A 71,647-nucleotide genomic window follows, 5' to 3' on the forward strand; every position below is an offset into this window, starting at 1 on the left:
AGCAGGCAGCCATATTTTAGACACATTACAATTTCTGACCACTTTTCAGAGCTAACCCAACATACATTGTGTTATATAATAGGCCAACCTGAACACCTGTAAAAAGCATGAGTAACTGTACCCAAAGTCTTCATATGCATTGTGGAGCAATGCCATTCTGTTTGTGGAGTTAACTTCCTATGGGCTGCAGAGGGAAGGGGCCAGTTCTGGAGTAGAATGTGATTGGAGGGAGAGCAAGTCAGTTGGTGGAGGGGAGTTAAAAGTTGAAGGTGGCTGAGGAGGGAGAGATGGCTCTGAGGGGAGATGTAGTAACCCCAGGTACCCAAGTATTGTGCCTGCCCACACAACAAATTAGGGTATGAGGGAGCTAGAGTTGGGGTTTCTTTTTTGTTTTATTATTCCTTCCATTCACTGTATATTTGCCTGTGTATAGTTAGAAGTTAAATAAATGATTTTTGGAATTTATGAAGGAAGAAAGCTCTTCTGTTCCACATAGTCCTCCAACGGCTTGGGCCCACTAGCAGAAGAGGGAGGTTAGGAGGCTGTCCCGCCTAACCAGGACCCCATACAGGGACAGTGGTGGCAGCAACTACCTGGAGACAGCTCCTTCAGGTGCCTAGCCAGAGGTGAAAAGGGAGGGGTAGGTAGAGCCGGGTCTACCAGTGGGAGGAAAGGCCCTGTTTTGCTACATGCATGTTCAAAATAAAACATTGAAGTATTCAGAACACACAAAAATCCATCAATTCCACAGGTAATATTTTGTTTAGATACATAATTGGTAAGAAAAACCTGAGTCTACCGAAGAAGGCCAAAATACAGAGTTAGGGTTTGAAACGCTACTGTTTCTTTGTTAGACCTTACAGGGTACTAAACCACTTTCAGCGTTTTAAGTTCACTTCCCCTTTGTAGAAGGACTTTCCTCTTCTCGCTTGCCTTGTCTAAATAAATAGGTATTTTTTAAAAAAAGATTCTGTCCAAGGATCAGATTTCACTTCCGGCCACCTGGAGCCTTTCTGTCTCTTCCTGAACTTTTGTTAAAGGCACACCTGAAGTTCAGGCAGTAAGCAAGGAGTTAAAGACAGAGCGGCTCCGGCGGAAGGGAGACACCTTCTAGGGCCACAGGGCGGCCTATGAGTCAGTTTCACCTGAAACTCTACAGGTAGAGAGCAGGGAAAAAAGCAGGGAAGGCGAGCGTTGTTCCTCCAGAAGAGGAAGCAGGACTCGTGGTGGGGAAGAAGCCGCGCACAGCTTGAGGGGCTGTGGGGAGAGCCTCGGGGCTTCGCGCCTAAAATTCCCACCCACGCTCATTCTGTGGGAAGAAGACAGACGCTGCGTCACAAAAGGAAGCGCACGAACCCTACCTGGGTTGGGTTCTGGGAACCGTGCGAAGAAGTTCGGGAAGCGTTTGCGCTTGAGAGTGAATTTATTTATTTGACAACGCGAGAACATTCTTGGAAGAAAACTTGTTTTTAGCAACTGCTCCTCCTTTAGCCTCCCCCTTCAAATTGCCTCTACTGTCTTTCAAGGGCTCTTCGTGTTTTTCTCCTTAGGTATTGGACGTAACGACAACAAGAACGACCGCGCGCGCGCGCCGTCTACTTTGCTTGTGGGAGATCCACACCTGGGCGGGAAGAGGGCTCTTCGCCTGCCAAGATGGCCAGAAGTAGAAATCAGCTCCAGTTGTTGGTGAGCTTTATAATGACTGTGCTAGTCTTCGGCCAGGAAGAGGGGCAGGCGGGGGCCTCCTTTGGAGAGAGATGCTTGGCTCGCTTTACAGCTGGGATGCCCGAGTTTGTGCTGGACATGGAAGCATCCGTGCAAAACGGAGCTATTTTCCTGGACTCCCCAACTCTGGAAAGGAACAGGGACTGTGTGAGAGCTTGCTGTAAGGATCCGATGTGTAACTTAGCCCTGGTGGAGCAGACTCAGGGAGAGGAAGACAGCATCCAAAGTTGCTTTCTCATGAACTGTCTCTATGACCAGGCCTTTGTCTGCAAGTTCGCCAAGAAGGACGGTTTCCTCAATTATATCGAGAAGGATATGTATGAGACTTATATAGCTATGCTGGAGCAAGGAAATGGTGGTAAGGAGAGAAAGGTGTGCTGGTGTCTGGGGAAGGGTAATGGAGAATGTTCAGGTCTGATAAAAGGAAATACAAAGTTACGTATTTGTTTCTCCACTAGTTTGAATGCTTTCGAAAGGCCTAAAAGGACTAGTTTATCAGCCACTGTTAGTTCTGATAGCTAAATGAAGCCTCCATGTTCATAGGAAGTATACCGTGATGCTGGAAATGAACAATAAGAGAAGGCCCCTGTATTCATGGTTTGACTTTAAGTGTACAGAGGCTCTCTGTCTTTGCTGCTATTGGAAATGAAATGGTGGACTAGATGAACTTTGGTCTGATCTAGCAATTTGTATGTTTGTGTGTAATTGAAACATTACTAAGTATCCTTTCACATAATGCAACATTTGGATTTATTCTCAACAGAAAGTGGAAGTGAAATAGTGACATCCTAATTTATTTTATTTATATCCTTTTTGTCCATTTTAGGATTCAAGGTGGCATAAATAAGGTTCCCAAAAGGTCTCCCAACCAAGCCAGAGCCATACTAGCTTAACTTCATGGTGTACTGTTTAGAGTATCAGACCAGGATCTGGGAGAGCCAGATTTGCATCCCCACTCTGTCATGGGAGCTTGCTAGGAGACCTGGGGCCAGTCACCTATTGCTGCCCTACCATACCTCACAGGGTTGATATAAATTTAAAAATGGAGGAGACAACTATTTAAACAGCTTTGGGTCTCCATTAGAGAGAGAGGTGGGATATAAATGAAGTAAATATACAAATATCATGTGCAGGTATTGTACAGACCTGCTTATTGTTTGAAGAATCATTATTGATAGTTGCTAGCTGCTACAATTAATTACTTAATTTTTTTATAATACTGATAGCTGTGCGGTCCAACATTGTTAAAGAAGCATATGAAAAAGGCCTGATGGTATCAATAATGCATATAGATTTAAATGAAGGGGAAAAAACCTGAAAGGAGGCCTCTTGGATCAGATCAGTGGTTTATCTAGTTCAGCAACCTGTTTTACATAGCAGCCAACCTGTTGCCCTCTGAGGGCCAATGAACAAGGTACAGTGGCCAAAGCTTCCTCTGGTGTTGCCTCCTAGTACTGAAGTTTGCTGTCTCTGAATTTGGAAGGTTCCTTCAAGTAGCATAATTAAGAACATAAGAGAAGCCATGTTGGATCAGGCCAATGGCCCATCCAGTCCAACGCTCTGTGTCACACAGTGGCCAAAACATCAGGTGTCATCAGGAGGTCTGCCAGTGGGGAAGGGGCACTAGAAGCCCTCCCACTGATTGCCCCTCCCCCCAAACACCAAGAATACAGAGCATCACTGCCCTAGACAAAGAGTTCCTTCTATACTTTGTAGCTAATAGCCACTGATGGACCTCTGCTCAATATGTTTATCCAATCCCCTCTTGAAGCTGTCTATGCTTGAAGCTGCCACCACCTCCTGTGGCAGTGAATTCCATGTGTTAAACACCCTTTGGGTGAAGAAGTACTTCCTTTTATCCGTTCTAACCTGACTGTTCAGCAATTTCTTTGAGTGCCCATGAGTTCTTGTATTGTGAGAAAGGGAGAAAAATACTTTTTTCTCTACCTTCTCTATCCCATTGTAACCATTGAAGGCTATCTCCTCCATGAATCTAACTGCTTTTTAGAACTCTCCATGCTCATGGTTGTAACTACATCAACTGGCAGTGACTCTCACAATGTAATTACTAATTGATTAAAGAATCCTTTTCTCTGTTCTGAACCTGTTGCCCACCAGCTTCAGTGGGTACCCCCAAGTTCTAGTATTAATTCTATCCACAGATGATTAATGTGCTCCAACTCTTAATCATCTTCATTGTCCTCTTTTGCACTTCCTCCAGCTCTGCAGTAAGCATACAGCCTGACCGGCTGTTCCTAAATTACTATATCCCCTTGCAAAAAGCCTCCATGAACTCATCTGTTACAGGATAAAGGAATGTCATGTTACTTGAAAAAGATCAGAGTTTGAGTGTCATGTTCAGTATAAAATACAAGAGACTTCCTAATGTAGAAAAGCAGAGAAAGAACTTTCAACATGGATGACTTGGGTTGATATCTCTGTTCAGCCCAGAAGTTTGGTGGTTTGCCTTCCTTGGTGATGCTCCCCTGAGTATCCTCCTCCTCCTCCAATGGTGGCTGTTATTTCTGAATGGATGCTCCCAGCAGGCACACAGATGATGTCTTCTGGTTTCTTCTGATGCACCTCCTGCTCCAGAGAGGTGGAGGAAAGCTAGAGCTGGCTGTTTGCCATGCTGGAGAAATTCAATATCAGTTAAGTAAACTGATACCAGGAAACCCATTTGTAGGCAGCATGGCACCCAGAGGTGCCAAGTTGGGGTTCACTGTCCCCCAAAATAACTTTCTGCATGTCTGCTTCAGCAATAACTGCTCTAGCTTCAGTTTTGTCATCAAACTATAATCTGTAATAGTTGTCCATCACCTTTCTTTCACTTCATACTGTGCAGGTAGAGTACATAAAGATGAGTACTGAAACATTTTCATGTGTTTATACATTTCCTTTGCATGCTTAAAAGTATTGCAGAACTCTTCAGTGGTAATCAAATCAACTTTAACATCAAATTATTAGTGGCAAATTATGAACTGTTCTGTGGTATTTCCATCAAATTACGTAAGGAAGTTGCTTGTTATAAATGTATATTGTGATGCAGTGAAATTCCACATCTATGACATTCACTTGAAGAACTTTCCCAAATGGAAAATGGGAAGAGCAGTAAAGGATGCTCAGGTATATAATGGCTGCAGATGCTATGCAGTAACACTAATTTGAGAAGAAAGGGCCTGGATCAGACTTTAACAATAGACTAATTTGATAGCGATGACATATGAAGTAGGTCAGGAGGTGGGGATTTCTGTGTCTGAACAGGACAGGCGAGTGCATCACTTCCGTTGAAAAAAAGGAGGAGTGAAGTTTCCCAGGTGTGTTTTCTAGGAGATCTGACTAACAAAGCCCCAAGCAGTAAGATGACTTCATCTGCCTGGCAGATGGTTTGGCATTTGCGTCATTTTCTCTTCATGACCTTCTTAGAACCTCACAGTATGACTGCTGTAGGAGCTGGAGGAGGCAAAATTACAGAATTTACCTACTATCTGTATATATCTTGGGTTAATTGTGTAGGCAAGGCTATGCAATTGTCTTGGATAATGGCATACGACAGTCATCCCAGCCAGCTTCTCAAATAATGAGCCCAGCAGCAGGGAATATTTTAAGGAAGTTGTGATGAGCTAGGGTGGAAGGAATGGGCACTAAAATATTTTTTGGCAGGAAACCCCCAACTAGACCACGTGCTGCTGTCCTTACCATAGTAGTGTGTATTTATTAGGGGATTGCCTGAGGACTACTGCCTGCATCACGTTTCTTCTGTCACACTACCAAAACACAACTGTGAAAGAGGTCAAAGAAATATTTAGTTACTGGCCTGCCAGAGCTTGGTACTATTTTTAGAGTTGCCAGATGGGGTCTGGAATAATACTGGACCCCAGGGAGGGGGAGTGGCATTTGAAGTTTTTTTATTAGCACACATATGGAGTACATGCACTCCCACCCTGGCGTGCTGACGTCACTACAGGAAGTGGCATCATTGCGCTGACCTCCGTTCTGAGCGTCAGAGCTGGTTGGCCACTCCTGCTAGCATCATACAGGAGGCTGGAACCCAGGCTGGCTCTAAACACTATCTGACTCAAATAGCAGTTGAACGGCTCTTTTTTTCCTCTGTGCCTTCCCCTTCCTTCTCTCTCCAAAAGTTCTGAGGGCACTGATGGGCTCTTTCTAGGTTTCTCTCCAGACCAACAGGGGGAAAATGGATTGACAAATATGAAAAAAGAGATGGACTTGGCTGTAATTTAATTTAATTTATTGAATTTCTAACCCGCCCTCCCCGCAAGCTGGCCCAGGATGGGTAACAACATTGTTAAACTACAATAACAATAAATATAATATAACATTAATACAGAATCATGTATAAAGTACAATCTATCACAGAAGTTGGGGCACATTCTGTTCTTGGAAAAAAATCTTTGCTTTCCTTACGAAAAAACAAAAAAACTCCCCATGTTTGCTGAAAATGCACTCTAAACATATCAGCCACAATGACTGATATTTTAGAATGAATGGAGAGGACCCACAGACTAGGGTTGTCCACTCTAGGCTGGAAAATCCCTGGAGATATGAAGGTAGAGCCTGGGGAGAGCAGGGTTTGGGGAGGGACCTCAGTGTGGTACGATGACATAGAATTCACTTTCCAAAGCAGCCACTTCTCCAAGGGAACTGATTCCCGTAGTCTGGAGATCAGTTGGCCCGACCGAGAGGTTGGTGACATTACTTACAATGCCTTCATCTGAAAGGCAATGGTGTTTTACACTGAGAAGGTGTGAAAAGGAGAAGCAGGTAGGCACAGCCGAAGCAACTGAAAGTAGGTGCCTGCCAGAAGCGGAAGGTGGGAAGCAAGCACAGAATCTCTGAGAAACCCAGTCCTCACTGAAGTGACTTTCCTGTGTCTGGGAAGGTTTCTCCCCATCAGAGGTGGACTTGCCATTTAACTTACTGAGAAATTTCCCAGTAAACTGCTACTCTGGAGGGCTGCTGGTGCCCAAGAGCAGCAAGCAGAGCCAAGCCCTAGCAACTTTGCCAGCACCACAGGCACTGATTAGCTTGGACCCTTCAGTGACAACAATTATCAGCATCATCTCCATTTGCTTCTCCTTGCACTGTTATCAGGTGGTGGTGGTGGTGGTTGTAGTAGCACAGGTGGAAACAGTTAGCAGGTGAGTCAATGCCTTTGTTGATCCTGCTGGCCATGTCTGGGCTTCAGTGACTCTTTGGCCCCTGTAATGTGGTCTTGCAGCAGTTGCCCAGTTTGGCTTCCTCCTGGACCATTTTAACTTTCTGATCTGCTTCTGTACCTTCATTGTAACTAGTGAACAAGTGCCTGGTGTCTATTCAGAGGCTTTCCCCCTAAACTTTGAAACCCTGGCACATGCAGCGTCCCATTCATATGTAACAAACTTACAAATGTACACTAGATCCTTGTTCACAAGTTATACAAAATGTGTGTGAAGTCAGGGCAATGGGCATGATCCTACTCTCCCCTATGTGCACTCACACTTCTGAGAGTGTAACTTGTGACAGTTTTCTTGACATGCTAGTTTTATCTCTGGAAGGAATCTTTTGAATGGAAGAGCATTCTGTTGTCTGTCTGCTGTCAAAAGTATTACAGCCCTGACACAGAGGTACTCCCTCATTGAGGGTTAGGCTGAAATTGTGGCATGATGATAAAATGGATGGGAAATAGTCATGATCCTGCTTGATCTATTCTTTTCCCTGGGCGGGGAGGGAGATGGAATTTAAGTTAATCAGACTTGGCCTATTTAAAATGAAGGCAGATGGGAAGGTAGCTCAGATGAGTGGCCCCTGCAATGTATTTCAGAAGGAGGTTAGAGAGGATCTTTATCCAAAGGGTGTTTTCCAGGGCAGTCTGCTTTTCACAGAACACCTTTTAGTTGCTCTGCATTGAGTACAGATTTACCAGGAAGACTCTAGGGGCTGATTGCGCATGACATGATTGTGTGCAGCTAACTAGGAGGTACCAGTAGATGAATGATTATCTGTAAATGTATAGTCTGGGCACTAAGGCTATGACTTATGAGAAGGTAGGTAGGTACTTGGGTATAGAAAATCAAGAGGAGGAACACAAAACAGAGTCTTTATGTGGAGGAAAAAGAAGGTCTCTTGGTACTGTGTGCCTAGAGGCTCTTGTGGGGAATTCAGACCTGGGACAACTGAATGGCTTTGGGCAAATCTTTCTTCAACCCTCTGCCGATTGGTAAAATGATAATACTGATACCTTAACTCATAGGGTTGGTATCGGGATGAATAAAATACTGTTCATATACTAAAAGCTTATTTAGAAATAATTGAAAATAATGGTTGCCACATAGGAAATGTACATGCCACTTTGAAAGTAAACAAACATGGTAGATAAATCTGGGCCAGTAAAATGTTAGTTGTAGGATTGGTCTAACTGTATTTGTAAGAAGCAAATTTCTAATAATCCAGATGGAGCTGGGTAACTCCTTCAGCCAATCAGGTTGCTTTACTCCTCATCCTTCTTCGGCTCCAAGTCAAGTGGTGTGAGCAGAGCTCTGCAGGAGTCACTCTGGACAACTTTGGTGACAATCTCCACCTGTTTTATGTACTGCAATGTTTCCACGTCCAATTTTGTCTTGGGCTTTTGCTGTCAAATGAACATAAACTCCAGGCTATGACACAGAATTTTCCGAATCCAACCATATGTCCCTTCACTGAAGTGAATGCCTCTCTCTCCCACTCACCTTCTTTGCAGGCAAAAGATCCAGGACAATTCTCTGGAGTACTGTAGGTACAGCTGTAACAGGAAGCAGCATAAACAAATACAGCCAGAGAGAAACTGCCCTGTAAATGTCCTAAATCATTACTGATCTGTGGCCCTGATGGAACAAGCTGCTGTGTTTTTAGGCAACTTTCATCGGAGTATGTGATAGTTGGCTTGGGGGTATGCAACCCATACTCTGCCCAACTGTTTTGCTTGGCACACAGGGCTGGTTCTTCACCTGAGCAACAGAAATGAGCCCTTGGGGTGCTGGCGGTATACTGAGGGGAGGGCAGCATGGGGGAAGGCCAAGGACATGGCTTATGCCAGTTGTTACCTACCAGATCTATACAGTCATGTCTGAAGTGAACCTCTGAGGTACTGGCAATACTCCTGGGATTCAGCATGCTCCCAGGGTGTCTGTCTGGTCAAGTTCAGCCCTCAGCATATGTGATCCTATTTTTAAAAAATTTGCCAGCATATCAACATCTATCCTCAAAGGTACAAAAAGTTGCTAACCTCTGTTTTTGTTTATTCCAAAGAAAGGGCAGGTTCAAGAGAGTTTTGCTGGCAATAAGAGAGTATGTTGTTTGAATTATGACTGTGTAAGTTTATTCTAGGTCTAGGCAAACCAGTTCAGTGGGAGTGGCATAATAACATCCTTGAACTTTGTCTGTTTTTTAGGGCTACACCTTCTTTTGACATTGTGAAATCCTGGGAAACTCAGGATATGTCCAGAGTTTTAGTGTATTGCATGGGCAGAAGTACCCCAAGCAGGCATCACTCTATGAACAACTATCAACAAAACTGAACTTTTATCTGAATGTATGGTATACAAATACCATATATTCTGATGATCAAGGCTTGAGTCCAGTAGCACCTTAAAGACCAATGAAGTTTCCAAAGGGAGATTTAAGCTCCCTTTGTCAGATATGAGTAGGAATGGAGATCTGAGTCTTTTTATCCCAGTTAGAAGGTGGGAGGGGTGTTGCAAAGAAGTGAGTTAGGATATGGAGGTTTGTCAGAGCATGAGAAACCAGCTGCCAGCCAGAGAAGGCCATAACCGAACAGATGGGCCAGTGATTTGACTCAGTACACAGCAGGTTCATATGTCCTCATTTTGTAAATGGGTTTGCTAGTATATGTCCATAACTGTGCAGTACAGCTGCCTTGGATTTTCCTCTCTCTCTTTAGTGAAAAGCAAACCTGGAAGTGGTAAGTTTGATCAGACTATGGGTTCTTTCACAAAACTCTCTGCAGTCTTATAATGCCAATATATTTTGTTCACTAATAATTTCTAATAATTATTATTAAATGAACTTCCTCCTACTGGACTAATAAAGCTACCAAGATCTTAATCTAAGCTTGTAACAAAAATATGCTGGTTTTGTCCTTTTAATTTCCATGTTGCCAATTAATACTTCTGCTTTCTACAAAACAGAATTGAGTGGATTTGATGTTTGTATTCAATCCTATCCAAAGTGAATTTAAGAGTTGATTGGGTACCAAATTAAATCTGTCTTTTGTTTTCAAGGAGTAGGGTTACGGGTATGAGATCTGTTTGCTTTTTTCCTTCATGGGGATCTTGAGTGAAATTTATTGCCTGGAGTAGAGTAGGTAAATCCAGTTTAGGCAGATTCCAAGAATGGCTGCAACCGGATACGACAAGAGGCAGGACTCCCACAATTTGGCAGATTATGATTTGCGTACGCAAAGAACCTTCAAAATCCTTGGAACAAGAGTCTCTCATATTAACATCTTCTGGGTGAAATACACTATCTGTCCTAGTGCCAGCTTGCCTACTGGTGGGTAGGGCCAATAACAGAGGATCTGTTCTGGCAATCCTTTGCTGCTGTCTGACTATAATTTGGCTTGAATATCCATGTGCTGCTTATAGTGCAATTGCATAATGGTGTTTTGAGCCAGGGAAAGAGAGCCAAGGTGTAAATGTGAAAAGTAAACAATTTTTATACTTGCTAAAGCTTCCAGCAGTCGCCAAGGGCAGTCCTGTGTGTGTACCCTCAAGGTTTTCATGGCATAAATGATGGTAGACTGGGTCTTGGCCTAGACAGATCTCCCATTGCCAGGAGGTCAGAGCTCTGAATGCTTTGTCCCGTACTTTCCCTGTGTTTACTGTGGAAATAACTGCATTTTGCTTTGCATTCAAATACTGTTTGGGAAATTTTAAATTATTCCAGGAAGTTCCCAAGGGAGTATTTTACTGTGAGACAAACATGTAGTAGATACCCTTTGAATGCTAAGTCTCATAGTAAAAGCCTGTGTGAATGCAGATGCTAGTGTGACCTTGGCCATTTTTTCTAGAGCTCCGTTCTCATGACCAGTGAATGTTGTCCCCACTTTCAACCTTCATGTATTCATATAATCTTCCAAACAGAGCCTATGTGAAGACCGTCTGTGATTATAAGGAGCTATCAGATTTTTCACAGTTTTTGTAATACTTATATTAAATTGATTGTTCTGTTTAACAAGTGTGTTAGTGAATTGGGATACAGCCATCATGTTAGGGGTCAAGATTCCCTATTGAATTCTGTATCTAATGCCAAAGGCTCCACAGGGAGTTGCTTCTATAAGGGATAGAATCATAGTCTATTGTATCATAATCTATTGTAATGTTTGTTATATGTCTCACCTCCCCTTTTCACTGCAATGTCTTCATTCTTTGTAACCTCCTATCTTCATTATGGTATGTCATGCCTTAATTTTTTGTTTGCATTGTTTCCCGTTCCTAGTCCTTCTGCATTGTTTATTGGAGGCCCTTACTGTGAAATAGTATTGCAGTTCATATTTTGTAACTCACCTTGAGTCTTGGTGAGAAAGATGGGCTATGAATTAAGATGATGATAATATAACATATTTCAGCAACTGTTTGCTGCTAGTACACCACTAACTTCATCGGCAAATGAGTGAAGTTTAACCAAAGCACTTGGCAACCCTAATTGGACTGCTGCTTCGCAAAACAAGTATACTGGTGTTTAAAGATGTGAATGTGTCATTCAAGATATATGTTTGTTGCATATAACACTGTGGCGCCTGCAACAAATGATTGTTGCAAGAAGTGTGAAACTCTTAATAGTATGGCATTAGTACGATATTGAAATCTAGCTCTCTTCTGTGCTTAGTAAGTCTCCTTGGTACCAGTTTTTTTACCCATTAGCTATGATGGACCCTCATTGGCTATCATAAATGGTTTGTGCTTAAATAGATTATCAATAGAGCCTCTCAGTAGGTGGTGATCTGAATCTTTTTCTGTCTCTAATATTGGCACCCTCATGTAAATAGTTAATAAACGTATATCAAACATTTTACTGCTTCTTGGATTGTGAAAGCTATTAATACAAGACTGTGATATAACCTTTCACACATAGGGCAATCTCATAGGCTAGTCCCTGTATCTTGCAGAATTCATTGGGAGACAATTCAGAAAGAAGCTAGGTACTGTTAGTAATTTATCCATTCCTAACTCCTAGCCAGTGTTCTAGAAGACTATGGCAGCAAACTATTCATTCTTCCAAAGTCTCCTACTGGAGAGAAAAGGAGAAATGGGGAGTACTTCTGCTGCATGTCTGTCTGGATCCAGGGAAAACAAAGGTAAATAGTTGTGTCAGGTTTTTAAAGCTTCACACCTTTGTATGTTTGTTCTCTAGGGTTCCAAGTATGCAGTAAGACAATGGTGGGCTTTCAATTGAACTATAAGTACAAGTTATATTAGAGTAGATAAAAGGACTCTAGGTTGGCTGCAGAGGGAAGGCAGGAACAAGACTGGATGGGTCCAGAGGTAAGGAGGAAGTGAGCATTGCTTGCTCACCTAAGGGCCTGATAGTTAGGAGGATGAAGGAGCTACTTTACCCAGGGCAAGTGGCATTAGCAGAGTTGAGCCAGAATAGTTTAATGTTAAAGCTTGTGATTTGTACAAAGAAGGTCTCTGTTTCAATTCCTAATGTATTCCATGGAAAAGAGCTTTAGTAGGAAGGTTGCAAGAGACCTCTGCCTAGGAATATGGAAAGTTATTTCCACCAGACTACACAGAATTTTCAGAGATGGATCAATTGTCTGACTTCCTATAAGGTAGTTTTGTTAACCAAATAGGGTACACAGTGCTTAGAGTGTTCCCTTTGCATGTCAGGTCAAACATGTGTATCCAGGGCAATTAACTAACTCAGGACTGACCTGTGCAGTGTTTACCAGGGTCCAACAATATTCAGAAAAGAAAACAACTCACTGAAGAAAAAGTAATGTAGTGTAATGTAGAAAAGCAAAAAGATTTTTGTTTCCCTAACCAGAATACAGATTTAAGAAAGAAATGGCAAAAAAGGACTCATCAAGCAATAGATAACAAATATGCAGCACACCAATAAACCTTCAGAATCGTATCTGCCTATGGATTTCTGTCCATTGGAGGGAGATTTAAAGATGCAAAATAAGCTGGCAGAAAAATGGAAACTTCAAGAGAAAGCTATGCTACACATGATCCTGAAGAAAGGAGTGCCCAATCCAGAGGGGAAAGGAGACTTTCAGGGGAAGTCAACTCCATAATGATAAAGATTGCAGAGGGGAACAGAAGTCCAAAGCAGGAAGGCTCAGTGATTCCAGCAAGATTAAGAAAATAGACCAGCCATGGGGACAGGGTAACAGGTAGGATCCAGAAACAAGCTACAAAATTGGAAGAGCTGGAAGGTGGCTTTTATGTACTTTTGTTTATGCCAAGATAGGATTGGTTCGGTCTAGAAATTTTGAATCTTATTGAAATGTTTGAAAATTAGGGGAGTAAAAGGTAAAAAGAACTCCAATTATGGGCATGGTTAAACATATTCTCTATGGGAGAAATCAGCTGGAGGTTATAAGGTTACCCTGCCCAAACTACAAGCTTAGGCTGGTATAATAAAGGGAAGGGCAGAGACTTGATGGTTCTCCTGGGCTTTTGATTAAGTTATGCTGGGGTGTGGAGGAAGTATGGCCAACTTGGGAGACTTGCTTATTGTCCTGCGTACCTGTTTTTTTCTTTCTTGTGTCCAATAGGCATGGGGTAGCTCTGGAGCCTAAATGGGTCCTTGATTAATGTTTCTGAGAGCTTCCAGGTGGGTAAACTATGGCTTACCCTGGTCTCTGATGGTTTTGCCAGAGCTTTCTGGCAAAGACGCATATGAAGGGGTCCCTGTGGGGAATCTGTCTGTTAGTATCAGCTTCATGTGTTCAAATCTCTGCCTTTGTGGATATATACTAATGAGCTTCAGAGGAGAAGAGATCATATGATCACACCTAGGGAGTTAATTAATTTCTGAAATAATGTTCTGAGGATTTCTCAGCACAGTCGATTTGGTGACACCTGTGATAGATTGAGCATGCCTAAATTGCACTGTCTTGGTTTATAAAATCTATCTTCCCCATTTTGCTTCTCTGCTGTCCAATTCTGTTGGAATCGAAGTCCAATATAGCCTTTGACCACTCCAGCAAAGTCAAAAGAAGAGCAATGTGGCTTCACGTGTTAAGGCAACAAAAAATAATCAGGCTTATTGTTCGCCACACAGTGGGGTTTTTTAAATGCAGTTTGTAGTTGGTCACTCACAAGTACTCTTCATGGTACGATGTAATGTAGAAAAGCAAGAAAAATGTATTGTTTTTTAGATAGGTGGTAGAGAAAGAAACTGGGAAATGGAAACTATGGCTTTATCTATCTAAACAGAGAGCAGATGTACAAGATCTTCCCATTGCAGTAGGAGGTGAATCTAAGCCCACTTGATCAATGCCATCTGTACTGTGGGATATGTGAATTGAACTTGGGTTAATCTATACCTTACTATCGTAGCATGAAAGTTGCTTTCACATAGCTTCTTCCCACTCTACTTCAGTGATTGAAGGAGCCATGTCGGCAGGACCAATCATACAATTTTTCCATGACATCTCCTGATTGGCATAATGAGGAACCTTTGTCTCTACCCATGTGGCTCCGTGATCCATACAATACATAAGTCTTTGCTGAAGAAGTCAAGAGAAGTGACTCTCATGCCACAGTAGCTTATTAATTGGCTCTCAAGCACAGCCAAATAGAAGTGATGAGGTTTCCTAGGAGAGAATTTCCTCAGAGAAATGATGAAAAATGGTTTGTGTATAGCTTAGTCCATTCCTTTGGGTGTGACTTGAGTGTTCTGGTAACAGCATACCATGTTAACCAGTAACCACCAGCCAAGGAAAGATAATAATCTTGCTTGTTGGATCACTTTCAGTATTGAGGCTTGGCAGAAGGATTGGCAGCAAGGCAAGCCTAATTCAAGTCACTGGAAACTTTCTGGTGTATTTCCACTTTACTTCAAACTGTAACTTGTAATCTCTGAGTTGTCAGCAATTGTTTTTGCACTGCACCCTGGCAGTGAGTGTACCAGGTCTCCCCCCCTTTTTCCCCCATGGCTGCATGGAGTAAAATCTCACATGCCTTTTACGAGGTCAAGTACTGAACTGGAGAGTCTGCAGTGACTTTAAAGTGTCTCAGCAACTGTCTAAGGACCAGTTTATACCATTGGCATAACTGGGTGGTATTGTTTTTCTGTATTGTTCCATCTTGGCTATAATTTTTTTTAAAAAAATATTTCTTGAAAATAAAATTTCTACACAATGCTTAGCCTTTTTCCTGACAATATTTTTCTTTGTCCAAATAAGTGGTGTGTGTTTAAATCAGGAAGCTTTCAAAATGTAGTACCTTGCATCTTGAAGTTGTACAGAACAGGAGAGGTGTTCCTTCCCACTTAACTCTGCTGATTGCTTGAACTGGCTCTTAGTTTTAAGTATCCTGGCAGAAATCTAGGCATGACGGTCATATTCAGAATGAAGATTCCAACGATAGAGGAAATGCTACAGTTTACAAAGGGATTAAAAAATCTCCAGTCACTACGTTCATCAATGGCTATTAGCCAGGATAGCTAAATGGGACCTTCATGTTCAGAGGCAGTGTGCCTCTGAATGCTGGTTGCTGTGGGGCAACAAAAAGGGCAGGCTGTAGGTTCTCTGCCACTGATGGGGGCATCTGGTCAGCCACTATGGGAAACGGAGCCAGGCTAGATGAATTTCTGATCTGATGCAGCAGAGCTGCTCTTACGCTGCAACCACTGGAGTTCCCAATGTGACAAGTGATTTAATCAAACTGAAAAGTTTGCAACAGGCAAGGTACTATGGCATTTTGGTAACAGCTTTTTGCCACTATGTTGGAAGTACATTTGTAGCTGAAGAGTAGGGATTCCCCCCCCCCCCACTACATGCCATGCTTCTAGTTGCTACTCCTTGAGGAAAAGAAAGGGGGGGGCACTAGTTTACACTTTGCCGAGTACCGACTAGTACCTAAAAGCAGCCACACCTATCAGCAATACCTGACAGGTTGTTTTATACATTATTTATGAACTGCCTCATGACCAGAAGAGTGTTGCAGCAGTGTCTTTTCCAATTCTGTCTGTCCCCATCAGCACTATTTCAGTGGCTGAATATGATGGCTGCAGAGGCTTCAAGTATGCTTCTCTGACTGTCGCTTCTGCTGGACCTCAGAGGCACTTGATATCCTGCTTCCCAAATGTGAGGTTAGAGTCCAGTAGCACCTTAAAGACGAACAAGCTTTCTAGCTTATAAGTTTCAAGTGTCCCAAAGGGAGCTTGATTCTTGGCAGCTTATACCCTGGAAAATCTTGTTGGTCTATGAAAAGTTTCTGGACTCTAACCTGCTCATCTACTGCAGACCAAGACAGCTACCCACCTGAAACTGTCCCCAATTGTGTATACTATACACATGTAGGTTATGCAGTAAGTGTGCATGCCTAATTCTTTAAAACAGAAAAAAAATTATATGATGTGCTTTGCTCCTTAAATGCCATTTGCTGAGATACGTATGTGGAATATGCATTTTAAAAATAAACATAAATCTGACTCTAACTTCTGTCCCCCTTATCCTTGGTTTGAAGGGCAGGTGCAGCTGTTGCTTCAGCTTAATTCTGTGATTGCTCCCTCCTCCTCTCAAGAATCCAGATGTTCCATCCCCTTACTTAATACTTTGTTGCCTCTGTTCCTCCAGGCGATCGGCCACCAGTGGCCCGTGCTCGGGCAGATGTGAAAGTGCAGCCTGGTGAGCAAGTGATACTGAGAGGTGCAGAAAGTTCTGATGACCATGGAATTGTGCATTATGAATGGACGCTTCTTCATGGTGATCACTCAGTGATTATAGAGGTGAGTTTGGATAGCGTTTTAACACAAAAGTGTACGAAGTCCACCTAGGAATGTTCTCTGCTTCCAATATCATGTAGTAAATCATCTTGATACACAATCTCCAGTATAGTTTTCAATAAATTGCTGAATCATGTATTCCTCCTTTCAAGTAAATTAATGGAAATGATATGCAAAGAAAGCAGCTGTGTAAGTAAAAAGCTTTTTAAATTCCTCCTTTTCTGGCCTCTTCATTTCTGTACTCTGCTAAACAGATATCTGAAATCCTTGTATTCAATTAGGAATGACTTCATTTTGTTCTATTAATATGCAATAGTATAATTAATGTGTTATAATTTGAAAAGGGAGATAAAAATAAGCAAGCATTGCAATATTCAATAACACAGCTTGCCTGCCCCATTTAAAAAAAATAACCGTCCCATTTCCAACAACATAAACTGTGTTTGTGTGTTCAACCTCTAATGCATCATTGTCAGAAGAGGATCAGCTCAGAATTTCTGAGAAGCACATCACCTAATACTGTCAAAGGGGGAGAGGGAGAGCCTTTATAACCATGGCTGCCTTCAGGAATTTAGGAATTGTTCTCTGTATTCTAGAAGCATTGTAGAACCTACCTTTTTTCCTTCAGGCCTTTAAGGTTTTTTTCTCCTACAGCAGAAACTGGGTGATACATTTTTCTAGATCTTCAGTAATGTAATCCTAGGGATATTTGTTCAGAAGTGTCCGGGGTCTGAGCCCCAGCCCCCAGACTTGACAAGAGGGAACAGCAGGGGACAAAAGGGTGGCAGCAACTCCACCCCCCAAGCCGGCAACCAGGGCCAGAACCTACCTACTCCATGGGGAAGGGGCAAAAGGCCAGTACCTCAGAGGGGTGGAGGGGGCAAGGAGAAACCAGCCAGCCCCACCCTCCAGGGGGAAGAGAGGGGGCTAAGCAGGCCGGAGGGAAAGGGACACAGCAGGGAGAAGGTGGGTCCAGCAGCAGCAGCAGCAACCCAAGCAGAGCCCTTACCTGGCAGGGAGAGGACGCCGCCGCTGCAGCCCAGAGCCACACCATGGCTAGAAGACAGCAGCCTGGCTCAGGAGTTGCTAGAAGCCAAGCCTCTCCAGGGGGGGCTGCCACAGGCATTCTGGGGGAGGAGATGGGTAACCCCGCCCAGCATTGCTGAGCAGGCAGCGCAGAAGCTGGCTAAGGCAGCTCCTCGTGAGCAGGGCCAGGCAAGCCCAATAGCACAGAGGCTGGCTGGGGCAGCTCCTCGTGAGCAAGGCCAGGCAAGCTCAGTAGCTCAGAGGCTGGCTGGGGCAGCTCCTCGGGAGCAAGGCCAGGCAAGCCCAATAGCACAGAGGCTGGCCGGGGCAGCTCCTCGTGAGCAAGGCCAAGGAGCCCTCAGCTGGGGATGGCTCGCACTCAACCCCACCCTGCCAGCATGGCAAAAGGGCCCAGGAGGGATTAGTGGTTGGAGGGAAACACCTGGAGGAATGCACAGCTGGGCCCAGTCAGGAGAGGGAACAAGCCTGGAAGGAGGGCGGGGTGGAGAAAGGAAACCCTATAAAGGGTGGCTGGGAAGAGCTCTGCGGTGGTGGGTGTGAGTGAGGAGTGATGATGTGGAGTGAGAGCAGTAGGATGCAAGGGTGGAGGCTTGGAGGAGAGTTCTGGAAGGAGGAGATGGAGGACACAGAGGGTAAGCAGGCCAGGTTGAGCAGGCCAGCGAGTGGACTGAGAGGGAGTCTGGGTGAGGTATACCGCCCCTCCTTCCACAGAGCAGGGTCCTGCAGAGTCCCTGGCCCCCCTGTGACGTCAGGAGCAGACCGCCCAGTGCCACGCCCAGCGGCAGCTGCGGCAAGCCCTGACAAGTTGGTGGCCCGTATGGGGAAAGACGTTCCGGCGCAGGCGCCAGTCAAGGGGCGGCCTCCCAAGGCCGCCACCTCAGTGGAGCTCGGACTGCGGCTGGAGGAACGCCAGGATAGGATGTGGGGAAGGCTGGAGGCAGCCTACCCAGCTGCTCCAGCGGAACTAACACTGACAGCAGAGCCGCAGATGCAAGCCGGCGCGCTCACAGAGGCCTTGCCAAGGGTTTGCGCCTTCGTTTGGGAAAATAACCCACCGCCTGGCAAGCAGGTGCAGAGTCTATGCGCCACCGTGAGGATAGGCCGGCTGATCCTACAAGCCCTATTGGACTCCGGGAGTGCAGTCTCAGCAATTCAACCCCAGCTTCTCCCAGCTGCCACCCCAGTGCACCGCTGGATCCCGGTGACGGACGTGATGGGCCGCACCCAGCCGTACCCTACGGCCCTAATCACAATAGAGTACCTAGGGGTCTGCCACCAAATGGAAGTTGCCCGGGTAGCCCACCTACCCGTGCCAGTGCTGCTGGGAAGAGACGCCCCAGGGTTCTTCAGGCTCCTCAAGCAGGCAACGGAGAAATTGGGAAGAGACGCCCCCGGGAATGCCGGGCTGCTGCTGGAGGCGGCAGGGGAATTGGCAGGCCCTCAAGTTGCCACTGCTCTGCAAGTGGAGGAGGCCAACGACCCGGGCGAGGGTCCCTCTGTCAGACCAGGGGCAGAACCACAGGTTGAAGACCCAGCGGGACCCCCGGCAGACCGCCCATTCCGCGATGCCCAAGGGGCAGATGAGTCCTTGCAGCGCTTGCGAGAGACAGCCGCTCGTGAGGAGGAGCAGGTGCGGGATGAACGGAGGTCCCAGCGGCTCCCTCGCATCGAGAAGCAAGGAGGGGTTTGGGTTCGCCTAGCTCGTGCCCCAAGTGGCCAGGGGGAGGTCCGCCAGTTATTGGTGCCGGCGGCCTACCGGGCCGAAGTCCTCCGCATGGCCCATGAGCATGCGTGGGCCGGGCATCTGGGGCACCACAAGACCCTGAAGAAGATCCTTGAACAGTTCTTCTGGCCCTCCGTGAATGCAGATGTGAAGGCCCACTGCCGCTCATGTCCCACCTGCCAGCGGGTGGCAGCCCGCCGCCCACCGAAGGCCCCCCTCTCCCCGCTACCCGTCATGGAGACACCCTTCCAACGGATCGCGATGGACTTCATTGGACCGCTGCCACGCACACCCCGGGGCCATCGCTTTGCCCTGGTGATTGTGGACTATGCCACGCGGTTCCCCGAGGTCATCCCGCTGAAAACCATGCAGACCCCGGGGGTGGTCCGGGCCCTGTCCAAGTTTTTCGCGATGGTGGGGCTGCCAGATGAAATCCTGACGGATCGAGGGGGCCCGTTCCGTGCCACAGCCATGCGCCAACTCTGCCGGAATTTGGGGATCCGGCAGGTGTTCACCTCGGCTTACCACCCTCAAACAGATGGTTTGGCAGAGCGGCTGAACCAGACTGTCAAGGAGGCCCTGAAGAAGATGACACGGGACAAGCCTCACCAGTGGGACCTGTACATCGACCCGCTCATGTTCGCCCTCAGGGAGACCCCGCAGGCCTCCACTGGCTTCAGCCCATTCGAGCTGCTATATGGGCGCAAGCCACGAGGGATGCTCTCCCGGCTGACAGAACGCTGGGGGCCCCAGGCCAGCAACCCTGCGCCCACCCCACAGGAGTACGTGAGCCAGCTCCGTGATCGGGTGCAACAGTCCCAAGCCGAGGCGAACCGCAGACTGACTCGCACCCAGGCGAAGCAGAAAGCCGCCTACGACCGGGGTGCACGGATGAGGACTTTCCAGGCTGGAGAGAAGGTCCTGGTGCACCACTCGGTATTTCCCAGAGAGGGAGGGGACGCTTGGAGGGGCCCCTACCCGATTCGAAGGGTGCTGGGCCCCACTACCTATGAAGTCCAGTGCGGGGTCGGCCGACATCGGCGGAAGACCCTGCATGTGAACCTCCTGAAGCAGTGGCACGAGCGCCCCGAAGAGGAGTGTGGCATGGCTGAGGACCCATTGGAGCTTCCTGACAGTGAGCTGTCGTGGACCTCTGAAGCCCCGGAGTTTGAGGCGCCCAAGGTGGACCCCCAGCTTGATCCAGCTCAACGGGCCCAGCTACGAGACCTCTGCGCACGGGTTCCCGGGGTCTTCTCCCGCAGGCCAGGCAGCACCAGCCTGATTCAACATGCCATCCCAACCAGCCCGGGGCAGACAGCCCGGGCTACCTGGCGCCCCATCCCCAGGAAGCGGTGGGAGGCAGTGGAGAAGGAGACAAATGAGATGCTCCGGCTGGGTGTAATCGAACCCTCACGGAGTGCCTGGAGGAGCCCGATAGTCCTGGTTCCCAAGCCAGACGGGACCACCCGGTTTTGCATTGACTATCGCGAACTGAATAAGGTGGCCCAGTTCGACGCCTACCCCATGCCCCGAGCAGACGTGCTGGTGGACCACCTGGGGTCCGCTCGCTACCTGTCGGCCCTGGATTTAACAAAGGGCTACTGGCAGGTGCCCGTACGGCTAGAGGACCGGGAGAAGACGGCCTTTGCCACCCCCCAAGGCCTCTTCCAATTCAAGAAGATGCCGTTTGGCCTGCATGGGGCGGCGGCCACCTTTCAGCGGCTGGTGGACCAGGTGCTGGGAGAGTGCCGGGCGTACGCCATGGCATACATTGATGATATTATTATCTTCAGCCCCGACTGGCCCACCCACCTCCAACACCTGGAAGCCGTCTTAAGGGCCCTCCAACGAGCTGGACTAAGGGCAAACCCAAAAAAGAGCCACCTGGGGTTCCAGGAACTCCAATACCTGGGCTTCGTGGTCGGGGGAGGACAAGTCAGGCCACCACCGGACAAGGTGGCCTCAATAGCCGACGCCCCACAGCCCAAGACCAAGAAGCAGGTTCGGAGATTCCTAGGACTGCTGGGGTATTATGGGCGGTTCATCCCCCACTTTGCCTCCCGAGCGGCGCCCCTGACGGACAGCTTAAGGAAGGGGCTGCCCAACCAAGTCCGGTGGACCCCAGAACTAGAGGCAGCTTTCAAAGACCTGCGTTCCGCCCTCTCTAACGCCACTGCCCTGTGGAACCCGGACTTTGACCGGCCCTTCACACTGGCCACAGACGCTTCGGACACCGGCCTCGGGGCTGTGCTGACCCAGGAACGTGACGGAGCAGACGTCCCGATTCTCTTCCTGAGTCGGAAGCTACAGCCCGCCGAGAAGCGCTATGCCACGGTGGAGCGGGAGGCCCTAGCGGTCAAGTGGGCGGTGGGGGCCCTGCAGTACTACCTAGCCAACAACCCCTTTATACTGCTGACGGACCATGCACCCCTGCAGTGGCTCCATCGCATGAAGGCGCACAACCCCAGGGTGCTACGCTGGTACCTCTCCCTTCTACCCTTCCAATTTACCATCAAATACCGCCGGGGGGCACGGCATGTGGACGCGGACTATATGTCCCGCATGTTTGAGACTGAGCCAGACCCCCACAACTCAAAGCCAAGCGGGGGTGTGTGTCCGGGGTCTGAGCCCCAGCCCCCAGACTTGACAAGAGGGAACAGCAGGGGACAAAAGGGTGGCAGCAACTCCACCCCCCAAGCCGGCAACCAGGGCCAGAACCTACCTACTCCATGGGGAAGGGGCAAAAGGCCAGTACCTCAGAGGGGTGGAGGGGGCAAGGAGAAACCAGCCAGCCCCACCCTCCAGGGGGAAGAGAGGGGGCTAAGCAGGCCGGAGGGAAAGGGACACAGCAGGGAGAAGGTGGGTCCAGCAGCAGCAGCAGCAACCCAAGCAGAGCCCTTACCTGGCAGGGAGAGGACGCCGCCGCTGCAGCCCAGAGCCACACCATGGCTAGAAGACAGCAGCCTGGCTCAGGAGTTGCTAGAAGCCAAGCCTCTCCAGGGGGGGCTGCCACAGGCATTCTGGGGGAGGAGATGGGTAACCCCGCCCAGCATTGCTGAGCAGGCAGCGCAGAAGCTGGCTAAGGCAGCTCCTCGTGAGCAGGGCCAGGCAAGCCCAATAGCACAGAGGCTGGCTGGGGCAGCTCCTCGTGAGCAAGGCCAGGCAAGCTCAGTAGCTCAGAGGCTGGCTGGGGCAGCTCCTCGGGAGCAAGGCCAGGCAAGCCCAATAGCACAGAGGCTGGCCGGGGCAGCTCCTCGTGAGCAAGGCCAAGGAGCCCTCAGCTGGGGATGGCTCGCACTCAACCCCACCCTGCCAGCATGGCAAAAGGGCCCAGGAGGGATTAGTGGTTGGAGGGAAACACCTGGAGGAATGCACAGCTGGGCCCAGTCAGGAGAGGGAACAAGCCTGGAAGGAGGGCGGGGTGGAGAAAGGAAACCCTATAAAGGGTGGCTGGGAAGAGCTCTGCGGTGGTGGGTGTGAGTGAGGAGTGATGATGTGGAGTGAGAGCAGTAGGATGCAAGGGTGGAGGCTTGGAGGAGAGTTCTGGAAGGAGGAGATGGAGGACACAGAGGGTAAGCAGGCCAGGTTGAGCAGGCCAGCGAGTGGACTGAGAGGGAGTCTGGGTGAGGTATACCGCCCCTCCTTCCACAGAGCAGGGTCCTGCAGAGTCCCTGGCCCCCCTGTGACGTCAGGAGCAGACCGCCCAGTGCCACGCCCAGCGGCAGCTGCGGCAAGCCCTGACAAGAAGTAAGCCCTGCCTAATAAAGTGGGGGCTTTCTCCTATGTAAGTGTAAATAAGATTGCAGCATAATTCTGCTTTTAGTTTGCATTATTCTAAATTTGTTTTTCTATGTCAAGCTACTTTGAACACATACTGGAAAAGCAGGATAGAAATATTTTAATAGAAGGTGGTGGATGAATGCAATTCTTAGCCTCTTTGCAAATTCTCTTAGGTCCTTGGTTCTATATATCATTTACGCTAAGTGAAAGATAATTGGTTTTGAGCCAGAATCTCAAAGGTGACAGAAAGGAATTGTTGATATAAACTTTGGGCTTAAAGATTGGATGACAGATATTGGATGGAACTGCTATAGGGTTGCAGGGTCCCTCAGCAACTGGCAGGGGGTTGGAGGGCTCACCAACAATGCAATGACATTACTCCCCAGATGCCCAGAAGAGATGTCAGCAGGGATACTCTGGTATATAGGCAGAACATCAGTACATCTCTGGGGGATGCCCAGAATGCTCTGGTATTTGGGCAAAACTCTGTGGTTTACCCATAGAGTTTTACCCAAATACCAGAATGTCCTGTAGCAATGCACTGATATCACTTTCAGGCACAGCAGAGTGATGCCAACATGTTGGGATGTTGCCAATGTCCCTCCCCCCCCCAATTTCCCACCAGCTGAGTGGCAGTGGGAAGCATCTGCTGGCAGCAGATCATCTCCCTGTTGGGGGTGGGGGGCTGGCAGCCCTGAGCTGCTTGAAAGCTCAGAAAACTCTGAAATGAATGATTATGTTAGAATTGTCTACATCTAGAGCAGAAACAGAGAGTAGGGTTGAAGGGTAAGGTGTGTGCCTGTTATAGTGGATTTGAATGGAGACTAAAAGGTACTGAGATAATTGGGCATGTAACCATTTTTGTGGATAAGCTGGATAATATGATGCAGAATTTCAGTGGATCCAGAGCATAGTCTAAGGTAGGGGTGCCAGTTCTGGGTTAGGGACATTTTTGGAGATTGGCAGGCAAAGCCTGGGGAAGGGAGAGAGCTCAGCAGGGGTGTGGTTCCACAGCATTCATCCTCTGAAGCTGCCATTTTCTTTAGGGGAATAGATCTGTGTTGTCTGGAGATTAGTCATAATTTCAGGAGATCTTCAAGCCCCACTTGGAGGTTAGCAACACTAGTCTAAGGGGATGTGATATATTTACCTTGATGAAGCTAAACAGGTCTAGGCCTGGTCAGTATCTAGATAGGAGGACACCTAGGAACCTATGTTCCATGTGGAGTACCATGATGGAAAGAAAGGGGGCATGTATAAGTATATAAAAATATAGCCGCCTTACATGTAGCAGTAAAGAGAAACAATATTTAGAGATAGAGCAGTGTTGCTAAACTGAAGCAAAAGCCAAAATCTTTGTACTAAGCTAACTGTATCTCTGCCTGATCCCTGACTGGATGGGAGGCTGTTTGGAAGCCATCGTTGAGCTTTTTTTTAAGCACAGCAGGATATTCAAATTTCAAACACATGTACACATTGTATTTGATTGTGTAAGACCTGGTCAGATCTAAAGAAGAGGAACTGGTCTTCTGTTTGCATATTCTTTATGACTGTCTGCATATATGTTTTAGTGAAATCCTTTGCCTGGAATAGAGTAGGCAAATCCAGCTTAGGTGGATTCCAGGACTGACTGCAGCCCAATACAAGGAGCGGCAGAGCTCTTGGCAGTTGTTAAAATTCAGACTACAAAATGCTTGAAAACATGAGGAAGATGCTCCAGAATTATGGTTGCTGCTGAGTCAGATGTACTGCTTGTTCTGGCACCAGAGAGATGGCAAAGGATTGCTTTCTCCCAGCCGGGATAAGAGCCAGCAAGAGTTCTGTCCTGGGAATCTGTTCTTTGCAAATCCCTGATTATGAAAAAGCTTGGACTGATACTCTGAACAATCTTTACCCTGTGCAAGGTTGTTCAGGAACTTTGCAGCCAGAAACATAGTCTTATTGTGTGTATGTGGCTGGGGGGGAGGAAATCTTTGTTTTTGTTTAGTACATTTTTATCCCACCCTTCCTCCTAGAAACTCTGGATACTGTACATTTTTATCCCTTTCTCAGTTTTAACCACACATCAACTTGGTGATATAGGTTATGTTGAGAAAGTGACTGACTGAAGGTCACCCAAATGAGTTTCGTGGCAAAGTGGGGATTTGAACCTTGGTCTCTTGGATCTTGGTCCATCCCTTTGACTACTAAGTCACACTGAGCTCTAGTACATGTGGCTCTCCTGTTGCATATAATTTGGCTCTCATTAGACATTCTGAAACCAGTGTTTACATAATGCAAGCTGATTCCCTTCTTGCCATATGATTTTTTTAAAGTCATCATCACAATTTTTCAATCTCCATGTTAAAACTATTGATTTTTTAACTATACATTAATACTGTATTGCCTTGCAGTAATGCTTCATTTCGATAGATTCCTAAGATTATAAAACTGACATAGAATTATGTTGGAAGGGCTGTAACCCCAAAGGAGACCACAGTCACATAGGTGATTCTAGGGTTAAGGGTGATTGTAATATAGATTTTGTAGATTACAGAAATGTATATTTGGATCTGTTGGTCAGAGTAGTTGAATAATTTATTACTAAAAGCAAAAGAACCCTTATTTTAATAACTAAATAATAAAATGGCAAAATAAACTTGTGGGTAAGCTGTCTATCTGGACCTATGTGAAATGTGGGCAAATGATGACTTTTGAGGTGTTCTGAAAACAAGATACTGGCTTGTGAATGTGAAAGCAGAGAGGAATAGCATCCATGCTTTCAAAATCTGTGTACTACATAGAATTCTATGGCTTAGAATGTGCGAATGATTAAAATATACTGTGGCTTTGTCGCTACTAGTCTCTTACACACATGAGCCCGGAATAAATGAAAAGACTTTAAGAGGCCAAAGGCTAATGTCAAGTCATACCCATCTGACAATGAAAGGGCAAGACTGACCTTGAGCTAATGTGGGTCAGTGGGGCTGAAAGTCTCACTGTAGTTTATGTTGTACTTTCTCAAGATCCTTTTCCTTACATTTTGCATTTTTAGAAAGAAAATGATCATGCAGTGGTCAGCAACCTGATGGAAGGGATCTATGTCTTCCAGTTGACAGTGGTAGATACTGCTGAGCAGCGAAACTCAACCGATGTCACTGTCACAGTACTGAATGCAGAGCAGACGGCTGGTGAGTTATAAGCCTAGATACACCTTCAATAGTTTAGAGAGGACTGCATCTAGAGCTGTTAATTCTGGCTTTCACTGGCCCACTGGAGACACAGGGGAACATAGTAAATATTGGCTGGAAAATGGAGAGATAAATGAGAGTGGTCTGATGACCATTGGGCTATAATGTTACTTTCAGCTTCAATTGCAATAAAGGTTTTAAACTGCTGCCTAACAGTTGTGGTCAATTGGCTGAAAGAGAACATATTGAAACTAAACTCAGACAAGATGTAAGTGATGCTAGTTGGGAAGGTGAGGATCTTGAAGGACATTGTGCTCCTCACTTGCAAAGAGGTTCAGCTGACTTCTGCAGACTCAGTTAAGAGTTAACATAGGTCTCCCTTCAAAGTCAACTCAGACTCCATTTAGTACAGAACTCTGCAGCTCAATTGTTATCATGAGCTAGGTAGAACATGCTTACTACTTCCATTCTGCAGTCACTCGTTGGCTACTCATTAATTATCGATCTCAATTCAAATTTTTGGCTATTACAACTAAGCCCCTCCATGGCTTTGGCCCCTCAGATCTATGGCAGTGTTCCTCTCCCTATGTTCCTCCATGGCAGCTTCACTCATCTGAACAGGACATTCTGCAGGTGCCATGCTGCAAATTGAATTATACTGTGTATTGAATTACACTGTGTAATTTGCTTTGGATCTCTGTGAGAAAGGCAGACTATAAATAATGTAAATAAATAAAATTGCTTTGATTGGGAGACTGCGTGGGACCTTGAAGAACAATGAAGTGGTAATATTCTAGGTAATATTGTTAATATTCACATTGCTTCTTAGGTCCTTTTTGCACTGGAACTGTAAAGAATTTCAGTATCTGTTCTGCTTCCCATGTTTGCAGGAGTTTCACACTTGCAGGGTAGTCATGGGACACAGAACTGCTGTTTGTCCCTGATTTTTCCCCCCTGTGGACATACTGCAATATTATTTTTAAGCCGCTGCTGAGTTGCATATGGCCCAGTTATTGTCAGTGCGAACTCTATACTCCCCTTCTGCTTCTCTTCTCCCCCCTCTCCTTTTCCCTGGAAGCTGATTGGTCTGTGTGGACTTAACCACTCCCACCCTCCTCAGCTCTTTGAATGCCTTTTCTGCCATTTTTATCAGTAAAGCAAGGTAAGGGTCATAAGGCTGTTTCTCTTTTGGCTTCCTTCCTCCCAGGTATTCACTCACTCACTCACTCACTCACTCACTCACTCACTCACTCACTCACTCACTCACTCACTCACTCACTCACTCACTCACTCACTCACTCTTCCTTCCTTCCTTCCTTCCTTCCTTTCCAAAGCCAGGAACGATTCCTAACCTTGCTGCTTTTAAAGTACTGCTGACTTTAAAAGCCAGGAAAGGATTAAATGGCTGCTTTTCCCTCCCTCCCAGGCATGTTTCTGGCTTTGCCAAAGAGAAAAAAATCCCAAGTGCTTTACACAGCCCTTTGGAAACAAAGTGGCAGGTAAGCAGCTGAGAGGAGATGAAGCAGCAGCATTTTAACCCTTTCTTGACTTCGCTTTAAAAAAATAAATGAAAGTGGAACAAACCTGACAAGTATATGTTTCCCCCCAGAACTCAGGGGACAGCCTAATCAGCAAATGGGGGCATGGGTTCCAACGTTGCAATGTTAATTCTCTTGCTCAAAGTTAAAAAAAAAAAAGCATGACATGAATTGCAAAGCCCTGAAAGCCCAAAACTGTACCGAGGCTTCAAAGCCAGTCTAACATGAAAAACAAGATGCCAAAACAAAACATCCTCAGACGGTGTGGAACGTGGGAGCGCCAAGCTGAATCCATTGCGATTGCAGCAAATACTCATAAATGGCGGTTTAAACCATAAGTGCAAAAAGGGCCTTAGTGTCATGCACTTGACCTTTCAAATTGAGTCAGTTAATTGAGCTTTAAACAGACACAACATCTTATCTAACATATTTTCACCTTTCCCATTGTTATGTGAGTTTTCATGCGCTTGAGGAGAACTCATTGAATTGATAACGGGTTTTTGGACAATGTAAAAAGAACAGTGTGTGTGTGTGTGTGTGTGCGTGTGCGCGTGCGTGCAGCTGCCCAACACTTGCCATGACATGCATCTTTCCCATTCTATGGGGTACATAAATGCAGAACCCCATTGTTGTGTGCGCTCAAACTTGGTGGCTTGATGGTTTAGAGGGAGGACTGTGTTTTCTGTGCAATTTTGGTGCAGTTGCATGCAAACACAGCTGTCCCAGATCCTCGTCCCCTTGAAAAGAAGAGCATGTGTTTGTGCATGTGTGGCCAACACACACACACCACACATCCAAGGGGCCAAAACTCATGAAACAAACAAACAAAAAGGATCAGTTCTGAGCCAGCACTGCCCCAGCTGGAACAAACCAGTAATGGGATGGGATTGTTCCATAACCCCCAGAAATGAATATGGAACAGATACTTTCCAGATGCACACTCCTATTAGCAAATCCCAAATTTATTTGGAAACTATTATAATATATATAATAATAACAACATTCAATTTATATACCGCCCTTCAGGACAACTTAACACCCACTCAGAGCAGTTTACAAAATATATTATTATCCCCACAACAATCCTGTGAGTTGGGTGGGGCTGAGAGAGCTGTGACTGACCCAAGGTCACCTAGCTGGCTTCAAGCAGAGGACTGGGGTATCAAACCCAGTTTTCCAGATTAGAGTCCTGCCGCTCTTAACCACTACACCAAGCTGGATGTGCGTGCATATTCCCTATGGGGAAAATTATCTGGGGAGCTTGGGGGCATTTTTTCAAGCAAACTCTACCAAATATCCAGGGAACCTACTCCTGACTGTCCACTAAAGACCTCCCCCAAGTTTCAGGAAGATTGGACACTGGGGTCCAATTCTATGGGTTTTGGAACAAGATGCCCCTAGTCACTCTCCATTGTTTCTTATGGTGTGAAAAAATTCCAAGCTGGCTCTCAGACAAAAACACACGGGGCAAGGCAGCCACTGGCCAAACGAACAGTCGCAATGCACGCTGAAACAAGAGAAAGCCCAACAAAAACAAACTGAAGCAAGGGAATGGAAAACCCCTCCAGAACCAAAGTGAAGCAAGGGAACCAACATCAAACCAGAGAATCATGTCAAACAAGCACCTTCCATCCAAATCCAACTGAAGCAAGGCGCACTGTTGCAAGCCCAACAGAACCACTGTCACTCACAGAAGCCAGGTGGAACCCAGGGCCAATGGGGGAACACCAGAACAGAACCAAGCTAGTACCCATATCATCAGCCACGCAATAACAGAAATACCAAGTGCAAGGCCAAGGGCAAGCAAACACATCTGTAACTTAATATAGGATGGATCTCTCTTGGCCTCAGAAAGTGAGAGGGGAGGGGGGTAAGTTTGGGAAACCCAAGTTCTTCTTTCTCCAGCCTCTGCAGTCTGCTGCTCTAGCTCACTGGCTCAGGAGCCTCAAGATAGAGCTTCCGGCTGCAGCAGCCCTTCATTGCTGCCTGTCCTGTTCCCTCCCACCCCTGCAATAAAGTTAACATTCCACAGAAGAACCGACAGCAAACAACCAACTCTGAACAAGTGAATACAGTAAAGCAAAGCAACTCCCAACACCATTTCATTAAAGCAATTAATAACTAAGCATGAAGTTTAGAAAACTCTCCTTTACCTAACTGCTCCCCAACCCAACCCAAGGCCACCCAACCCCCAACCCCCCATTCCCCTCCAAACAGGTAAAAGGAGTTTAAGGGACTCAAAAGCCAGGTGAAGCCAGGTGGCCTTCCTCAGGCAGTCAGCACCGTAGCAGCAAGACCAGGAAGCAGAGCAGGCAGGTAAAGCCAGTAATCCAAGGTGAAGAGCGCGGCCAGAGCAAGCAAGAGCACCCAGCAGCCACAGTCTCAGATCCACACAAAATGGAGTCTGCGCTGAGCCAAGCCTGCTTTTTTAACTCCTTGCAGATGCCATATATTATTCTCCCCTTCTCATTTTATTGTCACCATAACCCTGTGAAATAGACTAGAGAGAGACCGACCCAATAACTGTTGGTGAGCTTCACAGCACAATGGAAATTGTAATTCTGGTCTCCTCAGCTGTACTCTAACCACTTCACCACTCTGCACCTTCGGTATGGTTCGTAAGGTAAGACTTCATTCCAAGGGAGCAAGCCCATGCAGAACAACTCTCCAGATCATGAAGTCTTCTAAACGGAAGTAATAATTACGGGTCCTGCATTTGGTGGTGGTGATCTCTTTCCCACAATTGATTCTTTTCAGGAATGATTGCAAGTCCAGCTATGAATCCTATAAGTTCTTGGGAATAAGTTATGTCCACTTTGTGCTCTCTGTGGTCATTTATTGGATGTACTAAAGTAATTGCCCTTTTGTTTGTTCTAGAGCACTGCTTGGCTCCTCAAAAGGTAGGGCGGTGTAGAGGCGCCTTCCCTCGGTGGTACTATAATCCAGTGAAGATGCAGTGTGAGAGCTTCATCTATGGAGGCTGCAAAGCCAACAAGAATAATTACGTATGGGAAGAGGAATGTAAACTTGCTTGCAAGAATGTTGCAGGTATGCCCCTTGAAAAGACTCCTGTTGCCAGGTTTCGGGGTTTCACGGCAGGAGACCATAACATTTGTTGGATGCAGTCAATAATTATTTTGGAGGAATGCACCCACCTATGAAGTGCTGATGTGATGTGCCTAGTGTGTCGAGTTGCTCTTTTTTAATTTCTTGTACTTGCCTTCAGAGGATTGCAATGGGTTTTGTTGCTCTGAGTATTGTGCAGACAAGAATGAGCCTAGAGTATGACAGTTTCTACAAAACACATCTCTGGAAGATTGCTGGAAACTTGCTGTTGTGTGTAAAGAAGACCTATTTTTTGTTTTCCTACTATTAGCTTAGTATGACTTGCCAGAGAGACACTCAAGTGAGAATGGAATATGGTCCTATATTAATCAAAGCTCACTACTTCAGCTGCCTGCTGAATCTTATGGTATAACCACTGAGCAATGGGCTTTTGACTGTTGGGTTGTGTTTTACTGTTTACTGTTTTATGTAATTTTAAGGTATATTTTATGGTATTTATACATTGTTGTAATTACTGTTAATATGATGTTGTGACCCATCCTGAGCCCGCTTGCAGGGAGGGTGGGATATAAATCCAACATATAAATAAAATAAATACAGTATTAAAAAATTCATTTTTCCTTCCCTGGTAGTAACACAGTGAAAGACCTGCTTAATAGGTCTTAGATCCTCTTAGTTCTCTGTACTTCAGCATGTATCACATTTCATTTGTAGTTGAAAGCTAGGTCATGTAAACGGGAAAGACCATAAACAATCATTCTGCTAATTCATACCCCTCCCATCTTCTGTTTCTTTAGGTGCTGTTGAAAAACGGCAGAAACCAGGTAAGCAGTTCTGAGAATGTCCATGATTCCAGTCCAGCTTCTTTCTCGCTGATTTCAGTGCTCAATACCAAACTTCCCTGGCTAGTCTCTTACAGCCTAGCAACATAGTATACCCATTGATTAAGGTATCTCCCACATCAATGTGCACAGTACTGGAGGAGCCACTGGCCACCTTCCTCAGGCTGCATTCCTGTGCCCACTTATGCAACTCCCATTGAACTCTCGGGGGGGACTACTTCTGAAAGAACAGGTTTAGGATTCCCACTCACCCCTCCCTTAATCTCTCTTCTTTATGAATAGCTTTTCTTAAGATATTAGAGCAGAGAAGGCAAGGCAAATTAGCCTCTATTTGATTTGTGGCTTCCAGCTTCCTCTGCCTGCTGGTGGGGGAGGCTCCAGGATTCTTAGCAAATGTAGGGCTGCTCTTGTATGGCAGACGTGTGGCGCATTCAGGATTTCACACTGTGCTTGCAGCTTTGCAAAATGGAAATTTTTCCTGCTGCTACTACAAATGTTAGAACTGTGATGGGGCCACTTTGCAGGGCTACGGTCCAATATTGCTGTGCCTGAGGGAGATTAGTCAGAAGCAAATTACTTCCTGGAGCATCTGGAGAGTGGGAAGGGACATTTGTCTGCAAAGTGCATAAAGGACTAAAATCTGTGTTTCTTACACAGTGTGCAATGAAGAGTGCCCTCCCTTCTATTTCAAATGCAAAGATGGCTGTTGTATTGATAGTTACCTGGAATGTGATGACACTAAGGATTGCTTAGATGGGTCAGATGAGGAGTCTTGGTCTTGTGAGACATGTAAGTAAATAAGCCTCTAACTTGGGTGGCACACTGTTACAAAATGGGAGCCTATCAAACCAACTCCGCCCCTTTCTTTCTCTTAAGGAAGCATAACTCAGTGGTAGAACAGCCAGCAGATCCCAGGGTTCAGTCTTTGGCATTTCCAGTTTGAAAGGATTTGGGGTACCATGTGCTAGAACAGACCCTTGCCTGAGAATCTAGAGAGCCGCTGCTGCGCAGAATATGCTGCAGTACTGTGCTTGAGGAACCATTTTGACTGAGTAGCTTCGTGTTTGTTATTTTTGATGACTGGCTTCCTTACATTGAGGCTTTATCTTTTATCTTTTATGTATATCATCTCTCTCTCTATATATTATTATTTTTAGTTTTTTTAATTCCTGTTGCTTCAGCAATCAATACTATGCTTGTAATTTGCAAATAGTTTTTGCAGCTGCTGCTCTGTCTAAAAGCGGAGGTGGGGGGGAATCCTTGATGCATTTAACTCCTTGCAGATGCCATATATTATTCTCCCCTTGCCCTAGGGTCTTGGTCTCCCGGTTTTCTCCCGCTGGAATTTTTTTTTGACTGAGAATCAAAGCTTCTTACTAGTTTAGTAAATGAGTGTCTCCTTCCATAATAATCACTTTAATCAAAGTACTTCTGGAGAGGACGTAATGCATAATTTCATCTCATTGCAAGTAGCAGATAACAATACTTAACCATTATATTAATATTCCATGTAGCTTATAAAATCTATTCTGAAATTTAAAATAAATTCCAAAGGGTGGTTCACATATGCTGGTCAGATACTTCCTTGCATGTGATCCCTTCTCTCTGGCCCTGAGTACAGGTTTATGTGGATATAAACAGGACTGGACTCCGATATATCCAGCAGTATTCTTTCAGCAGTTGCAATTGCTGGAATCGCTGCTAGCTGTTTTGGTGTGCTGACAAGTTTATAATGACGTTTTTCTACACGTTTTAATGTATTTAGAGGTGGGGGGGTTGCATGGGGAGAAAACAAAACAAGCAGCTTGCATATGGAAACTTGTCTTTTAACTGACTCCAGTATTTCTCTTTGCTAATCTCATTTTGTCATAGTTAGCATTTCTAGGCAGTTGCATCTTTGCCCCTTTGTTTAAAATATATCTTCACTATAGGCAGGATGGTGTGTATACCACCTTCAGAGGGAGCGCCAGATGTATTATTGGTGCAAGGTTCAGCATTCTAAGAATCTTGGTTTTCATTTACCACAGCAAAGCAAATTTCCTTCCAGCCCTTGTAGCTGAAAAAGAGATGCTTGAAAGTATGGGCAATGCACACTGATTCAGAATTTCAGAATCTGAAAGAAGTCCTATTCACATAATGTATGCATAGATTGAACATGAGATGGGAGAAGTAGGATTGCTTCTGCTGCTCCACCCATGCACATTGAGCAAATCTTTTTTTTTTTTTAATCACTCTGGGCAAATCACGTTTGCAATTAAAAGTATAATTTTAAAGTCAAAATGGGATTAGGGTGGACAAAGCACCAAACGGAAACAATGTTAACAGAACAGCGTTTTGATTGTAACAAAGGTTGCTTTATTGAGGAATATTTGGAAGTCTGCTGCCATCAGCAGAATAGCAATCAGTCTGTATTAGTGCTAGAAAATAAGCTCTTTACCATTAAGGTAGTGCATGAGTTTGTTATCAGATGATAAAGCCTGCCTTATTGGTCTACATAAGTTCGCTTCCAGTAGTGGGTAGCTTAGCAAGTTCGTGAAAGGCTTTTCTAACTCTCTTCCGTGCTTTGTTTTGTAATTTACTGGCAATGGGAGACGTGCAGATTCATCTCTTTTCACCACACCCTTATGAATGGGTTCTTATCAATAAAGATGGACTTTCTCATTGTTTCGTAGCCAGATTGTGAGTTAAGATTCCTTTAAGTGGTTTGAGTCCAGTAGGTGCGTGTTGAACACTCTATGGCCAGCTGGGGTTGGTTCCCTTCCAGCCCTGGGGCCAGAAAAGGAAGCAAGATTGGTGCTTCAGCAGCAAGTTTAAATAGTTCTGGGGCTGAATTTCTGCTGGTAAAGGATTCTCTCCATGAATCCAGTTTCATGTAAGGAACACATCTCACTGTAGCAGTCAATAGATGTATGACTGGTGGTGGGATCCCAATTGTTTTACTAAACAGTTGCTTAGCCACGTTGATTGGCTTTTTGGAAGCAGTATTCTTCTGTCCTTCTACAAAATCCCACTAGATGGGCTTGGTCTCATTATTATATCAGCGTCTCCTGAATTCAGTAGCACTGTCAAACAATCTTTTGTTTGTAGTTCCATTCCAGACTTCCTCAGGTCACAGTGCATAACAGGTCCATGTACTCATATCTCTTGGGCAAGGCAGTGGGGGATGGACACAGGCACTCTTCATGGTTGCCTAGCTCAGTCTTTCTATTAAGCACTGTTGGAATCACATCAGTTATAGTGACACCAAACAATAGTAACAAAACAAATAGGCATTATTTTGAGTTGGCTAAAGGAGAATATAATGCTTTTATATTTTTAAGAAAGGAGAATAAATTGTAACACTTGTTAAAAAGTGTTCTTTGTAATGGTTGTGATCCCTGGCAATGAACTGATATTTAATTAATATTAAACGTTAAAATAAAAGAAAATTGAATTTCAGGAAATGGTAGGTTGTTTTCTATAGAGACCATGTTGTGTTTCCTAGGAAATAACCTCAGGGGGCCAAAATTAAACCTTTCATGGGGTGACAACATACTTTAAACCAGCTGTTTTTGCTTCTCCCTATGACAAATCCAGAATAAATTCTGCAAAATGGACATTGCCGAATATATTTTAAGAATAAGAGAAAAATGCATGTTCATATAATTCACTGGAGAGTTCACTTTCTCCTGGCATGGAATTTGGATTGCCTAGGTGCAAAACTTAAATTTAGTGTGATTTGTAGTATGTACTGCAATAGCTATAGCTAAAATTAAAAGCAGAAGTAGTTGGGGAGATTCAGGAGTGCAGATGAAGAACTAGCAAAAAGATACAGCATCCAAGTAGGGTGCTTTCCACATTGATGGGAGTTCTTTTGCATCATGGAGTGAAAATATCTGTCATTTTGAGCAGTTTTCTTTTGGTATCTTTTGCAGATATTCAAGGATTCAATAAATTACACAAGATCAATGTTACAGACAACCAAGGTAGGTATATAATGAACGCTGATGGAATGAGTTTCATATTTGACAAAGGTCCTGGTGGCTACATCTGCCTTCCCCAAACACAACTGTGGCTGAAGAGAACAAAACTGGAATTGGGTTGCATTTCTCTCATGCAGATAGGTCTTGGTAGAAATGCTATACTATATACATGAGTATAGTCTTAATCAGTACCACTTATTCTCCTTTGCCAGGTCACTGTGTGGATTTGCCAGAGACTGGACTGTGTCAAGAGAGCATATCGCGCTGGTACTACAACCCATTCACCGAGAAATGTGATCGCTTCACCTATGGAGGCTGTGAAGGCAATAAAAATAATTTTGAAAAGGAAGAAGACTGTATAAATTCCTGCAAAGGCATCACAAGTAAGTAAATTAACCTTAAAAGGTGGAGAGGAAGTGTGCCGTCTACCCCAGAGTTAATCCCCTTGCTATAATTTCTTGGCACTATGTAGACCAGTAATCAGTGGAATAAAGTTTCGTTATTCTCAGTCCTAGAGTATCCCCTAGCAGAGTTTTTCAAATTGCATAAATTCATGGAGGCTGGTGAATAGTCATGGTAGCCAGCAGTGCAGTCTTTTTGGGCAGAATATATTGCTTTGGGCAGAATATATAGATGCTGGGAACTAACAAAACGCTAATGCCTTGCTTGTGAATGTTCCAAATTTCTGGATGGATGCTTTTTAGAGATGGAATGCTGAGCTTTTTTACATTTGTCATCTATCCCAGGGTGGCATTTCTCATGTTTCTAATGTTGTGGGGAAAAGCTCCTTTACTAAAGTTTTTTGGGGTATTATTTATAGTTTTATTTTGTTAGTTTTAAATTGTGATCTTTTAATTTGTAAGCTGCCTTGAGCCACAAGGAAAGGTGGGATATAAATATTTCAATAAACAATGCAAGTGGTCCATCTGGAGGACATCAAGTGCTGAACCAGTGTCTCAAGAAGAATTCCCTTCCAGCTGCACCAACATATGTCCTTTGATTAGAAACATACATGGGGCTCCTGAGCTGTAGTCTGACCCTTCAAGATTAGAGCCAAGCTATTCTGCATGTTCTGAAAAAGCGCATAATGCATCCTCCCTGGGAATGAATATTTTAGAATTTGGAAGTCCATATTCAGTACTTTCTCCTGTTTAAAAAAACAAACCTAGAATCTTTGTGTGTCTTATTAATTTTTTTGAACCAGAGGTGGGACATGTTGTTCTCCCATCTTTGTGCTAAAATAGTGATCTGTTGCATGCTCTTATGGAGCATGTAAATAAGTTTAGTCACTTGGGCATCTATAAACACATTAAATTTCAAAGTGTTTTAGTTGGTCTCATAAAGATAGACTCAATATTGCATCTTTCCCCCTTGAGTATCACTTTTTTCCCTCTCCTCCTCTGTCTTCTGGTAATTTATGTTTATGGAGGACATGAATAATAAGAACACGACACAATTTGATGGTCTTTAAGTAAGAGCCCCGTGGTGCAGAGTGGTAAGCGGCAGTACTGCAACCCAAGCTCTGCTCATGACCTGAGTTCGATCCTGGCGGAAGACAGGTTCAGATAGCTGGCTCAAGGTTGTCTCAGCCTTCCATCCATCTGAGGTCGGTAAAATCAGTACCCAGTTTCCTGGGGGTAAAGTGTAGATGACTGGGGAAGGCAATGGCAAGCCACCCCGTAACAAAAAAGTCTGCCAAGAAAAAGTTGTGATGTGACGTCCCCCCATGGGTCAATAATGACTCAGTGCTTGCACAGACTACCTTTACCATAAGTAGATCCTTGTAGATAGCAATTAATGTCACTAATGTTTTCTATAAATGTTTTCTTGGGTTGTAATGTTTTGATACACTTTTAAAAAAAGTGCACAATAAAAAATTGTCTTCTGCCACTTCCAAGCATGGTTATAAGGCACACTCTGTTACTCTTTCTCTCTGCAGAGGCGGATGTGATTGGCCAGAGATGGAGAGGATATGAAGCTCAGCGTGAGAGTTTAAGTATGTAACTGAACTCCGTGGGGGAGGGAATTGGGCATGAACTGATACTTGGGCATGAACAGAAACTATTATGAAAATCTGCTTTATGGAGACTTTTCCCTCATTCCCATTTACCGTGTTAGTTGTATGTGTTTGTGTGTAAGGAAGAACAGAAGAAAACGTTTTGGCTTTGTGGTCTGGCTGATAGGCCCTCAATGAGCTTGATGTCTCAAACAAAATGATGATTGCCTTGAGTTTGATAACAATAATCAGAAGCTCTCTACAGTAGTTAACTGGTACTAGATTTAACAAAGCTCCATAATATTGTGAACTTAGAAGTGACTCAGAAAAGCAGAATGCCCATTCATGGGTAGGGTTGCCAGATGGCCTCCCTTTGTCCTTTGCACATGTGTGTGCGTGTTCCTGACTCCACACCATGATGATCACTTCTTCAAGTCATATTATCACTGGTGCCCGGCTGCTTCCATGGTGTGCAGGTAGCTGGTTGAGTGAGTGGGCCAGCTGGGCACTTCTCTGGTGTGCAGAAGGCCAGGCAGGCTGGAAGCAGGGGGAGGAGGCAGAGGTGGCACAGGAGGCCGGGCAGGCATGCTGGCCACTTCCCCAGGAGAACTTCAAGCAGAGGGAGGAGGCTGAGGTTGTGCAAGAAGTCCCGCTGGTGCTGCTGCCATCTCCTGCAGGCCAGTGACCAGCTGCTCCTCCCCCCCAAATAGTGGACATTAATATGTCCAGTATTTTAGTCATGTTTCCACCTGACAGTCCAATAAAAAACTGGACTATCTAGGGGAAAACTAGACACCTGGCCACCCCATGGGGAGAAGGTTCCACTCCTTAGGAAAACTTTAAATTTCACTGTGTGATTTTTTTCTTTGAAGTGTATTGGCTAGCACTAAAAACAAATAATGGCGAGCATTAGTCTAGGTTCTGAACATCCAAGGGGATCAGCCTTTTGAATTTGCAAGTAAAAGCCTCAGGGATATTTCTCCCTAAGGACTTCACTCTCCAGTCCATCCGTTTCTTATCCAAGTCTGCAAAAATGTCAGGGACATTACAAAATGGATGTGTGTATGTGAATATCAGACCATAATCTTGGTTCAGGTGAATCTCTAAATGTTCTAGAGTGGGGCTTGGGCTAGGCTTCAAGCATAATCTTTAGGTAGAATCCAAAGGGCTCTATCGGGTGTGCCCAGTGGCTCAGGCGTACCCAGGAGCTTGTTCATATTGGATTCTGTGAGTGTGTACACACATGCATACTTGTCATGTAAGCAATCCCCAAACCCTCTGAGGTGTGGGGTGCTAGTTGTGCAGTTTTTTGGTTCACAACTCACATCTGCAAAGTGCCATGCCATCAACTTCCTCTACTGAGTCATGCAAACATACTTTGTCTGTGCATTTTCCACTGAATTTTAGGAAAGCAAACGTGATGACGGGTATATTTCCGTGGACAGCTTTGCTTTAATTGGTTGGTGAACGGGGGTGTGGAGCTGTTTACCATTCTAGGTTTATACAGAGTAAGTCTGAAGGAACATAATAGAGCCACCTGTTGCTTGCTTCCAGTATGGCCTTAAGTGAAACAAAACCTTCGACTTCTCAGTGTTGCATAACTTGGTAGGCAAGAGAGGAGGGTAAAGGAGGAACTACAATCTGCATTAATATGCTGCTTTAAACAACACAGGATTTCTATCTGGGTTCTCTACGTGGAGTTAGGCTGAGCCCCAGAGATCTCTGGGAAGAGACTCCAGTCTCTTACCATTACTGACCCCTTGTGCAAAGGGGACTCTACTCACAAATCCTTTATGCATCACAAAATGCTGTGTAGATCAATGCTTGTGCTTTGTGTGAGTCACATAGCCCAGTCAAAAGCTGCATATAAAAGACCAACTGGATGAACATAGCTAACAGAAGAGATTAGATTTTCCTTGGAGGGAGCCAAATGCCTCAGAACATGTGCTTTTGGAGTCTGAGTACATTCTTCTGGCACTACTGCCTTCTTGATGTTTGTCTGGTAATGCTGACAGAGTAAATGATGCTTTTCCTCACCTGTTTACAGGCTCCTTTGAAGTGGGTATTGCTGTGCTCCTTGGTGTCTGCATCATGATTGTATTGGCAATCCTTGGCTACTTTGCCCTCAAGAACAGAAAGAGCTATCGCCGGCGACGTCAACCAGCGACTGCTGCCAACTCCACTCTTTCCTCAGTTCTCTCCACCACTGAGGACACTGAGCACCTGGTTTACAACAGTACTACAAAGCCTATTTGATCCCTACCCCCACCCAGAGCAGCCCTCCACTTCTGGAGAGTGGGACAGTTTTTATTTACTATTGATGCTTTTAAAACCAAGGCCTACAGCTGAAGGATTTCCTACCCTCCTTTCTCTTAGACTGTTGATCAGCTCCATTTTAATATCCCTCGTAGTTCTGAATAAATGCAGACCCTGAGGAAAGGAGGAATGACGAGGAGACTAATTCTGTCTCAACCCTTTCTCCTGGTGATATGCCTCTTTTGTTGCTGCTTCACTTGGTTCTTTGGGGCAGCGGGGAGGGGGATTATTTTAAGTAAAAGAACGTATTGTACTACTTTGAGCCACAGTTTGATTTGGTGTGGAATTCATCCTCCCGCAAAGCTGCTACAGTCTACATTATATTTCCTCCCTGTGTCACGCCTTTTCCCTTATTTCATTTGAATACCATTAACACCTTAAACTCTGTCTGGTTTCTCTTGGATCCTGTGTCATATGAATGCACATTCAAAGGGTTCAAGGTGCAATAGAAGCTTCATAGAGTAGAACTGGCTTTATCCTCCAGTAGCTACTGTTTCCAAATCTATTGTAACCTCTAGGGTGGGGTTTAGTATAACTAGAGCTAGTTTATGCTGGTGTGGGTCAGGGAGGCAACTGGTGCTTGTGGCCTTCCTGAAGTGTGTGCCCGGTGGCTAGGAGAAGGGCCCACCAGCACCCAGGGAAACCCCATTGGTGCTGCAAGCACTGCTGGAACTCACCTTGGTGTAGGTGGCCCAGAAGTGAAGCTGGTCTGGAAGGCTGGCCTTGTCTCCTCCCGCACCACTGCCCACTATACGTAGCTGCTTGATTTGTTAGTGTATAATGGTGGTCCTGGGTGCTCCAAGGAATCTTCAACAACAGAAACAAACAAAGAGACATGAAGGAATACCCACTGTATTTTTAGAATGAATGTTAATACATCTAAAGTATGTGCCTAATTATCGAGAAACTAGGCCTGCACCTCCCCCCTTTCTATCTCTAAGGTTTCCACTTTTAATGTTAAATACCTAGTTTTCCACTGTTTTGTCTATATGTATTTATTTTTAGAACTAAAATGTGACTGGAAACATACGACTGGCTTTCTAGCTCGTCTTTAAATTACAAAATGATTTTTTCCTCTCTTCAAATATAGGAAATGCAAATGTACTTTTGCTTAGCCAGTGCCTCACTGGTTCCTTATAGCCAGCTTCACAAGAGCTGTGGAAGAAAGAAGGGCCAAGAAAGCCAGAAGTTTTGGGTATTTCGAGGGCAATAAAAGGAGAGAGTGGTAGGAAGGAGGAGGAGGAGCTTCCCTTCCCCAGTTGGACGGATCAACCAGGGAAGAGAGGGTACATTCTAGGCTGGTGTACAAAACTCAGTTATGTGGGCCATAGTGGACCTTGACTAAAGCTAAGTGTGGCCCACTTAATTGAAGCCATTGTTGCCCACCTAATTGGGCAGGGGTGGTGGACACAGAGTGCTGTCTCTTGGTTGAGAGGAGGTGTTCTGACCCCCCCCCCCAAAAAAACATTCGCAGAAGCTTTCAGGGGGAAGAGGGAGTCCCCAATACTGATTCCATCTAGGTGGGAGGTGGCATTCTGAACCCATCGTCAAGGGGAAAGGAAAATTGTTGCTGCATCGCAGAGCCTTGAAGGATGTAGGAAGAAGTCTGTGTGTGTGTGTGTGTGAGAGAGAGAGACAGAGACAGAGACAGAGAGAGAGAACAGGATGTGCCAATATCTCCCTTCCCCAGCCTCATGGCAGGGGTCTACGGGCTGCACAGCATGGCTCCACTGGACTCATGTTAAGCACACCACTTTTTGGCTCTCCATTTCTTCTTCTACCCAGTTTAAGCTGTCTAACCATAAAATATATACATCCATACTTGATGTTCATGTTTTAATGAAGTTGCTAATCAGAATAGTGCTGCTGCTGCTGCTGTACATTATTGTTTAGTGTTAGACATCTCATTCCCCCCACTTAGCTTCTAGGATCTGACAATTTACTCTGTTTCCGGAGTGCTGGTCTGTGACCACCAACTGGATGCTGCTTCAGACAAACATCATGTGATTAGTGGCTCCAGGCTAGCCCTGTGAATCACCCTCATCATGTGAAGAGTTTCACGTCACCACCAGATTTCCTAATGGTGGCATCTATGGGATGCTTGTAATTGGAATGGTGTGTGTGGCTAGATGCTGCTGGGGGTACCTGCCTTATAGGCAGAGGCTGTTTTAGTCAAGTTTCAGGTGGTGGCTGTAATGAGTAGATCAGCCAAAGTTTGCATCCATACTAGCTGAGTGGCCAACTCCCATTTCCACCATCCAAAGCGAGTGCTGCTGAACCTGATAACACAGCCAAGTATTGTGTTGGGAACTAAAGCCAGTACTGGCACTTTTTCACTTGATGGAGCCTGGTAAGGACCTGTGTCCTGAAATTCATTGTGATACATTTTCATTTCATATACTGAATAGGAATGCAACCCCATCTCCTGGTCTCCCCCAATAATGAAATTGAGCAATAGTGGAAGGTATTTTTGTCTTTCCCTTTGTGTGTCAAGTGTATGTATATAAAAAACTTATGCTTTTTAAAAAGTGCTTGGATGTAAGATTTTGTTGGCAGAGAACACCAGCAGAACCATTGGGGGGCATATTGGGAGTATGAAATAATACTTCATGTGTGTGTCCCCTCCACCCCGGGGAGCTTTCTTAAGTGTGGGACTGCCCAAGGATGTTCCTTAGAAAATGGCAGAATGGAGGCTTGGACCAGAGATCTGTAGCTGGCAGGTTTCTCCATGCTTATTACATGCCTGCACCATCCTTTGCTTCTGAAAACCTTCACTGCCTTCTGAGCCTGTGTAGAGCTACTTGTAGATCTCTCTCTTATTGTAAATGTAGATTTTAATTAAAAAATTGTTTTTAATATTTTTGCTTAGACATTTTGTTCTTACTATCCCTGACTTCCTCTTGCCATGTTGACTTGAAAGGGGCCTGAGGAAGCAAATGAGGCCGGGCCTCTCATAATGGTGGACCTGATTTGCCACACTGTAATGGCAAATGCAACACTAAACTAGGTCACAATTAAGGTCACTGTAATACTGGTGCCAGATCATTTCTGATGCAATACTAGTGGTGGGCATAGCCTGAAACTGGGCCTCCAGTTGGTGTGGGTGAGGGGGGGGGGAGAAACTCCTCTGCTTCTATCCTAGTGATGTATTTGTGACTGTAATGTAAACTATATTTATCAATGACAGGTTTGAACAAAAGTCATATTCTCTGTATTTTCTATTTCATTTGTTCTTTGAGAGACACTGATTTGGGGGAGGGGACACAACACTGGCAAGTTCTATAAGCAGAAGATTGAAGTGAAACAAAATAAGAGGAAAAAAATAGAAGGGAGGGTATAAAAGAGAATCAAATGTAGAAGGGAGGGTATAGAGGAGGCTCAAATGTGAAGTGTTAGTAAGGCAATAGCAAAGCTTGTTCTTTAAGGGGTGATCCTGGAGAGGCACTGGGTGTCATTGAGCCAGTCACTTTCTGGCTAACCTACCTCATAGGGCTGGTGTGAGGATAAGGGGGCAGGGGACCATGTGTGCTGCCTTGTCCTTGTGTGAACAAGGAACCCCAAGCCCTGGTCCTGGGTGCTGCTGCTGACCCACAGTTCCTCCAGACCTCAGGCAGAAGGAAGGTTCCTGTTCTTTTGTGAGACTTCTCAGTCTCTGGGTTCTCTCTCAGGTTGTTCCTATGTGCAACTCATGAAGCCAGACACAGGCTTAAATAAAACTTCAGTTTGGTTACACAGTGTCGCTGAGTATAAAGCACTCAAATTCAGGCAACAAACACAAACCAAATAACCTGAGCATAATTGTGAAGAGACTCAGTGCTGACTGATCCAGGGGAGAAGAATAGCAGACCAAAAATGTCAAGGTCTTGGCAATTCACCTATAAAGAATGTGGGGGAGATGGAACACCAGTCCTCTTGCCTTAAAGGTAAATAGTCCTAAATAACACAGAAATGTTGCAGTATAAATATAAAATCCAACCAATACAAGGTTTAGAAAAATACACAAAACAACGTGTTTAATTGCAGTAAACAGTAGCAAAGTAAAGTACCTAGAGCAAACATTCTACATTATAGCTGTTCCGTCAACATCTTTCTTAAGGCCTACAGGCAATAATGTTTTTAATGTGAAAATTCAGTCTAGTAGAGCTGTGTGCCAAAAAATTGAACCAGTGACCCAAAACAGAGAAATGCCTGACACGTGGAACCTGTGTTTTTCCAGTTCTTACGCAATGATTGTGTTCCCAGATCCTAGTCTTAACAGTCCTTGTGGTAATTCCCACATTAATTTGCAGGGACACTGTAATCAGCACTAGATGTTGCTTTCCTTTGTGTTGTGGTAAATGTAGGGCAATATCAAGATACTTCCTCAGCAACAATTAGCACCAGAAGAGGCTATTTAGGAAGGCAGTAATATAACACATGGTCTTGTCTGATAAGGAATGTATGCTAATGACTGATGAAACAAACACAATTGCTTTCTAGGTGACCAAATAGGAGCTCTTCTTGTTCTTTCCCCACCCTTAGGCCTTGCCATAAAGTGACAATTGCTTCATGCAACAGACCTCCATTTGTTCATTAAGGGAGGGGGGGGACAGCAGGGAAAGGCATCATTCTTATCTGCTTTAGGAGTAACTAGAACTTTGACAAGTGCTCATAGAGGGTTAGTTATATAAAAGAAGGGCTGCAATTTTTTCAAAGTGACAAGGAATTGGGAAAGGAAGTGAGACTGTGGGAGACTCACAGGAGATCAGAGAGAACCATAAAATTGAAAAGGAACACATGAGCAACCAGGCATTATAACTGACAAAAAGTTAATACCTTTTATTAGGACTAATCAGATGGGCTTTTGAACTCGCCAGAGCTTGTGCAATGTTTTGTGATGATTTGGTTGGTCGTAATAAATGGTATTACATGGATTTTTTTTCTTGTTTGGGCCTTTATGTGGACCAATATGGCTGTGTAAATTACCACAACTGACAGCCTGTGTCAAGGAGATGAGGTTCCCAAAGCAACCACATGGTGTCACTGTTTGATTTCAGCTTTGTACAATAGAAATCGTTGCCGAGTTTTGTTTTGTTCCCGTAAGGGTTAGTTATGTAAGAAAGATCTGTGCGCCATTGGTTCATTTATCAGTTTTCTTCATTCCTAGTTTTTCAAGTGGGCTTTTACAGTTTGCATAAACATGTCTACCGATTCCATCGTGTATAACTTGGCACCCATGCAGACAGGAAAACCCAGAGCATGGGGCCAGGTTTAAATAAGTAGGCAGTATTTTTCTGAAGTCCGCTCCCCCCTCCCCCGGGCAAGGCTTGCAGTATAACAAGAAAAAAGAAGAAGAAGAAGAAGAAGAAGAAGAAGAAAAGGAGGGGGATTAAAGAGAGGAATGGTTGCTGCCTGTGGATGGGACTGCTGCTGCCTGAGTTGGACAGGGAGAGAAGGGGGGCCACTGCTATTACCACTGCATTAGCCAGGTGAGCACACAGGTAGGAGGAGCAAAGCCACTGCTGCATGGCCAAGGGGTGGGTGGGCAGGCAGGTGGATGGGCGATAGGAGGAAAGGGGTCTGGAACTGTTGTTGCTGTCTGAGGAGCAGAGGTTGGGCTGCATACTAATTGAAAAATCAGGACAGTCGATTGTTCATTTTTTGAATGATGATGCAATAATGATGGGTAACATTCCACTTGACCAACAGTACTGTGGCTAGCTTAGTCAGCAGCACATGCCAATCTTGCCACTGTGCTGTGTTGCAAGGGGGACCAGTGGAGGAAACTGAATTTTTAAATCAATAAGAGAATATTTTAAGTCAATGTAGGTGCACTATTACAGGGCAATGCAGAAGGTCCTGAAATGCTGGTAATGTGTGAATCAGGTCTGGAGGGCCCAAAGAGATGGAATTAATTGCCTGCCTGCTTTCTCCTTCCTGCTGCCTCCTTCCACTGGAGAGGGTCAGTGATCGGGGGCAAGACTTCTTTTCTTTTTTTGTAGCTGTTAGCCTGCTTTAGTATCTTTGAAAAATGGGTCAGTTAAAAAAACAAGTGGGCCTTTCCTACTGTCCTCTTGCCAGATCTTCTTTGGCCTTTCCTGTGGATGAAGTCAACACTTCTGTGACTGTATATATATAGAGAGAGGCTCTTGTTTAATGCAGTGTAAAATTCAGCATGCATGGCAGTTCCCTGGCACAGTAGAAGCTAGGGTTTCCAGGTGTCGTATTCACCCGGACAGTCCAGTATTTTGAGGGACTGTCTGAAGAAAACGGTCCCCAAATACCAGACATCACCTCCTCCCACATCTCCCAGGCGAGGGCCTCCGGCAGGAGCAGCCAGCCAGCCTTGGCGGCCTCTGCAGCACTCCTGCCAGCCTCATGCAGCTGCACAGTGCCAGCATGGGCACCTGGACAGCTTCCTGAGGCTGTGCGCATCTGCAGGAGTGGCCAGCCAGACTGGGAGTCAGCGCCAGTGATGACCTTATGACCAAAGTGACATCATCATGCTGGATTCAGGAGCACATGCACACACACAAAAAACTAAGATGAGTGCCAGGGCACCATCTGGTTTCTTTGGGGAGGCCACCTGGCAACCCTAGCAGAAGCATAGAGTAAATGGTCCTAAAGTCTCTGCCTCTTCCCCGGGCCTATTTGCTCAGAATTCCTTAGAGAGAAATAATCACCACCAGTAGAGGGCAGTACTGTATTGTTGTGAGCAATGCCCACACCCGGTCAACAGCCACCGCTACGGGTTCAGAATCAGCCATCCAGCCTGGATCGACACTGGAAGGTTCAATACTGCCTGATGTGCCCTCCTTGTTTTGGTTCTCTGCAGCATCTGCTGAAACAGAAGGCCCCTCAAGGGCAGAAAGGCGCCTGAGGACTTCAGACTGAAAGGCAGCTGCTGCTGACAGCCTAACCGGCCTACTGCGCTTTGTCCTGACACTAGCCCCCACACCCCGCGATTGCTCTAGGGCTGCAATGCGGCTCAAATAGCCTGGCGACTAGCGCTTTCCTCCTCATCAGAAGATGACAAAGTGGGGGGAGGCCTCTTAGGCGGGGGCTTTTTGGCTGGCTGCTTCCCCTTGGAAGGGCCAGACCCCTTTTTTGGTGGCATAGTTATGTATGTAATCTCTTTTAATATAATTAATAACAAGTATTGTTGTTGCTGTTGTTACCACGTCACTCAGAAAAAACTGCTTAGGCACCCCCAAAAGGCTTATATGCCAATGTGCAACTTTCCCAATGGCTGTCGGCTTCCCAATGAAATTAAAATGGCTGCCAGGCTCTACCTGGTAACAGAGCTCCCCCAACCTAAAATGGCTGTCACCTGCTTGAGGGCAGCTTGAAGCTGAACCAACAGCCCCCTATGGGGCAAACCTGGGATCAATTGTAGGGGCCTATGAGAATCAAGCCAGATTGGCCATTATATGGCAAAATTCACCCCAGCAACAAGGGAGATTAGTGGGATGCAGCAACGGACGGGATAACAAACCCCCAAGGCTCAGCAATATATGCCCCCAAGTCCTCAAACGCAGCCCCAAGGGCAAGCACTAAAGGAGTGAGAGTGTAAGAAAAAATCCCAACACTCGCCCCGTGAGGAAGATGGCACCAACACCCCTTTTCCCAGGACGTTGAGCACCACCACCACCCCCGTTACCACAGGGGATGCGAAGTACAACTGCACCAATGCCACACAGCCAGGACAAGGCTGGAGCAGCCCCCCGAAACCAGCGAAACAACGCTGATCAGAAAGGCGGGACAAACACCGCCCCCCTCCGAGGGGCTAAAGGGAACTTCAGCCAGCACGGAACAGGGCTGCCAGCCATTGAACCTCAAACCAACGAGAAACCTCTCAAACGGCAAGCAGCGCAGAGCTGGAGGCTCCGAAGCCGCGATCCTCGCCGCTCTGCCCCTTGCAGCCAATCAGCTGTTTCACGGGCTGACGCTCGGCTCCACTCAAAAAAGCCTTTAAGTGCTCAGGAAAAGGAGAAGCTCAACCGCTTCTACCGAGCATGAGGCGGCAAGTGCAGAGACGGAGGCAGGGCTGCGCTGTTAAGGCGCCAAGCCCTGCCCCCTCCCATGAGTCCCTACGAGGCCGGGGGAATGCTGCCGCTTTTTCTCCGCGGCGGCAAATGTGGCCCCCGGCCTCAAGCCCTTGGCTGCCGGCCAGGTGGGGGCCGAATTGTGAGCAATGCTGATCTTAAACTACCTCTGGAAATGTAGGCTTTGAACATGAGATTACTTCCTCTAATAGTAAAAATCCTCTGCCTATCAACTGTGCAGTGAAACAGGGAAACAGAGAGCCAAGCTACAAGAGATGAATTACATGAGGAGGAGCGCGTGAAGGGAGTCGCAATGTTAGCCAGGAAGCTGAGTTTTAAGAGAGATCAGAAGGCTTTGTCAGTTTCCCCTTTCTACTGAGCCAGGGAGATCCCTGCTCAGAGGGTTGGTTCATTTTCTCTTTGCCTCCAGAAGGTTCTGCCAGTTTCTCCTCCCCTTCTAAGGGCAAAGAGGAAATAAATCCTCTGAGCAGGGATCTCCCTGGCTCAGTAGAAAGGGGAAATTGACAAAGCCTTTTGATCTCTTTTAAAACTCAGCTTCCTGGCTAACATTGCGACTCCCTTCACGTGCTCCTCCTCGTGTAATTTGCCTCTTGTAGCGTAGCTCTGAGTACGAATATGTGTTTACTTGAGCAGAAAAGGCTTAATTTATAAATTCTAGAAAGAGGCCTAAATGTACTCGGAAATCTCTGAGATTATAATCTTTGTGAAGCAATCCAGGTTCCAGCAACATACCGGAAATAATATTATTTATTTACATTTATAATCCTGCCTTTCTCCCTAATAAATGGGACTCAAGGTAAGTAACTAGGGTTGCCAACCTCCAGATGGGGCCTGGATATCTGTTGGAATTACAACTGATCTCCAGACTATAGAGAACTGTTCCTCTGGAGAAAAGGGCTGCTTTGGAGGGTCATCTCTGACAGTATGTCCCACTGAAATACCTTCTCTCCCAAGCCCTGCCCTTCCCAGGCTCTACACCTAAATCTCCAGGAATTTCTCAACCTGGAGATAGCAACCCTACCAATGAAACCAATCCATCAATGTATCTAAATCTTACTGTGGCCAAATCTGTGGATACTTAAATCCGGAGACTGGAGGTATGACCAGGCAAGGCAGATCTTACTACAACCTAACAAATGCCCCAGATTTGCAAAAAAATCCAAAATTTAAAACAAACAATACCTGGAGTATCAATCGCAAAATAATAAAAGCAGCACCTGTACCTTTAAAAAACAAATGCCCTCAGCGGTCATTGTTGGCAACCACAACAGTATTGCCATCCTTCAGTCCTTGGTTTCTGTCAGAAAAAAGACAAGGGAAAGGGCAGGGAACTTTCCAGGGCTGTTTTGGCCTTTGAGGAAGGACTCAACAGGGCCAGGTAGTGTTGCTAGGTCCCTATACCCTCCCAGAGGGGGTGGGGGGAGCTGGCACTTACCTACAGCCTTCTGCCCACAGGCACGCAAAGTGTGCATGTGCTCCTGGTGTCAGCACAACTACATCACTTCCAGGAAATGACATCATAGTGTTGGCAGTGGGCATGCTCCTGTGCTTTGCGTGGAGTCAATTCATCCCACTGGGGACCCAAATTGGCCTCTGCAAAGCACAGAAGCATGCCCACTGTCCGGCGACGCCGGCCTTTTGTCCACCCTCACCACCAGCCCTGCAGCAGCAGGCACCCCCTCTAGGTCCTGCAGCACAGCCTCTGGCAGTACCTCAGTTGCAGGAGCCCCTACAGGCCTCCAGGCCTCTCCCACTCTTAGGCCAGTTGCAGCCGACGCCCAGGCACAACTCTGGGGAACAGCCTGCAGCCACTCAGCAGACTCACCTGTCTCCTGCAGTTGCCCAGATGGCTACATTTCATCCAGGCTCACAGGAGGTTGCCATCAGCACAAGGCAGGCAGGCGCAGGCCCCAAGATGCCAAGGGAGCCACTGGGGAAGGTTCAGAAGCAGCAGGGGCAAGCCAGGCAGAGAGCAGACCAAATGCCACACCCTAGGTGGGGATGGAGGGGGTGGAGCCAGGAGACTACAGAGTCTACCCAGCCCTCCTATCAGATAGGCTGGGAGCAGGGCCAGTCAGGGAGACGGGGTGATGATTGGGGCCAGAGCCAGGGAGGTGGGGCCAGGGGAGGCCTTTAAATTCAGGTTCCTGTGAAGGCTGAGGAGGATTTTGCAGGGAGAGACAGCTGGAGCGTGCTGCTACTCCCAGGGCAGGAGAAGGAACAAGGTGGTGCAACCCCCTTCCCTGCCCATCTGAGGCCGGAGGACACCTGCCTGGAGAGTTGGTAGGATGGCAGGCCATCAGGAGAGGGTGCCAGTGAGGGAGGATCCTCACACCCACTATCGGGCGTGATGATGTCACTTCAGTAAATGATGTTGTGCCCACCAGAAGTGAGTTCACTACATGCTTGCCTGGGAAGTTCCTTGCCTCCTAGGTCTGTTCCCTACGCCTTTCCCTTTTGCCAGCCAGGAAATGGTATGCAAATAAAAAAGGCTTCTCCCGTATGAAAATAGTTGCGAAAAAGACAGAGAAACCTCACGGGAGAACAAAATAAATATGAAAACTTTACATTGTATTCAAATTAATTCAAAGTGCATTTTTGCTACTTCCAACAGCTATATCATATTCTCTAAAGCACCATCCTTTGAAAACACCTTTAAAGCAATAGTCTCTAATAATGCATTTACGAAATGACCCAAGTGCAATAAAGTCCAGGAATAAAGTCCCAAATGTGTGCGTCCTGTTTCTTCTTTTGAGTCTTTTACTATAACACAAAACTTTTCCTCACAAAAGCAGAGTGAAAAAGAACAGCTGCACGCCCTATCTGGGGCCAGCTCGATGGCTCAGCTTTCGTCCCTCGTCTTCTTCAGGGGCGTGGCTCGGCTTTGCTTTCCGCTGCAACACAAATCCATTCTCTCATAATATACAATTCCTTTAAACATATACATAAAATCCGCCGCAGTCCGGGTATAGATGTTTGCGTAACTCACTTACCGATTTGTAACCCATTTGCTGTTCTGTAAGACTCACAGGTTAGTACTTTTTGTTAATTGCGGCTAGTGTTTTATGTATATGTTCAAAGGAATTGTATATTATGAGAGAATGGATTTGTGTTGCAGCGGAAAGCAAAGCCGAGCCACGCCCCTGAAGAAGACGAGGGACGAAATCTGAGCCATCGAGCTGGCCCCAGATAGGGCGTGCAGCTGTTCTTTTTCACTCTGCTTTTGTGAGGAAAAGTTTTGTGTTACAGTAAAAGACTCAAAAGAAGAAACAGGATGCACACATTTGGGACTTTATTGCACTTGGGTCATTTCGTAAATGCATTATTAGAGACTGTTAGAGGTGTTTTCAAAGGATGGTGCTTTAGAGAGTATGATATAGCTGTTGGAAGTAGCAAAAATGCACTTTGAATTAATTTGAATACAATGTAAAGTTTTCATATTTATTTTGTTCTCCCGTGAGGTTTCTCTGTCTTTTTCGCAGCCAGGAAATGGTGGCTGGGGGTGAAGGCTGGGAATCCCCAGCCCCCACCAGGGGACTGGCAGCAACCAGGGGACTTGGGCCAGGCCTGGCAGCAACTACTGGGTGATTTGCTATCATCTGACTTCTGTGACTCATTCAGGCCTGACTGCTTGCTACTGTTCAGCAGCAGCAACTCCATGGAAGCCAGTGTTGTTATAATGGTTAGAGTTTCAGACTGGGATCTGGGAGAACCAGATTTGAATCACTGTTGTGGAAGCCAGTTACACATTCTCAGCCTAACTTACCTCACAAGGTAAGTTACTTCTAAGTAGACCTGCTTAGCATTGCTTCCAAAAATAGTGTTGGTATACAGTTAGGGTTGCCAGCCTCCTGGTGGGGCCAGAAGATCTTGCAGAATTACAACTGATCTCCCAGCTATAGAGATCAGGTCCCCTGGAGAAAATGGCTGCTTTTGAGGGTGGACTCTATGGTATCATACCGCATTGAGGTTCCCCATCCCTGTACTCTGCCCTTCTGAGACTCCACCCCCCAAATCTCCAGGTATTCCCCAATCTGAAGTTGGCAACCCTAACCAAAATTTAGTCCAGCTGGGCTCTTGCTCCACCCTTTTATGAAATCTAACTTGACATTCTGAGCTTCAGTTAGAGTTACCAACCTCAAGGTTGGAGTTCCCACAGAATTTCAACTGATCTCCAGACTACAAAGATCAATGTCCCTGGAGAAGTTGGCAGCTTTGGCTGATCGGTTGAGGTCACCCATGTGATAATACAAGAAACATTTCCTTCACTCTCAATTGACCTTATTTGCTCTATGTGACATCAAGGAGCTAAATCTGTGTCACGACATCAATCCATTCCCTACATGAAACTTGATTAGCTAAGATTACCCATGTGACTATTCCAGGGAGAAAAACAGCCTGGTGGGAAAACATGGTCCAGATGCAGAAGCCAAGGAAAGCAATGGTACCAAACAAGATGGCAGAAATGGTGAACACCTGCACTGTTGAAGGACTGGATCTTTTGAATCTAATCTGCTAATGGCACAGCGCAGCCTGCCTCCAGTGTAAGGAACTTTTGATCCAAGAAGGAGCCTTGTTATGGAGGAAGGTTGCCATTAACAAAATGGAATCATAGGATTCAACCCAAAGTGTACTTAGAAATTCTGTCCCACCAAAACTACTATTCTCAAGCAGAAATCAGAAGATGGAGGTGATTTGGCTCAAACCCAGTATTAATAGTCACTTTCTTATTCATTCATTTATTTGCTTGCTCCCATCCATGAAGAGGAAGCCAAAAATATACAAACACCAGTCAACTTGTTAAATTATCTGCAAAATACATATAATCAAACAACTAAAGGTGGCAAGCTTCTTAAAGCATGCAAATTGGAATCCAGGTAGTTGTTTGCCTGGCCAAACAGGAAAATATGATTTGTGAATTTGCAAAGGCAAATTGATTTGAGTGGACTCATCGCAAAACATGCCTCTGTTGAGCTGCATCCAGAAAAGGCAGCTAAAGGAGAATATTGAACAGTGGAGCTAAAACTCACTTGCAGCAATGTCCATTTTATTTCTGACCTTCTTCCTGATCAGGCAATCAAGTAGCCTTGTGAAAACGCACATTTCTTCATACCCTCCTGAGTAAACTGTGGTCAAAATGGGGATTTCCCAGTGTTTCCTTTTCCCAAATACAATTGGTTTTATTTTAATGTGTTGAATGACATCAGCAACCTGCGTGGGAACCTGTTATTAAAGTGAATGTGGAAATTGCTGGCGAAAAAACTGAGCCTATTATTCCTGCAGCTCTGGTCCTAATTTTTGTTATTTTTTATGCAAACACATGCCCGACTTTCCAGTGCTCAAAACAGTTTGCGCACAAAAAAAGTTAAGGCAATAAAACTCAAACCAAATAACACAATCAATCAAATTCCATTGACATCTACAATATCCTGAATAAGAGCGGAACTACAAGTGACAAAAGGCACAGATTGGACACTTGTCAGCTTCCCTCAAGTTTTGATGGGAAATGTAGGCAGCTTGGCGGAATGTTGGACAAGTGACAGTTGAAAAGTCCATTGGACAGCAGTCAGAGAGCGAAGCTGTGAGACCAGGATGCCTACATTTCCCATCAAAACTTGAGGGAAGCTGACAAGTGTCCAACCTGTGCCTTTTGTCACTTGTAGTTCCGCTCTAAGTTCCTTCAGTAGCATTACCAACATGCGCTGTCTGTCCTCTTTTCTGACCTTCTTTACAATGTCTTGTTTTGATCCTCTTCAAAACAGAGAAGGAGCTCCACATTGTTATGGGTGGCAATTATGCAGGTCTCTGTAAGCAAGTTTTAGACCGGAGACTCCTGCTCACTTAGTGGCCCAGGATCCCCATATGGCTCTTTGACACACACTTGTGGCTCTTCTGAGCACTATTCTCCAGTGTGGCACCTGCCCCATATTCCAGGACAATGACATGGTCATTACCCAGTAGAGTTTGTCATTGGCAGATAGTTTGCACCTTGAAATGGCTGCTACCAGATGTACAGAAGAATGAATGGGTAAGTTGTGAGCCTCTCTGAGCTATGGAAGGAAAGGGCCCAGTTTCTCCAACATTCACACCCTTCTCTGCAGCTTCTTCACTCTCAGCAGACACCTGGGGAAAATAGTAAGCTGCGCCACAGTGGGGTGGTGATGTTTTTACTCTTTCTTCAGGGCCAGCTTGCTCTCCTTTGGAAGCCTTAGCAGTTTCACTCTCAAGCCTGAGCTGCCATACCTCTTGCTGAGAAGAGAATGAGAAGGCAGACTGGGAAGCCCCTCCCTCCCTCCAGATACGCAAGGGCTGGCTAAGGTGCAACAGTGGTGGGGGAAAGCAGCCCTACATTTCTCCCTAATGGGGTTCCAAAGTGGCTGTCAGATGCACCCTGCTTATCTGCCATCTGTGCCTATTATTTTCTGTACTGTATTTGGGGCCTCTGAGAATGTGTAAAGAACTATCTGTGTAACTGTCTAACTATGTAGCCATGAGTTGCTTATCTTGCAGGTGGCTGCTTTCGCTTTCTTGACTGGCAGGGGAAAGTGTTCTTGAAATGTCGGCTGGAGCCAAATCTCCCTGAGACATGAAATGAGCTCATCCTTGTCTTCCCCTCCCCTACCCACTCTAGCCTTCTAGGCCCTGAGCGCCTAATTTCCAACGGTCCTCATCACAGGGAATCCTGCCCTATAACTAACATTGCTTTCCCCCTTTATGTCACTTCTGCCAATGCTATTGTCTGAGTGCACTGATACTGATGGATCTCTAATAAAGAAACTTTAACTGGACTCTCAAAGTGTCTTCAGTGAAGTAACTGGGGATCTAACTGGCAGAGCCTGACAGTGGCGTACAACATTCTCCCTTCCATTTTACCTACCCTTGAGGTAGATTAAGTTGGGAAAGAGTAACTGGCCCAAGGTCACCCAACAAGCTTCCACAGCAGAGTGGGGATCCCAACCTTGGCTCTTCCAGATCCTAGTCCAACACTATAACCACTACACCAGCTATTGATATATATTTAATAGCAATAGTTATGCCTTAGATTATTGAGTGTGTTTTGTGGGAGTGGCGCACAGGTCATACAATAGTGATGCTACTGTTTTGGTGGATGGAATTTGTGAATGTGCCCTAACCTGGATAGTGCAGTTCCATACCTACCTTAGCTGCATAATTAATATTCATTTGAATATAAGAGTTCTTTTAGGAATCATTTTTCTACAGTTTTGTTGCAGATCTAAAATTCTTTGGAGAGAGCATTTCATAATTTCTAATATACCTGTTACAGGTTCCTAATCAATATACTGCTGATATTTCAATTGCATGTCTAGGTGTGCCTTAAATTTAAGGTTAGGGTTGCTAACCCCCCCTTACCTTGAAAGCAGGGAAGGGAGATCGATCAGGCAGGTGCCCCCCCCCTCAATCCAGCCTCCTCATGTGTGTGCACGCTCCAGAGCCTCTGATGACATCACTCCTGGTTGAAAACTGGAAGCTATATGGTCTCAGTGGGGCCAAAATTCTCGCCCAACATAGCATTTTCACTGTCTTTGAGGCCAGTTTGGCCCTGCTGAGACTCCATTGTCCGGGGTCAGCAGCCCAGCCCCCGGACTTGCTGACAGACAGCGGCAGGGGGCAGCTGGGAGACAGCAGTTCAACCGCTCTGTCTGGCAAACAGAGCCAGAACCTGCCTACTCCAGGGGGAAGGGGCAAAAGGCCAAAGCCTCAGAAGGCTGGAGGGAGCAGGGAGAAGCCAGCTAGTCCCACCCCCCATGGGGAAGAGAGGGGGCTAAGCAGGCTGGAGGAAAAGGGCCAAGGCAAGGGGAATAGGGACACAGCAACAGCCCAAGCAGAGCCCTTACCTTCCAAGGAGGAGAAGCAGCCACTACAGCCCAGAGCCACACCCTGGCTAGAGGACAGCAGCCTGGCTCAGGAGGTGCTAGGAGCCAAGCCCCTCCAGGTGGAGCTGCCACAGGCATTCTGGGGGAGGAGATGGGTAGCCCCGCCCGGCATCAATGAACAGGCAGCACAGAAGCTGGCCAGGGCAGCTCCTCGCGATCAAGGCCAGGCAGGCTCAGCAGCACAGAAGCCGGCTGGGGCAGCTCCTCGTGAGCAAGGCCAGGCAGGCCCAGCAGCACAGAAGCCGGCTGGGGCAGCTCCTCGTGAGCAAGGCCAAGGAGACCTCAGCTGGGGATGGCTCGCATTCAATCCCTCCCTGCCAGCAAGGCAAGGAAGCCAAGAAGGGATTAGTGGTAGGAGGGAAACACCTGAGGGAAGGCACAGCTGGGCCAAGTCAGGAGAGGGCACAAGCCTAGAAGGAGGGCGGGGCGGGGAAAGGAAGCCCTATATAAGGTGGCTAGGAAGAGCTCTGAGGTGGTGGGTGTGAGTGAGGAGTGATGATGTGGAGTGAGAGCAGTAGGATGCAAGGGTGGAGGCGAGTTCTGGAAGGAGGAGATGAAGGAGGACACAGAGGGTAAGCAGGCCAGGTTGAGCAGGCCAGCGAGTGGACTGAGAGGGAGTCTGGGTGAGGTATACCGCCCCTCCTTCCACAGAGCAGGGTCCTGCAGAGTCCCTGGCCCCCCTGTGATGTCAGGAGCAGACTGCCCAGTGCCACGCCCAGTGGCAGCCGCGGCAAGCCCTGACATCCATAACTTCTGGTTTTCAACCAGAAGTGCATCATTAAGGTCTCAGGAGTGTGCATGCATGCTATTTCACTGCATGCCATTTCACTACATCCTCTGTTGTCTCCTAGCCTGCCTTCTTCCTCCTTTCCCCTGTGCCAGCCAGGTGAGCATGGCTGGGGGAGGGGAGAAGTGGGGGCAGGGCATTCCCCACCCCTAACTGGAATCCCTATTTAAAGTGCCAAAGTTCAGCGTAGAGGTGGGCATGATCCAAAAAAAATTACTGATCAAGCTGATTGTGGATCCGCGCCGGCGACGAACCCAAATCACCGATCCACACTGATCAACTCCCATTTCCGATCCGTGGATCAGGGAGGCCAAAGCGGAGGGGTGCCCCGCTGTTCCCAGCTATGTGGGAAGGTGGGTGGTGGTGGCAACCGCCGGGCCCGGCGGGCATGGGGAGGCAGTGACGAGCCGCCTCCCCTCAGGGAGGGGACATTCTCTCTCTCTCTCTCTCTCTCTCTCTCTCTCTCTCTCTCTCTCTCTCTCTCTCTCTCTCTCTCACACACACACACACACACACACACACACGTGTCAACATGTTTCAGCCAGCTTTAAAAAAAAAAGCAGGGACAGAATCCTCCGTTCCTCCCCACCCGATTTTAAAAGCAAGCAGCCAGTCTTCCAAAAGCATATTTTAAACACACACACAGAGCCGTGAATGAGGTTTTCCCACAAAATACAGTGTTTTAAAAGCAGGTTAAAAACAGAGAGTGACAGACAGAAAAACAGCCATTCCTCCTACAAAGTCCCGTTTTTTTAAAAAGCAAAAAACATTTGGAGTGCCCATGGCTACAGAACACCCCCTTCCCCCTCCCTCCCCTGGGTCTCTTCTCCCAACTGGTGAGTGCGTTGCTGCTCCATGGTTGGAAGGAAGCCCGGCTGATCAAGGAAAGCTGGGCTTCCATTCGGGTTTCCAGGGCGACAGAAGGAGGGCAAACACAGCTCAGGCATTCCCCTGGCTCCGTTGTCAGGGCAATAGATTGCTGGCGCCAGAGTGTCTGGATCACGATCAGATACCGATTGACCCGATCAAGCCCCGAACACGCACCCCCCTGACCGTTGGACCTGTTGCCGTGGACAGCACTGATCAGCCGGGTCCTGATGGCGCGAACGCCATTATCGGGGGTATTTTCCTACTGTAATGCCGATCGTGCCCATCTCTAGTTCAGAGCCCCTTGTCTTTCATCCAACAGATGACAACTAATAATAAAATACAGCTGCACAATACAGACCTCCATTCTTATTGTACTGAGGATAGCATTTTACACAACTGGAAGAAATGAAAGCCATTATAGTACAGTAGAGCTTGAGAGCCAGTTTGGTATAGTGGTTAAGAGCATGGGACTCTAATTTGGAGAGCCAGATTTGATTCCCCACTCCTGCACTTGAAGCCAGCTGGGTGACCTTGAGTCAGTCACAGCTTCTAGGAGCTCTCTCAGCCCCACCCACCTCACAGGATGATTGTTGCTGTGGGGAATAATAACAACATACTTTGTAAACCGCTCTGAGTGGGCATCAAGTTGTCCTGATGGGCAGTATATAAATCTGTTGTTGTTGTTGTTGTTGGTAATGAATTGGACTTGAAATTGGACTAAAGAGCCCACTGTTTAAATTCTCCGTTGGCATGAAGCTCACCAGATGATCTTGGGCTAGTCTCTGTGTCTTAGGCCTGGTGCACACATTCATTTGTTGCACCTTAAAGCACAAGACTCTTGTTTTTGCTGACTAATTAACATGGCTATAACGCCAGTTAAGTGTTTATACCTAATATTTATTTTATATTTATTGGCATGTATCTAAACACGCACTCTGAAGATTTAAATGTGCTTAAATCTTTGAAAGAGGGCAACCATTTCTGCTGCTTTCCCCCTCCTAGTGCAGACACCCTCTTTGCCCCTTTGCTGTCCTTGAGGGTTTGCTGACCGCCCCCCCCCCCCAGTAATAAAATTTGGGGAAGCTCAGTGGGCTGCAGCAGGAATGGTGGAGAGAACCCTCAAGTCATAGCTGACTTATGGCGATCCATGGTGGTGTTTTCATGGCAAGAGACACTCGGGGGTGGTTTGGCATTGCCTACCTCTGCAACCCTGGCCTTCATTGGAGGTCTCCCAGTAGCAGGAACAGGAAAAAGGAAAGTTCCATTACACTAAGAACGGAACTACAAGTGACAAAAGGCACAGATTGGACACTTGTCAGCTTCCCTGAAGTTTTGATGGGAAATGTAGGCGTCCTGGTCTTGCAGCTTGGCTCTCTGACTGCTGTCCAATGGACTTTTCAACTGGCACTTGTCCAACATTCCGCCAAGCTGCCTACATTTCCCATCAAAACTTGAGGGAAGCTGACAAGTGTCCAATCTGTGCCTTTTGTCACTTGTAGTTCCGCTCTAAGTCTATAGATAGTTGGATACATGCCACTACTATATTGCCACAGTATAATTTTTTAGAAGGATTTTGTTTCAAGGGCTGTCCATCTGTAATCCACACATCAGGTAGAATATAATAGTCTAATACTTTTCTCCAGAATCCTGCTGAATCAATGAAAGTTGCTATAGTCAAGCCTGTTTTTTTGTGTCTTTTAGTTTCCTAGTGTTCTTACTAGCAAATAAACAACAAGATTCTCTCAGATCCCGCAGCGGCAACTCACAAATACAGGTCCACTGTTGCTGTTTAACAGTGGGCTTGGGAATAAATGTTTCCATAAACTGTAAAGATAGTGAATTTCTCTTTCCTTGGTCCAATCATTCGAAGTTCTCGTCTATTGTAACATTAACTGTCAGGTATAAATAGTTCTGACAACAGAAGCAAGTAAAAGAAGAAGAAAAATGCCTTAGGTGAGAGGTGCTCAGTGACTAATGTGCTTATCATACAAGTATTGGCTGGCTCAGCTGGTGATGCCATAGCTCTGCAAATTGCAGTGCAGTCCTAGGCAGAATTAAACCCTACTAAGCCATTGACTTCAATGGACATAAAGAGGTGTAACTCTGCTTAGAGTGGCACTGCTAGTTTTGATATTCTAATCCTAGGTCACTCCAGTTCTTATTGCAGTTTCTATGTAGACTGAGCAGTAGCCACACCTAGAGCAAAAGGCATGTCTGGACATGTTCACAGTATAATACTTCCTGCTGCTTGTCTGTGCATCCCCTCTCCTCTCTGTTTAGTACCTCATTCTCCCTTTCCACAGGACTTTGTTGGTGACGAAAGAATATTGGTTCATCATGCAACTGTGAAACTTGATGCTATCATGGACAATAAAATTAAGCGTCTGCAGCTTGCCTTATTGCCTTTCATGAGGGAATCAAACCCTTATTGGCTTTATCATGACCTCAAGTAAATTTCGTCCAAGTCCTGGGAGATCTTCCTATCTCTGACCCATTACTATTAAGATGAAGCTGACTGGGCCATATATGTTGCTTCAACCTCTGTGGCTGCCTTCTTTAGCCCAAGTACCCACCCCACCTCCTTATGAGTCTGTCCACTTGCTAGGCAAGTGTCATTCGTCACTTGTAGCTTGGCTCTCAGAGAGGAGGGTTTGAGACACTGCTCAGAGAGGAGGCAAAAAGTTAACTGGATTTTAATTTGCTCTATTATTATATATTTATATAGTTTCCTTTTCCTTCATAACCCTGGGCTGTAGCTGGGTAAAGGGAGGTACATAGAGAGAACTGGCTACCTGTTTGGTGGAGTCTCTGGAAGAGGAGATAGGGGATCCTGTGAGGATTTGGGTCAGGGCTCTCTGCCTGCTGTAGTGGAGGCTAGGCAGGTAGCATGTGAGGGTGGACTCCCAGCCTTTACTTGCCTGGGTGTCAAGGAGTGTGAAAGGCTTGTGTGTCTGTGAGAGTGGAGTCTACTTACCCACCCACCCCTGCCATACCCATCTCTAGCACAATGGCCATAATCCATTGGAGCTCCAGTCATAGAGCTCCCACGTAATGCATAGCTTGGTCCTGAGCATTCCATTATTTTCTGTGAGCGAGTTGGAGATTGCTATTTTTAATATGAAATGTGGAAAGGAAGAAACTGGTAGAAACGGGGACTAATTTAATCTGAAGTGAAAGTGTGAACACGGATGCAAAGTAGTTACCAAGGGCAATATTCTGGAACTAGAAAGGACATGGGTGAAAATAGGCAAATGGGAATGCAATTTTAGAAGGCATATGGACTTTTTTAGAATTCTGACTGCAACAAGGATTTTTGTGCTGAATTATCAGAATGGCAAGTATGAGAATCTTATTCAGTTGATGCTGACTGATGCTGGCAGGTGACCCAATCAGATCAGCTGGTATCTTGCATTGTAGTGGAAATCCTTGGTTCACATCACACCTCAGCCAGAACTCATTAACTAGTTTTAGGCAAGTACCTGTTTCTGATCCTCAGCTTTTCATCTGCAACATGAGGAAAATAATACTGGTCTGTTTTTCAGGATTGTTATGATATCTGATGTCCTTTAAACAGTAACAAGTCCTTACCCAGTGACAGCTATTCACACATTACAAAGAACTTATCAATAGAGTATTAGCCAAGCATGGTTCCTGAAAGATGTACCTGGATCATATATATGTTTGCAAATAAGTGTGTGCTACCTTTGTATTTTAGATACACCTAAAAATGTAGTGTGAGAACTGTGAAATGCTAAATATTACTATTCTTATGACAAGAACTGACATTTCTTTCACAGAAGAACTGGGAGGCATTGTAAAATAAGATTTAGGAACATCAGCAATGTAGCCAAACTCTAGTTCATTTCCCTCCCTTTTTTTAAAACAGGAAAGGAACCCAAGTTTGAAGTACAGGTAGAAGGATATTTGTAGGGAAGAAATCTTGGCAATGGCTGAGCACCCAGCCTGCTTAAAGTTTCTAAAACACATTTGCTGATCTAACATAGGTTATGCATTATAGAGTGTTCATCTAATTTGGATTTGAAGAGGCTCAAAATTTCTGAAAGAGATCAAAAATACATTGAATCAGTTGGTGGATGTGCCATGCGGGGGTTGTAGGTTACTAGGTGGAAAATTACATGTGAGATACATTCAACAAAACATTTGTTTTCAGATGTATCTGCCTACTACAGTATACACCTTGGGCACATCTATTATGTAGACTTTACTTTTTCTCATTTAGCCTGCTTCAAGTCTTAGAATATTTCAGACTTGGTTGTGGAATTTTTGGATTGAGATCTAGTATACATAGGCTGTATGCGTCGTCACTGCCATGTGCTTGATGGGCAAACCAGGATATATATCCCTAAAGCTTCTGTCTTATTCCTATTACTTTTCCCACCTGATTCAGGATCAGGACATCAAAATAAGGTGTGCATATATTGCTCTAGAGCAACCGTTATTCTCTGTGTACTGCATTAGACCTTTCTGGGTAAGGCAGGAAGAGGCAGGAGGCTCAGGTAAGATGAAATGTTCACATGTTACATTTATGGAGATTGTGATTTCTGTATTCTCCAAGTTCTGTCTCAAAACTCTTGATTCCCCAAGATGTGTCATTTTATGCTATCTCCCCTGCCCCAATACAGGATATGTGCCTTTGACTATTGTACAACAGTCATAGGTCCAACAGGCGTTTCTTTCTAAGCATGGAGTTGTACTGAGAGGGAAGTAGCATTGGTTGGAGTTGTGTACCTGTACCATCAGTGAGAAAGAAATATGGGTAGCTCTTTGACATTTTGTTGTTTCCAGTGGAACTTTGCCAAAGCTCACCAGATGTTCAGCATTCTTCTTGGTGAGAGGAACTTTACCCCTCCAACACTTCTCAATTTCCTCAAAAGAAATGGTGCATGACATGTGGCTACCTCTGGCTTGGCTCCATTAAGGACAAATAGAGTAACAATAGCAGCTTCAAGGAAATAGTGATTCACATGGTGACAACCTCAGAGTTGCAGCCAAGCAGGGAGAAGCCACAAGGTTAAAGCTATCTAGCCCCATAAGCTAAACAGTGAAAATAAGAAATTTCATAATGCTTTTGTTTGCTAACATTACCGTGGCTGAATGAGGAATGACCAATTGACTTTTTAAATATCTATATATCTAGAAATATTTTTCCTAATCTTATGTGCCCTTGAGTAGATTTTTATAAAATGGCAACTATTATTCCCATTTGATAGAATGAAAATGGAAACTGGACACCTTTCCAGAGGGCACAGGTGACTTTTTCCAGGGACTGGAATAATGATCCTACTGCCAAACCAGAAGAACCTCCACAAAGAGGTACTTTTGAGGACAGGTTAGGTTCTATACCTATCTCCCAAGGGGTGAATATTGCCTGCTTGCGCTGAGTGCTGCTACACACTCTCAAGGATAACTGGCTTTCCATGCAGCTTGCATATATTCAGCTGAAAGATCCAGAACACCCAACACAAGCAAATCTCTATTTCTGGAGGATTATTCACATGGCAATCTCCCAGTCCAAATCCAAATGGTGAGAGTAGATGTGAACTCACTTGCAGACTCATTTCAAAAAATGTCATTCAAAGTTATTGAGACAGGTAAATGCTGTGCTTGCCAAAGGGACTCCCTGACAATTTTCTTCATGGCCAAGTCAAGGGTATCATTTTGGATTTCAGTTAAGGCCAAGATTCACAAGTTCCTTTTCTTCAAGATGGTTAAGATAAAAATGCAAGCAAATGAACAAAGGATTTTAACAGCACTTCTTGTGGTAACAATAGTGAGGGCATGAATATAGGTTAAGTAATCAAAGGAGTTTATGCCAATAGCACAGCTATGAATATATAGGCCTATTTAATTGATTATCATCATCACTCAGGGCTGGATCCTACAAAACACAAGCAGAAGGTGTTGATGGATGGGGATCTTTCCAGCCTTTCCCTCCCCCTTTCACCCCCAAAGCTGATGCTTGAGGTTGGATGGACAAAAAGCTATAGGACACAAGGGAGGCTACAGTGAGGGTGGTGAATTAGGAAAAAATCTTTCCACCTTCCTCTTCCACCACTGCCACTGAAGTCTTTTTCATCAGCAAATATGCTTCTGTTTAAAGGATGTGATATCACAGGATGTGGCATCTCATTCCTGCTGTGCTCCTTTCCTTCCCCCAAACTCCACCCTCCCAGGCACCGCCCCCAAATCTATGGGAATTTCCCAAGACAGAGTTGACAACCCTATCTAATCCTCAGTGTACAGATCTAGTGAGTTGGACAGTGCAGTGCATCAGTATTTTAATTTTCATATGACTTGGAAATGTGGCCAGTGCTCTATCATTGTATGATAAGAAATACCTCCATGAAGAAACCCACAGATAATCACACAATTTGTCAAGGCCAGACCCTATTCTGTAGCACTACTAGGGCTTTTTTTCAGGGGGAACGCAGGGGAACGGAGTTCCGGAACCTCTTGAAAATGGTCACATGGCTGGTGGCCCCGCCCCCTGATCTCCAGACAGAGGGGAGTTTATCTAAACTCCCCTCTGTCTGGAGATCAGGGGGCGGGGCCACCAGCCATGTGACCATTTTCTCTGAGGGCAACCCACTGAGTTCCGCCTCCTCTTTTACCAGAAAAAAAGCCCTGAGCACTACCATTCTCAAAATAGGATACAGGCCAGCCTAAACAGCTCTGATTGTCCTCCCAGTTTAGGGACAAATTCTCCCTAGCTCATTGTGTACCTTCAATCAGTCCAGAAGCAAAGCTACAAAACAGCTCTCTCATTCTCATATCACACGCATTCAGTGCTATCAGGAGAGTATATTCCCCATTCCAGGTGATGATTATCAGCACCAGTCTGTTTGTATTGTTCATATTACTCTGCTTCCTTACCTCTCCTTTCTTTAGACCCACTTCCTCCTAGGCTGATGTCAGCCAGGCCCAGGAAAACATAGAGGTGCCAGGGGCAAGAAGTCAAGGCAAAGTAAGGCAATGGCCAATTCTCCAAGACCTCAGAAGTCCTAGGGCCACAAGTCAATAGCTAGGGCAGGGTGAGAAAATATGTACGCAGACGTTCAACCTGGGCTGGATTCTGTGGCAGTTTGAAAACCAGTGGTCTGTTGTCCTTAACATGGGAGAACAATTAGAGCTATTTAGGGAGGCTGTCTCTTATTTTGAGAACTCCAGTGACCCCCGAGGATTTACATAAAGACCCCACGATCCTCTGGGGGTGTCCGACACAGAGGCTTTGGTAGAGGGGGGCACCAACCCCTCAAATGTTCCCCAACTGGGATGTCAGTTTCCTCAATTGGTTGGAGGGAACGCCGCCTGACTGAACATCTTCAGAGGGCTCATCTGCAACGGCGAGGGAATGGAGGAACCAGTGGTGGGGGAACTTAAGCAGACGGGGTCTGTTCTTGGGGAAGAGATTCCACGAAAGGGAGATGGAGGGCTGAGAGGCAGAGATAGCGCCGGAAAGCCCAGTGGCTGCACTCCGGAAAGAGTTGAAGCTGCTGTGGTGCGACCTCCTGCCCTCACCAGATGGACTCATGGAATGATGCGGGCAATGAGCCTACCAGGGTCACCTGGAGCACCAACATTACCACTGCTGCTACCTGCCGTCCCTGGAGGAGGAGGGCCGCCAGCATGAGGGGCCCCAGGACGACCAGGGGAAGGAGTGCTGATTCCACAGCTGTTAAAACTTCGCAAACTGGAGGCTCGTTTTGAAGGGAACTCTGATTAGTTGGGGTATTTCCTTGTAGAAGTAGTGGAATTCCTGAGGGAATGTGGGCAGACATTCCCAAATGAGGCCAGCCAAGTAAGTTATATAGGCTCATGGCTGGGAGGCCCGGCAGCTAAGTGGTTGTGACTTTGTATGCAATGCAAACTCCTGAGTTGGGGAGTGTGGAAGCTCTTGTCCAGGATCTAAAAGAGCAGTATGAGGATCCTCTTGAGGAGGAAAGGGCGACAACCCACCTGTGGGGGAATAAAGCAGGGCAACTGCCCGGTTTGGGAATACGCCGCTAAGTTCCAGGAATGTGCAGCCAAGGTGAGGGTCTGGACGGAGGGGGTGAAGATCGAGTTTTTCAGAGCCAGCCTGAACCCCGACCTGGTGGGAAAAGTGCTGGTGCAAGATGACCCCAAAACGCTCCTGGGATGGATTCAATTGGCCTGTGAGATTCAGAATTGGGAGCAAATACTGAAGTGGCTGAGGCTACAGCACCAAGCTGGCCAGCAGAGAAGCGTACCAGAAGCACAACCCTGGGAGCGAAGGAGGTCACAAGTCAATGTCACCCCAAGCGAGAAGGGTTGGAGGGGAAAATGGGGCTGATGCTGGAGGTGCAGGGAAGCAGGCCACTTCGCTGCGGAATGGTCGGGTGAGAAAAAGACCCGGCTGGTGAGAGAGCTGAAGCCGAGGAGGCTGTCAGGGGGGTGCTTGAAGGTGAAGCCTCAATCAACTGCAAGGAAGGAAATGACAGTGGCGGCCACTGTGCAAGAGGAGGAGAAAGACAACTCGCGTGGAGAACCCTCATCGGGCAGCCAGGATAAGCCGGGATCACCGACGGGAAATGGTGGTGACCTTCTGTGAAGGGCACCAGCCGGCAGGTCGCAGAAGTTCCATACATACAAACTGTATGTGAAACTATCCAAGTGTGAATTCCATAAAGAGGAGCTGGATTTTCTGGGGTACCAAGTATCGGAGAGGGGCTTGGGAATGGATCTGACAAAAATCGAGGTGGTACTTGGATGGGAAGCCCCTAAAACTGGGCGGCAGTTACAGTTGTTTCTGGGGTTTGCTAACTTCTACCGACTCTTCATAAAAAAATTTGCTCAAGTTGCCTTGATCCTTATGGACTTACTAAAAACCAAGGGGAAGGGTGCTGGGAAAGTGAAACCGAGTGCCAAACTGGCCTGGTCTAGAGAATGCCAAATGGCCTTTGAGGAGTTAAAAGTTCGCTTTACCTCCGAACCTGTGTTGCGCCATCCCGATGAGAGTCACCTGCTCGTGATTCAGGTGGGTGCGAGCGATGTCGCTATGAGAGGAGTCCTCCTGCAGGAAGGAGAGGATGGGAAAATGCACCCCTGTACTTATGTGTCAAAGAAATTCTTGGAGGCTGAAAGGAACTGGGAGGTGTGGGATAAGGAGGCGGCAGCGGTCAAACTGGCCCTGAGTACATGGAGGCACTGGCTGGAGGGGGCCAAGGTACTGTTTGAGGTGTGGACTGATAATAGAAATCTGGAAGCATTACAAGAGCCCTGCAGGCTGGGAGCCAAGCAGCTGCGATGGGTGTTTTTTCTCCCGATTCAACTTTGTTCTTAAACATTTCCCTGGAAAATCAAATTTTTTGGCTAATGCGCTGTCCCGCCTCCCCCAGCAAGACAGCCAACGGGAGGAAGTGATGGACACGATGTTTTCCCCAGCCCAGTTGAACAAAGGGAAAATGATGATTCTAGTGGTGGTGGATCTGTTTTCCAAACAAGCCCATTTCATCCCATGCTCTAAGTTGCCAACAGCCAAGAAGTTGCCCACCTTATTCATGCAGCACATGGTCAGGCTCCATTAATTTCCTGACAAAGTAATATTGGATTGGGGCCCACAATTTGTTGCCAAGTTCTGGCAGGAGCTGATGGAAGTAACAGACATGACTCAAGGACTGAGTTCAGCATATCACCCCGAGAGCGATGGGCAATCCGAAAGGGTTAATTACCTGATTAATTTTCTAAGATGTTATATTAATTATCAACAGGATAATTGGACTGATTTTTTGGCGTCACTGAATATTGCTACAATAGCATTCATAGCTCTACGGGAGCATCTCCCTTCAAGATTACAAAGGGTTTTGAGGGAAAAGCACTACTGTTTGTCAAAGACTCCCACCTGGGGATGGGGGGGACCTCAGTACCTGATGGAACTCTATAGTGGAACAATGGGACTTGATTAAAGAAACCCTGGAAAAGGCCAAACAGGATTATAAGAAGCAAGCAGATTGTAAACGTTCCCCCTAATGGAATCTAAAACCTGAAGATGAAGTTTGTGTCTACTAAAAACCTCAAAGGGGAGCAACCAAGCAAGAAATTACGATGGAAATTCATAGGGCCTTATAAAATTCTCGAAGTAATAAATGGAGTGGCTGTTAAACTAGATCTTCCCGCAAATTTGAGGCACATCCACCCTATCTTCCATTTCAGTTTACTGAAGAAAGCCCCTGGGGCAGACGTCTGGCACTCAAAACCGGAAGTTCCTCCCCCTCTCATGGTAGATGGGCAACCTCATCATGAAGTGGAAGCTGTGTTGGACTCAAAATGGAAAAGGGGAAAATTGTTTTACCTTGTCAAGTGGAAGTTCTTTGACCAGAGTCAGAATGAGTGGGCTCAGTCTAAAGATGTAAGAGCTGGCAAACTAATTAAAGCTTTTCACAAGCATTATCCTGATAAACCAAGGGAGTGGTGATTGTGGTATAAATGTGTTTTTGGGGGGGATAATGTCAGACAGGCAAGGAAGCCTGCCTGCCATACCTGTGAATGTATATCTACTGGGGGGCATGGGTAGTAGTCTTCACTTTGTCTTTGTTAGGCTTTGTTGCTGTTTGAGCTGAGCGTGGTGTTATCAGTGCAGCTGGGACTGAGCGTTTGGGAACCGACCTTGAGAAACTCGGCTCGGCATCTCTGCCAGGATTCTAGTGCTTCGCAGCTCCGTACCAACTTCAACTGACTGTCATCTGAACTGGGGGGGGGGAGATTGGGGGTATAACTTTTCTGGGAAAACTTTGCTTTGGCATTCCAGGCAATTACTATGTACAGTGTGCTTCTAGGGAGCTTCTAATAAAGATCTTTAACTCATACAGTGGAGTCTGATGAAGTGGAGAGTCTGAGAGACTCCCCTAGACAGGCCTGACAGGGAGGGAGCTTGGCAGCAACATGATGCCACAGAGACCACTCTTCAAAGTTACTATTTTCTCCAGAGGAACTAATCTCTGCAATCTGGAAATCAATTCCAGGAGAAATCCAGGCCCCACCTGGAGGTTGGCAACCACAACAGGACAGTAGTAATGAACCAGCTTTCCTTCTTTTCTTATTTGGGACCATGACAAAAAAGGCTCTAAAGCTGACCACCTTGGATTTGACTTGGGGTAAAGAGGGCACCATAAATAGAGCCTTTTGGCATGATCTCAGCAGGCATGTAGGCTCATATATGTATTGTCCAGCTAAATACTTTAACAAAATAGTACCGGATTTCAGTCAGTAAGTACTGTACCTGAAATTATTTGGTTTATTCCTTACAGATTATTTTTTTTTTTAGTCTGGATGTAGTCAGATACCTTGATCAAGATTGAGGTGTCCCTGAGTTGACTGCATTGCGTGGCATAAATCTGGATGGTTTTCAAACTTAGATCCTTTGTGGTTATTAAGGGCTTTTGGATTATCTTGTGAAATCTGCATTGTGAGTGCTGACAGTGAGTGAAGTCCTGGGAGAGTCTCACCGACTCTTCTCTCTCAGGAGTCTATTCCCATGAAAACAATGATCTAAGGTTTGCGGTGAGTCATTTTACTGCCTGAGGCATCTATCGACTCACTGGAGGGGAAGGGGAAGGAACAGTTTAGGTGATCCTGACCATACTTAGACTTGTGTTTCTTCAGCCACAGATTGCAACATGAGTTTCTCTTGGATTCCTGAAGTGTGGGACATATCCCACATGCAATTTTGGTGAGCATGCAGGAAGAAAGTGATAGCCTTTTAACTGGTCTTATAGCTACCCAGAAATGTCCCCATAGAGTTTGGGGACAGGAGGGAGCTCAGTAATAATGTGATGTCCCTCTAAGACTTTGGTATCTCCTAGACTCGATGGCATTCCATATCATCTGCCCTCTGAAGCTATCATTTCCTCCATGGGAACTGATCTCTGTAATCTGGAGAACAATTATAATTCTGAAAGAATTCCAGACCCCACTTGGAGATTGGTAACCCTAAACCATGATGATTTCCTTAAAGTTAGGAAGTTGGAATTCAGATATGGAAACAGATTTGCTTATTCTTTCATATTGCCTTGAAATTCTGCTCTTTGGTCCATAAGGCTTGGATGTGCGATTGTATGGATGCCAGTTTATGTGACCCTGAAGTTTATAGGAAGTCAATATTCTCTTATGGTGGATGAAGTTCACAGAAGTTTCCTTTTTGCAGTTTACAACATTTCTATCCAGGTATAAACACATTTGGACACTTGCTGTCCTGATTTCTATCTGAAGTCCAATTCATACTTTATGTATATTATGTTGTAATTTATGTTTTTTTCTGCCTATACACAAGTGTTTTGTGACTCATATTCATAAAGGATGGAGAGGAGATGTACCACTGCAAACCTTGCAAACAGACACTTGGGCCGATTCCACATTACCTTATCTCCCGTTTTTCTTGTGCAATGATCGCACAGTCCCTTATGGCATGTTTCTCACTCAGTCGTCCACATCAGCCTTCTAAAAGCGGCTCTCTCACGCAAAACCATGTTCACATCCCCCTAATCAGCACCTCTACCGCACAAAACAATGATCACATCCTCATTTCAAAAGACGGGATAAGGGGCGGGGAAAACCCGACCGGTTCCGGGTTTTTTTTTTTAAAGGGAAAAGGACAATATATCAACGCGCAATTATCTTGATTTAATGAAGACACGTTCCCTCCCTCGATGGTCATTGGTCAGATTGTCCCTATTACCACAGGATAATTAACGGCCAGCGTGAAGCGTGAAATATCCAGGGGAAAGGGGGCTCGGCAAGGATGCCCTGCAGCAGGATGCCAGAGCTGAGCTTCATAATTTCTTTGCAAACTTGGGAGCAACGAAAAGCTCGGCAGCACATTCCGTGTTGTCCATCACCAGAGAATTGATTTCGCTGACCCGTGAATGAATAAATATTCATGGTTTAACGATCAAAGTTACTACTGTGCTATTAGAGTTCTAGGCAGTACCTGAAAATGAAAGCAATATAATGAGATGTCGACCTATCGACACCGTAATTTTTTTTTTTTTTAAAAAAAGGGTTGGACAAGGGCGGGGCGGAAAGTTGATCCTTAATTTGGAGACGGGTCAGGAGAGGATTTGAAATCAACGGGCGGTGGGGAGGTTCTTACTCGAAAGAAAAGAACCGGTGACAAAAGTGCAATAGGCTGGGGCGACGCAATGACGATTTAATGGCGACTTCAAAGACGACGCGTGTGAACTGATCAGGGAATGGCGCGGCAGAGGCGAAAAACTGACGCGAGATCTAAGGTGGTGTGGAATCGGCCTTGGTATCTGGGACTGGCTGTGCCTCCATAGTATCTGTCCATTGTGTATTTTGACATATGTTTCTCTCTTTCGTACTTTGCAAGTGTGGATGGAAAGATGTGGGAAATATGACTGTTATGCAAACTGTGAATCGGTGTTCGGAGCAAAAGGGCTGTAAAGTGTGAGGCGACAGCTTCTATAGTAAGTGGATTCAGACAACTATTTCCTCATGAATTTCAGCACATATTTTCCATGTATTTGTATTTGTGTAGTAAAATCATCTCACCACTGGATAGAAATAGACAAATAGCTCCTACAGATGATTAAACAATTATGAGTCCTCTCACCCAGCCACCCCTGAGTTGTTTGCTTTTCTGTCATCCTGCCAAAATGATTATTTTGATACCAACAACTGGCTTGCCAAATGGTTACTTCCTCTACACCTTAATAGTTAACCACTTGCATGATGGTCACCTGTATCTATGCGATGTTCAATAGATCTGTGGTATTCCAAAATAAGAGCTAGTAGTTTAAGATTACTGATATTTGTTTAGACCAGTGGGCTCTGGACAGTTCTAAAGTAGAAATTGTTCACTGTGATCATATATAGGGTTATAGTCCATGCCAGAAACCAGATTGCAGTTTCATACACACTGACTTGC

The 71,647-nt window shown here is 45.8% G+C and overlaps 1 protein-coding gene across 2 annotated transcripts; it reads left to right on the plus strand.

Annotated features, from left to right (window-relative positions):
* The first annotated feature begins 1,072 nt into the window (after positions 1–1,072).
* On the plus strand, positions 1,073–42,982 carry SPINT1 (serine peptidase inhibitor, Kunitz type 1). Of its 2 annotated transcripts, XM_054970647.1 has the most exons (10): positions 1,073–2,083; positions 16,538–16,689; positions 26,271–26,406; positions 30,822–30,992; positions 31,808–31,834; positions 32,510–32,641; positions 35,767–35,817; positions 36,027–36,197; positions 37,754–37,810; positions 39,858–42,982. In XM_054970647.1, exons 1-10 carry the CDS (start codon positions 1,654–1,656, stop codon positions 40,064–40,066), a joined length of 1,536 nt encoding a protein of 511 aa, XP_054826622.1. In that variant the 5' UTR covers positions 1,073–1,653; the 3' UTR covers positions 40,067–42,982. The 2 variants fall into 2 exon arrangements, with proteins under 2 accessions (XP_054826622.1, XP_054826623.1); XM_054970648.1 differs by lacking the exon at positions 32,510–32,641.
* The last annotated feature ends 28,665 nt before the right edge of the window (positions 42,983–71,647 follow it).

The sequence above is a fragment of the Eublepharis macularius genome, chromosome 2 (genome assembly GCF_028583425.1).
Source record: "Eublepharis macularius isolate TG4126 chromosome 2, MPM_Emac_v1.0, whole genome shotgun sequence".
Taxonomy (NCBI): Eukaryota; Metazoa; Chordata; class Lepidosauria; order Squamata; family Eublepharidae; genus Eublepharis; species Eublepharis macularius.

What these genes read in the sequence shown, in the direction of transcription:
- SPINT1 (XM_054970647.1), top strand. Translation starts at nt 1,654, where the DNA reads ATGGCCAGAAGTAGAAATCAGCTCCAGTTGTTGGTGAGCTTTATAATG. An exon ending in TGAAAAACGGCAGAAACCAG is followed by an intron (nt 31,835 to 32,509) that starts GTAAGCAGTTCT and finishes TTTCTTACACAG; the next exon opens with TGTGCAATGAAGAGTGCCCT. An exon ending in GTCTTGGTCTTGTGAGACAT is followed by an intron (nt 32,642 to 35,766) that starts GTAAGTAAATAA and finishes TATCTTTTGCAG; the next exon opens with ATATTCAAGGATTCAATAAA.